Source organism: Passer montanus, unplaced genomic scaffold (assembly GCF_014805655.1).
Source record: "Passer montanus isolate IOZ18808 unplaced genomic scaffold, ASM1480565v1 scaffold110, whole genome shotgun sequence".
Lineage (NCBI taxonomy): Eukaryota > Metazoa > Chordata > Aves > Passeriformes > Passeridae > Passer > Passer montanus.
Genome location: NW_024357614.1, coordinates 68,877 through 140,965, shown reverse-complemented (window position 1 = coordinate 140,965; position 72,089 = coordinate 68,877). Strand labels below are relative to the sequence as shown.

At 38.7% G+C, this 72,089-nt stretch overlaps 3 protein-coding genes across 8 annotated transcripts; 2 read left to right on the top strand and 1 right to left on the bottom strand.

The window, feature by feature from the left end:
• Positions 1-20,303: 20,303 nt before the first annotated feature.
• On the bottom strand, positions 20,304-49,792 carry AP3S1 (adaptor related protein complex 3 subunit sigma 1). 6 transcript variants are annotated; one of them, XR_005630018.1, is made up of 7 exons: positions 49,575-49,778; positions 47,604-47,695; positions 44,907-45,018; positions 36,727-36,958; positions 35,900-35,971; positions 30,755-30,862; positions 20,304-21,589 (listed from the first exon to the last, which is right to left on the bottom strand). XR_005630018.1 is itself a non-coding variant. In XM_039730835.1 (7 exons), exons 1-6 carry the CDS (start codon positions 49,641-49,643, stop codon positions 27,774-27,776), a joined length of 489 nt encoding a protein of 162 aa, XP_039586769.1. In that variant the 5' UTR covers positions 49,644-49,778; the 3' UTR covers positions 21,460-21,589; positions 27,768-27,773. The 6 variants fall into 6 exon arrangements, 5 of the variants coding, with proteins under 5 accessions (XP_039586757.1, XP_039586766.1, XP_039586746.1 ...); XM_039730835.1 differs by lacking the exon at positions 36,727-36,958 and adding an exon at positions 27,768-27,809 and having other exon boundaries at positions 21,460-21,589; XM_039730823.1 differs by lacking the exons at positions 36,727-36,958; positions 49,575-49,778 and adding an exon at positions 49,201-49,332.
• Positions 49,793-49,849: 57 nt separating this feature from the next.
• ATG12 (autophagy related 12) lies at positions 49,850-54,198 on the top strand. Its single transcript, XM_039730854.1, has 3 exons — positions 49,850-50,225; positions 51,684-51,746; positions 52,111-54,198. The coding sequence occupies exons 1-3, from the start codon at positions 49,908-49,910 to the stop codon at positions 52,168-52,170; spliced, it is 441 nt and encodes a 146-aa protein (XP_039586788.1). The 5' UTR covers positions 49,850-49,907; the 3' UTR covers positions 52,171-54,198.
• A 6,699-nt stretch (positions 54,199-60,897) lies between these two features.
• CDO1 (cysteine dioxygenase type 1) lies at positions 60,898-70,766 on the top strand. The gene is made up of 5 exons (XM_039731129.1): positions 60,898-61,129; positions 63,139-63,216; positions 65,134-65,291; positions 67,703-67,872; positions 70,007-70,766. Exons 1-5 carry the CDS (start codon positions 60,951-60,953, stop codon positions 70,034-70,036), a joined length of 615 nt encoding a protein of 204 aa, XP_039587063.1. The 5' UTR covers positions 60,898-60,950; the 3' UTR covers positions 70,037-70,766.
• The last annotated feature ends 1,323 nt before the right edge of the window (positions 70,767-72,089 follow it).

The following is a 72,089-nucleotide window of genomic DNA, read 5'->3' as shown; positions in this document are numbered from 1 at the left end:
TTGTTACACTACTTAATCATTATTTTCCTTCTCTCACATAATAGACACTTCAGTTGCATAAACATATTTTATTGTATCATAAAATGGCAGTCAGGGATTGCTTCAAATATCTTAATGACTCCTTGCTGTGGGTATGTAGCAGAAATAATGGAGTTTGGCGTGTATCCCAAGAATTATCTCAGTACTCTTCCCAAATTCATTGTGTCAACCCTAAAACAAAGTGATGTGATCATAGTAGGCAAGAGCTAAAGACTTTACCATGGGGAATGGTAACTTCATTTTAACATCACAACTGTTCTCATAAAGCTGCAAACAAGCTAACTTTTCCCTAACAGCTGTGTTTATTGATATCTCTGTTGCCATGCTGTATCCCTTAGTACCATCAGAGAGGGTCCATTCAGGAAGGTTCCCCACTACCCCAGCAGCTCACAGCTCAATGAGACAATGAAACATGGCACAGGGAAGATAGGGCCAAGCTGCTCCTAGGAGAGACATCTTCCACTTCTGCAGCCATCAGTTTTCCTTGCCTGAACTCTCGTTAGAGTGCTGCTTATATATCCAGTATTGTAGAGGAACTCACAATTTTAATCATCCATTTATCTATCCAGCAGTTGTGAAATAATGATACTCACCAGCACTTTGAAGAAAATGGATCACAGACACCAAAATGTGCCTATTGCCTCATCTACCATCTGCAAGCACGAATGCCTCACATGCTGAAATCTGGCCACTGGTCATGGCCAGTGTAGTGCCACACCAACACTTGCCATTGCCATGACTGTTGTGCCAAAAAAAGAAGCTTTCCTGAAATTAGCAGAACAAAAAAGAGGTCGTGTGGTGGGAAGTGAGTGACAGATTTGCAATTGGAAACAAGTGAGGGATGAAGGCATGTAAAAGTATGAATGTTACAGGTAAAAGGAAGGTGTCCACATGTCTCTGAGGAATATTGTCAATTAAAAGAGTATCAATTTCTGATAACACCTTTTTAAAAGTTTGGCATCACACTGCCCTAAGTATATGAACATGATTAATTTTCTGCTGTCTGACACTGGAATAGATCTCAGGATACCTTCACAAAATGCCACATCTTATGCACATGCTTTTTTTTTCAAATGAGAAACACTGAATCTGAGCATACACAGCTGGTTAGGACAGTTAGAGATTCTCTTATTCTATATTGTGAATTCTGCCAGCAAAAATGATTTCATTTGCAATTACAAAAATGACATAGACAAGCTGCACAACAACATTTCTGGAATTTTTAAATTAAAAGCAAGAATTCCAGGAATGGTCCAAATAATCAGAGAACTGGAACAAGAGAGCTCCAACAGGAGGGGTGGAAAAAAAGAGAGAGGAAATTCTGAATGATCAATCCCTTATTTGCATTACATGTTTTAATATTTGTAGAAAGACTGTTGCCTCAAAACCAAAAGAGAAATTATTAGAGGTTGAATGTTACAACCTTTACACTGAATGGTTTGCGTAAATGTACTTCTCTCTAGTTCACATAGAAAGTTTTTGTGGTAGTTTCAAAAGTATCTAACCTCTTCTGTGTAAAACTGATTACCACAACAAAATGACTGCAGTGTCAGAAAATGGGTAAGGGCTCAGTAAGCATCTTACCATACAGAAAGGACCTGGCCCACTAATGCCCCCAGGAATCAGATCTTGACCATACAATTCACTGGAGCCATCTGGTGAATTGAATAAAAGCAGCTTGCTGAGGTCCAGAAAAACAGGTAAGCACCAAATGACCAGCAATAGAGACTGTAAGTTGTTAAATAATACTAGGGGTTTACATCCAGCATACTGGTATAATGATTTTTTATTCTCCTTTGACTTTTTTTTATTCTATTGTTTCTTTACTTACTCTTCAAAAGCCTCTCACCATTGAGGTGGTGTGCTCAAGGCTGCATGCTTACCTTTACTCTTGCCCACTGCAGACAGAAAAGTTCATAGCTGTTAGCTAGCACACCTACCCGGGCAAATCTTGATATATGGCAGAGGTAGAATATGTGTGTATCTTGAGCAAAAAATAGGAATCCTTAATTTTGGTGAGAAATATTAAAGTGATACTTTTGAGCTAATGTGAAGGAAAACACTTCAAACATATCAGACTGTGTAATTTCCAAGCTGGTTTAATTTTGAAATATTTTTTAAATTGCTCATGTCTTAATTTTATACAGTCATATCCTTTTTAATATCAGTTATGAAACAGTGAACAATTAAATAATTACTACAACTTCCTACCCTCTGTAATTTATTTACTGAAAAAAGTCTTAATATATTTATTACTAAAATATCTACAATACTTCTAATAAAAACATTATTAACAGATATATAGTGAAATGATAACTTAAAATACATATACTATTTAAAAAAAGCACCAAAGAAATCTACAAAGCTCTAAATTCAGAGTGAAGCACTTAGAATTCAGCAAAGACCCTTCAACTAAAGCGAAAAGAAAAATATGTAGAAATCCTGTAACTTTTCAGTACTTGGATTTTTTGCTGCAGCCAGCTTTGTGTTTTCTGGGCATGTGATATATGCACTTACACAGAATGTCTCTGTGAGAGTTCTGGTATGTTAGCAAATCATCTCTGTGGAAGGTGCAATTTCATCTTACACATCTCTAGTGACAGCATGGGTTTTAAAACTTCCTGTCCTCCTTCAGTCCTTTATTTACTCCTGCCTTCATGCAGCTGTTCACTCCCCCCAACCCTGTGCTGAGCCAATGTTACCGTCTGTGAGAGCAAAGGAAAAGAATATAAACCTCCCCCGTCCCCTTGAAGAAGAAATTCAGAGAGTGGAAAAAGAGAAGTAGTGATGAAGTGGTAATTGCCCCCTTTCCATTCACATTTGTTAAATTATTTGCTTCCCTAAATTCCACGTAAAAATTGCCAATGCCTGTGCAGTATAATTTTCTGAATGACAATCTAGCCTGCTTCTCCTCCCAGTTAAAATCTAGATCTTCAACAGCTGGCAAGCCAGACCAAACTCTGGGTTAGCACAACAAAACTGTTTCTTATCATGAATACTGGGATAAAGCCAAATTACTGCAAGTGATATGACTTTGCCTTTAAACTTTGTGTTTAGACTGCTGAATTAATGAACTAATGACTTGCATAGAGGCTACACCCTCTTCTTGGCAGCACTGGCTGAAGAAAGCACACATCTTGTTATAGTATGAAAACAAAGAAAGTACTTTTGGAGAAGCAAATTGGAAGGGTACTAAATCATCTTTTTCTGGACCACATCAATGTTACCATTTCTTCTGAGCCCAGAAAAATCAAGAAAAAATACTATCCTCCACCTCTGAGGTTTTTGCCTGGAAAGTGCAGATGGAATCCCATATAAATTATTGATTTTTAACTCTTACAGAGCCTCCAATGAGTACTTCATGTCAAAGAGGTTTACAAAGTCCAAAGATTTCTAAGGCAAAGGTACTAAACTTAGAAGAGTTCTCCTCAGACTCCTTCTTAAACAAAGAAACGTGGTATAATGGCATAATGGATGGGTGCTTATTTTTCAATTTAAGGCACTGCAAGATAAAAAAACTTTATCCAATGCAGATATAAGAGAGAATGGAAAATGTAAACCATCTGTATGTGAAAAAAATGTAAAGGATTTATGGAATGGTTGGGAAGCCTTCTGCACAATGTACAGGCCATAGCAAGCTTTTGTTTTTGATTGAGAGACAGGATATACTGAAAGAGCCACAGACTCCTTGCCAGCACATGGTAAGAAAAACAGAGTGGCTGGTGGAGGCACAATGCTGACTTTACCCCGTGTTTGGAGACACTTGCTCCCAGACCTATTCATTTTAGCATTCTATCAGTTTACCATTTTCATGTTAGGCTGTTTAACAGAGAAACTTTTACCCTAGTCTTTGTTTTGCTGCCTTTAAATAAACTGGCTGCATGCCCAAAATTCTCAGAAATATTATACAGTATATACTGCCTAGGAGCATCCAAAAAGCCTGTCCTTTGGCTCTCTACATACTAAATTGCTGTTGCTTACAATGGACAGCACAGGGCAGATGAAGATTTAGAAAACACCTGAAAACTGGAACAGTAAAACGTCTGATGAAGCTCATCAGGTTCATTCAGCTGTAATACTAGGAAAGACATGAGGTCTCTTTGGGTTCAGTCATCCTGTGGTTAGTTTATCTGGGTTTGACAAGTGAGGAAAAGACCACGATCTTGACATTGCAGACAGGGAATCATGGGAATAAAGAGCCTTGGGGAGAAAGCACAGACCAAGATTTAGATTCTGTTATTGTTATTCAGTAACCAATAAAGCCAAACCCATCAAAACACAGCTAAGCTATACCGTTGTAGGGCACAGCCAGTTTCACTGGCCAGCAACCCTTTTCTAAGCTCAGAGGTCAGGGAACAGTAGAGATACTGACTGAGGATGTATTGGCATGCTACAGGTCCTATAAAAAACTGAGAAGCAGCACAAGGTTGTCGTCTTGAATTACACTTTCACACTTCCTACACTACATCTGTCTCTGCAACTCATCTCAGGAGCCCCATTTTACTTCCGCTTTGTCTTGAGGCTTATCTGTCTTAGCCTTGCACTTTTTAATGGATTGCTGAGGCTGAGTCCTCCCAAGACAGGAGAAGAGAGGCAGGAGACACTGTGGCACAAGCAGTCAGCACAGAATCTCAGACTGATGAGCAATCTGCAATCCATCATGCACGAATGACAAGAGGCTTTGTAAAGGAGTGATGTCCTGTTTGGTAAACTCTGTACAGCTCTGAAGAGCTTTTTGGGACACAGGCAGAGCCCTTCTCCAGGCAGGTAAGGCAAGGTAATAATGAGTAGGAACAATAACTAAAGGCTACAAAAAATTCTGAGGAATATTGGTTAGAAGCAACAGCTAGAGGCTACTAAAAGTACAAACTACTACAGGCTACTAAAAAGGCACAAAGAGCATACACAATACACAATGGATTCATTTGTTAAAGACAAATGGACCTTTTGTATCCTGTACAAAAAGAAAGAGAATAAAACAGGGGAGTTGAGGAATAGAAAAAAAAAAATCAGAATTTTTCACCTACACAAACTAGTAAACTTTGCTGTAGGCATCCAGAGAGTGAATCAAGCATCTCATTTGAAACAGACAGATGCTAAAGTCTCTTTACAATAAATAGGAAGATAGGTATTTAATTCTCCAGAATTTTTATTTGCTTTGAAAACAAAAGGCTGTCTATTAAGTAGCTTTGTCATCCAAAAGAACTAAGCAACTGAATCAGAAACATATTTTATTTATAACAGCTGTACCAGCCTTTAGTAAAAGTTATTTTGTGAGCTGCAAGAAAAGCACATATAATTTTGAATCTTTTTTTCCCATGTAATGTTTCCATTACATGGCATTTACTTGTATGGAATAGCTTATACTTTCAGATCCAGTTAAAACAGCCACTTCCCAAAGCATACAGCCTTGGTTCTTGAGATTTTAATATAATTGCCCTAGCCACATTAAGAAAGCTATCCCAATGCAATCAACATGAAAAGACCTCTGGAGAGTAATCAAGTCACAGCACTTACAGTGATGTGGATTATTTAAAATGTAATCAGTCAAGTTTTAAATCCTAGTAAGAAATATAGGAGAAGACTTAAAATTAACCACTGCCTTATGTGAGGATCCACAGTGACAGAAAAATTATACATAACAGAAGGAAATGAATTCATAAAAGAATCTGGATTAGTATTCATGTAAGGGTTAAAGCACTTTTTTCTCTAGATGGGCTCATGTTAATAACATATGCAACATGTTTATGACATCATAACTCCCATAAACACAATATATTGGAATTTAAAAAAAATTATTTAATATACCTGTGTTTATTAGTTAGAACACAGTTGGCATGGCTAGATGAAGAAAACAAATAAAACTTTCCAAACCCTGAGCACATTTATACAATTTTAAATAATATGTCTTTTGGGAAGTCAGATCTGGTTGCTCTATTAAACAGAGCAAAACCTTTAAGAGAATCTGTGGAGCTCAACTTTTGTTCTTTATACATCACATAATTAAGGAAATAAGAGCAGACACTGCATCCATGCACTAATTTGTAGAAGAACCCTCCAGCTCTACAACATGGCAGGGCAGCCACTTGGTTTTCATGCTAAACTTCATAAGGACTGAATTACCCAACTGCAGTAGATTACTAATTGTTTATTTATATATCTGAGTTTCCATACTACAATCATTATATGCCATCCAGATGTCTCAAATAGCTAAAGCTATGCTTACCCATGCTAAATGGCAGATACACAATTATTATCATGTACCTAAGGAAGAAAACTTTTTCAGTTTCTTCTCACCTTTGAATCTGTTGATTCATTTCAGCCTGTGTGACAAAACCAGACATCTCAAAGACATTTAATTACCCAGGTGCTCTGTATCTACAGAGAGGAAAAATGAAATCCAGTGTTCTTGCTGAGGGAACTGCTATTCACCATTTCCTTTGGCATGGCGCGGCAGGCCATCCCTCCCTCAGGCTTTGGCTGTCCCCATGGCATGTGGCAATGCCTGGCTCGTTAGCTTGTTCTTAACCATAGCCAGTGTTTGTCCCCTCACCTCAGAAACACAGGGGGTGGGAAAAGAGAAAAGAATACAGAGGCAAGTGGTGAACTGGGAAACCTTTGAGCACAGCAAGATCTCAAGTTACTGAGATGCACATCTCCCAGGATACTGGAAGGGAAACTGGCTTGGTGTCGGGTGACAGAGTGCATGGTTTTAGAGGAAATCAGGATTCACTAGTTCTGCTGCTCATGGAATAGCTTGTCTTTCCTTCTGGTTTACTTACCAAGTCTCAGCAAGTACATAGAATTGCTATTCTAACAGCAATTTCTGATCTTTTAGGTATTGCGCTCTAATAAAGGTTCTCTTTTTCTTGAGATTAAAGTGTCATGGGATATTGCTGCTTGAAAGTAATGCTTGGCTAAAGCTCTCTGGATAAGGATGGGTCATATTGCTGTTCCAGGAAACAATACACATGCCCTGCTGTGTGGAAAGTAAGAGGAAAATATGTTTTAAAAATCAAAATAAAGAAGGCTTCAGCTAAAAAAATGTCCCTACATTGCGACATGTAGCTGCTTTCTCCCTCCTAAAAACTCCAGAGAGATTATTCTCCCTTTTGCAGACATTCTATTTAACAGGAAAACTGAGAATATCATGCATCCGGTCTGCATTCCTTTTTCAACTGGAATAATTTGTTTTAGATTTACTCTTATTAGTGTTTAGGGCTAGAAATGTTTACCTTTACCCTTCTCAAAATATAATGTATTCATATGACACTCCAACAAATTTGTTTTGTTTGCCTTCGCAACGGTCAGTCAGCTTGGCAAGGGACCAAACCCCAAGTCAGGATGCTCAGTGAACCCTAAAAAGCCCTGAGCCAGGGGGAGCTTCAGAGTATGCAGAACCTTCAGGAATCACCTGTTTTGGTGTCACAGATCTTAGCACCTTTCCACTGAGTTTCATGATATGCTCAGGAAGACACATCCACCTAGACATTGATTGTTTTGCTTTTTTTTAACACTTAACCCTTGTTTCTTTTCTCAGCATGCCTAGTGATTATCTTTCCGTGCATTGTGTTGCTTGGTGGATAGACTCTCAGAAGCCTAGCTCTCCAAAACCACTGGAGAAGAAGCTGAGCCACGAAATCCAGGTGGCAGAAAGACACTCTAATCTCCTTTTATTGTTTTAAATCTTGTTTGACTATTTTTTCTGAAGTCTGGAAGACAATCCAAACAAGGAGGTATATGGAGTTAGGCAATTCCTTAGCTTAAGGCAGAGCCTATTATTAGTTCATTCATCTACAGCTGGGCAGATTACAGGCAGGGCTTTTTATCTGTGTAAAGAAAGAGCTTTAATTTGGATTGCTTCTCTAAGCAATATTTTCTGTTTGCAAACAAATTGTTAGCTGGAAAAAAGAGCACCAAAAACAGAGGTCCAAAGTTATTTCATGAACCTTGGCTTAGGACAGTAGTAGTTAGGCGTTCAAATGCCTTTTAAATATGGTCTAATGGACCTTGTCTTTGCACACACAGCCATACTGCGAACCATTTAGGAATGTTAGGATTCTGTGGTTTGATATGGTATGTGGTTTTAAAATGATGCTGTTTGTCATTGAGATTCACCCTGGAGAGACAGACTTGTTTAGTCCACTCTTTGCAAGTCTTTGCCAATTTTTGCACTCTTTAGAGGAGTTTTTGCAAACTGTAATATCAAAGAGGCTTCCAGAATTACAGAGGTCCCAGGAGTATACAAGAGTACAAAAATACATAGAGCAACATTGGCAGATTTGAACACAGGGTTCAGCCTCTCATCCTACTTTCCACACCCTTTATGAAACTTGCTTAACCCATTAGTCCTATTAAAAATACTCAGTTAAATAAAGCTACCCTGTGTTCAAAGCAAGATCTAGCTTCAGTTTCCATTACTCCTGTCACAGTTCTATGCACAGTGCTACAAGGGTGTCAAGGAAGCTGGTTTAATCAGGACTGCTTGGTCTCAGAAATGTAAATTGTAGGTTTATTGGTTTCTTTCCCAGTGTGTAGCTATACACACTGATTGTTCCCACTAATTCTGAGTGCAGTCCCAAATGAAAAGTTCAACTCTGTTAAAACCAGAGTGACTTTTTAAAAAAAAACTCATTCTCTATGGCCAGAGTTCTGGATTTCCTGGTCCTGTTTCCTGGTGCTTAAGACTAAGAAAGAAAAAATTCCACATGGTATAAGCCTGGCTTGTAGCCTCTCTTTACAACCTTCGTAACTTAAATGGGAGGGATATGAAGAATTCTATAAAGATATAATATTTCATAGAAACAAATAATGGTAACTGTAAACATGGGCATATTTCTCCCATGTAACATAAACTGCCACCTGAAACAAAGAATTTTCTCAGCCTTCTGAAAGTATTAGATTTTTGCTATTGCATAATACAGAAAACAAAAATGTCAATCTTCTATTAATTTGAGATGTCACATACTGAGAAAAAATCATGTCTTATAGTGGTTTTGATACAAGGTAGATGAATGTGTTGGATGTTACATGTTTTTAAACAGAAAAAAACTATGCAAAAAAAAAAGATCAAATTTCTTGTGGTTGAACCCATGAAGTAAATAGAGAACATATTTTGTTTGTTTGGATCTTGGGGGAACAAACTGTTTTTATGTAATCATATTACACTAAAGAAAGCACTGTAATGTATTGCATTTCAAAATCACGTATTTATACAATAGGGAAAGTACTCACATCCAACACAATCAGTCTCAATCACAAAACCTGGAAACAATTCTGAAAAGTGAAAACTTGTAAAAACACACCTTTATTTTCTAAATGCTGACATGCAAAGGAGGAAAAAAAAACCCTATAGGCCTGCAGTAAACCTTCACATCATTAGGATTTAATTGTGAGGAACTGTTTATCATACATAACTTTCTTACACAAGACTGATCCCAAGTGACTACCTTTGAAACATCCTGTCTTGCTAAACTCCACTAACCTCCTCACAATCCAGCTCTTAATGATGCTGCATTTTACCATAATTCCCACACTTGTGTTTCACTAGGGAAATGTCTGATAAAAATAAATAACCTAAGTCATCTTCAGTGAATAGGACATGACAGGTATTTTTCAAGTTTAATTAGTTAGGAAGATGGTGTCTTAAGACAACTACAGGTTAGGCGGAGTTAGGAAGAGTGCCTGGAAACTGTTCTAACTTTGAAAATTATTCCTGTGCCATTTAGAGAGAAACCCAAGATCTTTCAAGATTTCCTGCAAAGAAACTGGGAGTGAAAAGTTCAGAATAGATAATAATGTTTTTGTTAATTTGGAACTACTGTTTGGCTTCAGGACTTCAGCTGTCCTTGCACCAGGGCTGCTTTGGTAGTTGCTTTGGTTCTAAGCAGAAATTGCATGCAGTGAAAACTGTCATTAAAAATTCCTGTCAACTCAGATTCACTCCTTAACAGCGGTGGTCACAACCAAGCACCTTCTACAAAACTCTAATTTTGAAAAATTCATCATCTGCTGAATTGATTCCTCTCTCCCCAGATAAACAAGCTGCTCTGTATTGATTTACAAGTGATTGCATTTGGGAATTGCTATGCGGTAGAGAATTGGGACATTTCTAAATAAACAACAATGTTGAGCACAAAAATGCTAGCCTCTGTTTGTGATCCACTGAAACATGAGATGGATCTCAGTATTCCTAGAGGAGGAGTAAGTTTAGCTGATTAGTTTGAGGGATGCAAATAAACACGGTGTGTTTCTAATTACAGCAGTGAGTCACAATAGAATGCTGGTTAACAGGGCAGTTTTGTGCCTGAAGTTCTACAACCGCTTCAAAAAACAGCTTGCTTGTCCTTCTTCCCTTCCCCAAGCACAGCTGATTTCTTAGCAACACTAGTTAATCATCACAGCTGACACAGTTTAAGTGACAATCCTCATTCTCCTTTATGTCAGGAAGTTTATGCTGTTCCTACAAAGCTCTACATAAGGAAGTAACACAGCCTCCTTGCTCCTTGTGACTGCTTGATTGTGGTAGAACAAAACAAATGTTATACTCCATTATTAGATCTGAAAACATCCAAGTCATACCTGCTCAGACCACTCAAAAGCATTACAAAAATCTACTTTTCAAAGTTATTTTCATACTCAAAGGAGCAGACAAGAACATACTCAAACACAACCCAAACTTCAAACACAAAATCCAGAGATTTAAGTATACTGGTCTTCGCAACCTCTCATGGATTTTATTTTTTTGGTATACTATTACTTCTTAACTAAGGGCATGTGATTTTTCAGACTAGAAGTGCACCTTAGACAGCTACAACTCCAGTTTCTTGACTGCTTTACTTTGTACAATTCTGTTCAACAGGAAACAGAGGAAGGAGAAGTGTGGCTACCTAAAATAGAAATTTTGTGTCAGTGTGTGTGTGTGTATATATATATATATATATATATATATATGTGTGTGTGTGTGTGTGTGTGTGTATATATATTTTTTTCTCTCTTTTTTTTTTTTCTTGTGGGAGAAGGTTTCTTGTTTTAAACTGCAGAGAAACCATGATACATTAAGTTTAATTAAGACAGTTGTGCTTATTCCTTGGTCACTGTGTACACTGCAGCATCATCTTGACAAAACTGTCATGTAAGCAAGGCTATGATTTATTCATCTTGGACAAAGTACCTTTCACAGTTACAAAAGGAGTTCCGAAAAGTAGCAGAATAATAAATCACTGCACTTTTATCTGTGTATTTCTCTATCTATCCACTTATCTCCCCCTTAAGCCATGTCCTGCACACTTAGAAACGACTCCTACACAACTTTGATCCCATTTTCCTCCATATACATCAACAACAACTCCTAGAGCCCTATTTTGATTCACATTTCTCTCTCTTCTAGTCCCTCCATCCAAACAACTCCATAACCAGAAAGTGAATGCAGTACCACTTAACTCTTAAGTTTATACTAAAAAAATGCACTAACAGAAACAACACAACTTTTATGTGTTCACTCCAAAGCTAAGCAGATGTACTTAGCAGCTCTCATTTGGACCTGCATACTTTGGCAAATATGGTAACATAACTCATGCAAATTCTCTATCATGAATAAAACTGACTTTATACACACATATATATATGTATGTATGCATTTTATATTACTGTGTTCACAGAATCAATGTGAGTTTGGTATTAAGATTTTATTTATGATGGAAAAGTCTGCAGAAGACATTTCAGAGTTGTCAAAAGAGACAACTTCACCAGTATTTCTCCCCAGGGGCTTGATGGGATCCATATTGATCATTCAGTCAAATGGCTCTGCAAACCCACAGCCCCTCCTGATTTTCTTATCTGGCAATCCTCTAACAAACTTCACCTTTTGCAGAGTCTTCCAGTAGCATCTTGATTCCTACATTCCCATCCTACATTTGTAAGTCATCTTTCTGGGATTTCTTCCTTCAGAAATTTCTACATATGGCCTCTGTGTGCCTGCCCTCCTTCCCGTGACTTTTTTCCCATCACCTCTCTCTCAAATCGCTTTTCCCAAACTGTGCTTAATTTCTTTTCTCTTCTTGCCAAGAAACTCCCTTTTTTCAATTTCCACTTGCATCCCCAAGTTTTCTATTTCTTTCATTTGAATCCATTAAATTGATGGATTTTGTCAAAACCACTCTTGCCTGATGCCAAGCAAGGAAGTTCAGTGGCCTCTCACACAGGAACACCGGAGTTGCAGTTCCCTCTCCAGCTAAAGGGAGGAGTCTGCAGCTCCCATGTGTGCTGTATCCAAGTGAATTAGACGGTCTTCCCACACATAAAGCTGTGAACCCAAGCTGTCCATCAGTTCACCTATAAACCGATGTCCCACTCAAACTGCCTCCCCAAACCCCTCATCTGCCAGATCAATAAGAAGAGTAATAACGATAATGATCAATTATAATCCTATCTCTACAAAAATTCCAACTGAGTCTTTTTTTAATACAGAAACTCAGAAGCTAGGGAGGGGAAAAGAGAACAATTTTGCTAAGGCAAAGAAAACACATGGTCTAATAATTAACTTGGGGACAGAAAAAAATTATAATATATTTGCACTAGCCCTGTGCTGAAACCCTCTGTGCTAAACAGGTCTTTAGCCATTAAATGTCATGGGAACTCCCAAACATGTGGCACAGTATTTACATGTAACAAAAAGACTAAGTAAGTGAAAAGCCACTAGCATGTCTTGTGGCAATGGACTATCTCTGTTTTCTTCACTGTTTTCTCTAACTTGAAACACCCTGCATTCAGCCTCCCCACTGCTGTCTAGACACAGCTCTGCTTTTGCCATCCACCCTGGGGTGAGTCTGTAGCCTGAAGCCATAGAAGCCCATTCTCTGCTCTCTCATACACGCTGTGCATTGAAGGGCTCATGGGAGGCTGCCCTTTCCCCATCCCTTCTAGAAGAACACAGTCTCCCTGCTAATGCACCAGATATCTCTACCAGCTAATTAAGATATTACCAGATGACAAATTGTGTACACCTGGTGACCTAACACAATGCTTGTTCCCCAAAACCACTGGCCTATAAAACTGCACAATGCCTTTTGTGTAAGAAGGAGAACTGGAAGTTCACCAGCCCCAGTGCCCTGCCAACTCAGCCAGGTCACCTTGAACAGTGTGGTCCACAACCACCAGGGACCACCAGAGAAACCCCCAGAAGAATGCATGCGCAAAGAGGAGGGGAAATACTTTAATTTTTGGGGGGAAATGATTATGATTTAATATGATTTAATGATAATGATTTAATGATTTTGGGGAAATGATTATCATATATATGTTTATTCTGGGACAACCAATCAATATGTGTGTAAAATATAGCATAAAACCAGAAACAATCCTGTACTCAGCATGCATGGATATTGGAGGAGCTATGTCCCTGTGCATCCACCCAAATAAAGAATGCCTGCTTCTTCATACTACACTTGTGTTAAGGAGTTTTTATTTTACCAAATTTTCAGTAGCCAAGATAAAACTTAGAGCATCAGCCTGGGAGGAAGTGAGTGAAGTACCTTAATTCTGAAAACTCACTTAAAACCCTTGTCATCTCCATTAAGAATTCTAGCCCTCCCAACATATTCAAACTTTATTTAGAAATATTTGGCTAAAAAATTATGAGAAAGGAGTGATGAGTGGGAGGAACAAGGAGAGACATTTGAAATTCCAGAATTATGTCCTCCTAACAGGTATGACTGTTGCAGCACACAATGAGCAGTGACAGACAGTATTACAGTCAAACTCAGAGAAGAATTTCTAAATACAACTCTGAAGTATGAAGCAAACTGTTATTTTCACTCTTGCTTTTGATCAAGAGGCTTTGTCTTCCTTATACTCTTACAAACTGAAATTCCAAAAACTTGAAAAACATGGATGCCAAGCAAATTTAATGACTCTGGAATGTTATTCATTCTTCTCATGGGCAGGAGATAAATTTTCTTAAAGGAAACATCACTTGTGAATCCCAGTCTTGGCACTGAAATTGACATACACTCTGAAGGAATCCAGCCCTCCTTTCTTTTTAGTCTGTCATTTATTCAATAGGTAGCAGAGGTAGAAGGGCGCTAGGGGAAAAGGGAGACTGGAGACACTACATACCTTGAATATTCGCCCCAAGAGCAGCCGTATCACTCTTTTGCATCAGAAAGTGCACAAACATGGTGTAAGTACTTTCTTACATTCACGTTTGCAGCTAATACTATGTAGAACATATTAAGAAACAGCAAGTTTTCCCTTTTCTCTCATTTAAATCCATTTGTTTTCTATTAATCTTTGTTAGTGCCTCGTCATCACTCATGCTGCCTTTAGATAAATGGCTGTCAGAAAAGCAAAATTAGATCAACTGGCAGATAATACACATATATTTTAACAGTTTAAAGCTTGCTGTTTTTGTCATTAGCCAAAAAAGACCTGAGTTTGCAATGGCTATTTTCTCTCCCTCCTTCCCTCCCTCCCTCCCTCCTTGTCTCACATAACCCAATAAATGATTTCTCAATTACATCACACTTTTGTGCCCAGAGTATAAAATTACCTGTATAGCTACTTCTTCTTTTACAACCTTAATTACACTCATTTTTCTTATAGCTTTTGGGCAGCATCCTTTCCAAGCTGCTCTGCAAACTACCAATTTCTTTTTGCCCAAGTCCTCTCTTTGGTATTTGCCTCCTGGGAAATATAAGTGAGATTTAGCAGGAAGCCTGTCACTATACATACTTATGAAATAATTTAAAATAATTACTTCATGCATGATACAGTATCTTATTGAGCTACTAACTTCTCATATCATCTTCCCACATCCTACTATTTCTCTTACTATTCCCTTGGAATTGGTTGGGACAGATTCAATTTTCTTCATGGCAGCACCTATGGTGCTGTGTTTTGGATTTGTAACTGACCAGCACAGACAGCACCCCCATTTCAGGTATTGCAGGGTCAAGCAAGGCCTTTTCTGACACCATCCCACTCCAAGCAGGCTAGGAGTGCACAGGAAGCTGGGGCAGCTGAGAACTTGTGTTGTGCTAACCCACAACACTTGGATAAGTATATTTGCATAAGTATCTTATTTATGAAGTATTTTAGTAAACTGCGACCAAAGTAAAGAGATACTTTAGTGGCATTAAATTACTTCAATGGGCTGTAACAGATTCCTAAGAATCTGAAATTTCCAAGGTCAAGGAGGCCCCTTTAATAGGGTAATACCTGCAAGGTTTTGCAATCTTCTGCACTGATGCCATGAAGGAAAGGATGAGCACTATTTCTTACCTTCCTTCCGATTTCCTGTGTGACTTTAAATTGTAAAATACTCTCTCTGCTCCTACCTGCCAATTGTTTTCCACAGATCTTCTCCTGACAGCACCTCCTGCTGAAGACTTGGATTAGGCCTTCTGTGTAGCCACACAGCCCCCAGGACAACTGCAACACCTCATAAGGCTTCCTCAGACCATCAGTTCTATAGTGCAGACTCAAGTTACCCTCTGGCAAGAGGCTTTCATACTAACTTTCATTCTCCCTCCTTTGCCTGCACTATGGTCCCAGCAGGAAGGTCCATAGAAGGGCTTGTCTCTAACCAACTTTTACCTGCCCTTGATTTTAAAGTAGCAAGGGAAACCTCAGCCAGGATGCAGATGTCTGTATTTACATAGTTCCATACAGAAACATATTCATAAAATCACTGAACAGGTGGGACTGAACATTAAACGTCACGTAGTTCCAACCCCCCTGCCACGGACAGGGACAAACCTTACTAAACCAGGTTGCTCAGAGCTCCTTCAATCTTGGCATTACACATGTACAGGGGTGGGGCATCCACAACTTCCATGGGCAACCCCTTTTACTGCCTCACCTCCCAGCCAGTAAACAATGGCTTCCTAACATGTAATCTCAACACACTGTCTCTCAGTTCGAATTTATGTTTTACATGTTGCCAGCACAATCACATCTTGAATGACTGCTCAACACATTGAAGAGGAACAGCAGCCCTGCTTGACCTGGCTGGAGTACCTGTCCTGAAAACACAAAAAAGATAGGCAGACACAGACAGCCCTCCCTGTGCAAACAGACTTTGTATGAGAGGCAGGCAAGCAATGACACATGATACGTCACACTGTCTCAAGGAAAGGAAAGGGAAAAGGAAAAGGAAAAGGAAAAGGAAAAGGAAAAGGAAAAGGAAAAGGAAAAGGAAAAGGAAAAGGAAAAGGAAAAGGAAAAGGAAAAGGAAAAGGAAAAGGAAAAGGAAAAGGAAAAGAATTATGAGTTCTGTCCTATGACCCAAAGAGTTCTCACATGAAAGAGCACCTCACTCAGGAATAGGATGGCTGTTTGAACTATGAAAGACTTTTTCTGCTCTGACATATATCAGCAGAGCAAATCATTGCAATGACCTACTTCAAATGCACAGTCATTTCAGTTTTGATTTTTTCTTCTGCAGACTGCTCGGCCAAACTTGGTCAGATGGCCCTTTAAAGGGGAAGATGTGGGTGCCACACACTGTGGCTACACCAGTGAAGTTTCTCAGGTGCAGAGAGAGTGCTGATCACAGAGGTATCCTACCATGCACACAGGTCATGCAGTCACCTAGCACACATCCCAACCTGCGACATTCGACTAATATACTACAGCAACTCTGCTGGCTGAGTCCAAACAATCTTATGAGAAGAAGGTCTATGGATTTATCTGTGAAAGCTAACAAAAAACACAGAGACTACAGAGAGGTGTCTATCTAAGCAACTCACAGCTGTGGTTACAGGCTTGTGTTTACAAGCAGCTCTGGTAACAAGCTTATAGTCATGTTCAGAAAGAATCTGGAGATGCATTACCTCCAGCAGCCTTTTGAGCTGGTTGTACAGCAGAGCCAGCACAGAAAGGACACCCAAAGTCTGTGAGGGCTGCTGAGTCTCAGAAGAGCCCAGCTGGGCAGGAGAGCAGTGGAATATGTCACACAAGCGTGCCTGTCAGTCAGTCTCCTGGGATGGATGCTGGATCAACTCCAATGTCCCTAGGATTCCAGTCACAGGCATACTTGCTCTGTGCAAAGAGAGGGTGTCTTGACCTGTGGCTGCTCTCAGGTCACACGCCACTCCTACAAGTGTAGGCCACAAGACTAAAACCAGCACACAAGAGATCTGGCTGCCAAAATAACACTGCAGAGTGACTACCTTTGTGTTCTTGCCCATAGAATGAAAGCACTAACCGAGTATTTTGGGGTAATCACAGAACACTAAAAATCGCAAGGACAGATCATTTCCCTCAATGGAAAAAGATTTATAATTTGTTATGGCAACTGTTAGCAGCAAATAACAAAACAGTACTTTTTGTGAAATTAATTGTTCACCTTTAGTCAGGTTTTGGCAGTACTTGGTTGCTTTCCTTGTTCTTCCTAAAAGTTACAAATACTCTGTGCAGAAGTTGAGATATATATTTTCTGCAAGACCTTCTTTAACAGTTATAAGCAGACAATTCCTTCAGTATGCCATGCATATGCTGTAATTTTGTATCAAGGAGTTTTATGAGGTTACCTTCAGAACTTTAGCAAGTTCTCATTTGACTATCATAGGCCTAAGTAAAACTCAAGACTAATTTTAGCATTTATTGGAACGTGCTGCTAGAAAGAAAAGGTCGAATGTGCTCACAGGAAGGCAGCACCAATTTGAATTTTTGGCTTGAACCTGTTTCTCCTTACAACAAATGACACTTTCCTCCACTGACCCATGTCAAGCGGAATGAATCTCAGCAGCAACAGCTGTTAAAGAGAAGGCATTCTATATACGCTTGTAATGCAAAATTTTTCCTTTTCCCCATAATATATTCAAAACAGTGGTGTCATGGGAGGAGAGAGGAACACAATGTCACAGCATGTGTACTGTCTGTGCTGCCGATACCACAGGCAGCATTCTCTGCTAACATGAGATACTTACCTTTTAACAAAAGAAGAGCCAGATGTTTTTTCAGCAGTACTTACTGCCCCTACCCCAGTGGAAAACTAACTGCTCTGTTCCAAGTCTGTGGAGGCAGATGATAATGCCCACTTACCCTATTGAAATATTATCCTTTCTATTTGTTCAGAAGAATCCATTTTGCAGTCCTAAGAGAGGCCTGGAGTTAGTAAAAATGGCTTTCAGTGGTTCATTTACACGTGCTAGTGCCCTTAACAATATCATTAAAGGCGGGCCCTACGGATTTGGAGAATGGCAAATTAATTCCCTGTCTCCTGCAGATGACGGATGACTGAAGATGACCTTTTCTCCTTCTTAACAATGTACAAAAGACTGATGTTATATAGACATAAACATATAAACATATAAATATCCACACACAAACACCTATATTTGCTAAGGGTGGGGTTTGCTGTTACAGAAGCATTAAAAACATTTAAATTCATAATCAAGATCTTAAACATTTAGATCCCACATTTTGTTTCCATTTTAAATCCTAAGCAGTGGCTGAGAGGAAACTGATGAAATAGCAGAAAGAATTCAAAAGGCACATCATTCTCATGAAGGTGAAGAAAAAAAGCAGATCAATATTGTGGCAAACCTATGAATATCTGAATATGACATAAGGCAAGCCTTAGAAGATAAAGGGAAAAAATACTATTTCCATAATTTCTATTAAGCAAATTTCTATTTCTTCCCAGCAGTGTCCAACCACAACGTAAGAGGACAGGACCTCCCCAGGCAAAGTAAAGATACTCCTCTGGCAAAGGGGTGGCAAGCAGACAGGCTCAGCTACCCGGAGGAAGCCAACATGGTCATAGCATCAGTATTTATTTGAGGGGAAAGTGCTACCATTGAGGCTCTTCTATGGATGAGAATTTCGCTTTGAAAGGAGTGCAATTTCACTGTAAAAAATCTGATAAAGTGTTTCTTCCCATCTTAAGATCTTCTGAATAAGGAAGCCCCAGCTCTGAGCTACAGCCTCACATTAAATATTTGCTGGCTAGTCACAGAGAGGTTTCATGAAAAGCCTGGTGTCAGTAGAACAGCTGTCCAGAGAAAAAGTCTTTTGGCAGAAGACACATCAGGTCAGAACAAAGCAGCACAGACAACAGTTGTAAAACCCACAAAGCTAAACCAAAAGATTTTAGAACGGCCATGTACTTGTTAAAAGCAAAGAACCTAGTGAACGTAGTTCACTGAAATGAAAGACAGGCTGGCTATTGACAGGTAAGAAGTTAATCTGAAATATGCTTCATGTCAAGACGCATCTCAGACACACTTTCTTTTGGGTGTTTCATCCAAATAAAGACAGAAAATATTTCTCTGCAAAGAATGAAATTTTTTTTAACTACACAAGTTTACAAATCTGAAAAAGAACTAGAGGGAAGACAGTGAGACAAAAATAGAGGATTCCAAAGAATTTTTGAAATTTTGAGTGCTTTAACAAATAGCCCAAAGAACAAACATTCTGTAGGTCAGAGTACCAAATGTTTCAAAACATCCTATTCCTCCTCTGGCAGGAGAATTAACCATATCATAACAGGGGCAACAATGAGGAAAGCTTTCAACATCTTTACTTTCAATGTCACATGTGCCACGCATTAAGAAGATAAACAAAAGTAGGCAAAAGCAGGTGAAATGGTGAGTTTCAGTTTTGTGCTAGCTAAGATGTCCAGCTTTGGAACACTGAAGAGTATCTCACATAGGGGATAAAAAATGGCCGCATATTTTAATCTCTCAATTTCTTTGGTCAAAATGACAAAGAAGCAGTTAATTACTTAAACCCCATCTGAAATTCCTGGAAGTCTCAAACTAAGGAGTTCACTTGGAAGAAGAAATATTCTTTTTGAGAGGCTGGGAGAGAGCAACTCTGTTTTCAAAAGCATTTTTAAAATGGTGTATGTTAGTTGGTGTTTACCAATGTAATACCAAGAATATACATGAAGTTGTTGTTCTCTCCCCACCCCCACCTTAAGAAATAGATTAAAATTCATTGGTCATATCAGATTTTCTACCTCAGAAGTAATTTCTCTTTTTCTTTTCTCTCTAAAATGCTCTCAAAAGATGTTAGCTACTGTTGATCAAACAGAAAACATGATGTGCTTCAAAGCTCATCCTATAGACTACGTCTTAATATTCAACTGAAAGGAAAATAACACTTAGTTTACATCAAATCCAAACTCCTGAATTTAAGACAGGACCTCTCAGACTAGCCCTGAAATCTGTTGTTCTTGATACAGGATTATTGCATTTTCATATACTGTATCAACTATATACTTCTTTGAAGAGAAAAAAAAGGCTTTGCAGGAATTCTTAAATATCCCAATGATATTTTTATTATTCATTAAAACAGACTTGTACAACACACAGAGCTTAAGAGCATGATTATAAAAAACAATCACTATCCCCCTTTTATGTTTTTTAAATCACAGAAGAGTTTAAGAGCTGAGCAACTTACGCAGAGGTGATAGATCTCTGAGATCTTCACAATACTATGTGTCTCTCTCAAAGCAGAGAATCACAAATGTCACCAGGCACAGAGGCCCTATTAAAGTATCCCCAATTGTCTTTCCAGAGTGCCTTTCTTTACCACATTATTTGATAGACTCTCATGTACAGGTTTGAGCTGCCCAAATATAAGGTCTTCAGCCCATTCTGTGCTTCTCACAACACAGAGCATTCACAGGGCTGCCTATTTTTCCCCAAAACAAAGTCAGACCATCAGTGAAAGTCTACCAGATTGTGTACATATCAACATGTGTATGTAAACAAAAATCATCAGATCTTCGGTAAAGGCAGTTTTTCTTTCAGCATAATGAACAGCTTTTGTGAGAAATGTAACGAGCCAATATGTTCAGCATAATACCCCTGTGTAAGCCCTTCAGAGATTAAACTACAACATCAATGTCTGCTACAACAGTATTTGTCAATACATAATCAATTGGCTCCATGAATAGGAAATAACGTGGTTTATTGCAAACAGCAGACTTCAAAAAACAGGTATTTCGAAGTCCAGCTTGTTATGATTTTATTTAACAAAACATGAGTTAAATGTTTTCATGCAACATTTGTACTTAAGTCTTAAATAATCATGACAAACAGAAGTAGTTAAAGAACGCACTAATTATAGATTTTGGTGAATATACAAAAAACCTCAGCATTATAGGTTATACAAAGTAAAGAACATCTTAAATATTTCCCCAAAATACTGCAGCAGCTGAGACACAGTGATATGCCTTGCAAGGGCATAGGAATGTAATTTAGAAATCACATGGGAACTACCCCTTTCCTTAAATTTCACAAACAAGACAAAAGCAACATTCAACTCCACACACTGATTTTTCAGGTTATGTCTATGCAGGACCTTGAGTTTTATCCAAACAATAAAAGTTAGACATGTTTATTTAGTAAACAATTATGCAGTAAATCTCTATTACATTTCTTCCTTGGTATTACCTGGAGTAGCCATGTTATTTAAAAGTGGGCAGGTTTGGTACTTTTATACTGATGTCACCAATATTAATATTTCTTGGGATCTCTGGCAGATTCATATTCTTTACAGCTGAAACAGCCCGGGCTGGAGCTCCTGCTAAACCAGCCTGTATATAAAGTGAGGAAAAATGCAAATCAGGCAAAGTCAGTCACAAGAAGGTTCACCAGCAATCTACACAGACAACTAACTTTTCAAGTATTTCCATGGTTACACAATTAGAAAAACCACATGGTAATTGTGTTGGGAATGAAATGGGTTACTTGGAAATATTAAACCAGAAAGAGAAAACAGTTCACATATTCCTGTTTATATGGTAAAACGTGTAATGTCAACTGGATGGAAAAGTATGAGAGGAAGGAACAGGAGGCTTATCCAAGCACGTGTAATGTGCACGTTACAGAACAGACAGTCTTGAGGTGTTGGGTGTCCAGTGTGCTGCCTTTGCCTCTTACCTATTCTAAAAGTTCACGTGGTTCACACTTAACTAGCACTGGTTACAGATTCAGAATAAGTAACCTCAAAGTAACAAGGGGCTGAATGTCAGTTAAATCAAAGAACAAACACACACACACGTGTGTGTATATATATATATATATACACACATACAAAAATACATATATATGTACACACAGAGGTATTTCAAGGTAGTTTAGACTAAGATGAAAAGGATAAACACCCTGCATTTGTGGCTGATGAAGAGCATGCAGACAGATTATTTCTACAGCCAAACTAGAATAACCTGTTTCCCACAGTAGCTAATGATACACTAACATATCTGCATCCCCTTGAGCATTACACAACAACACAGTTATGCCAAATTAAACTATTAAATAGCATCTATTTTTTATTGAAGTTCTCTACCGCATGCAGTGTCTTTGCATGCAAAACTAGAGCCTTTCTGTATAAACATGCAAGTTTTACAATAGAGAATTGCTGACTTCCATTTAGTTATGCTTTTAAAGCTGTCAAGTTTGCACACTGGGGTATATTATGAAATGTTAACAATTTACAGCTCAGAAGCCTGAAGACACACCAAAAATCATCTTTCCCTACTGGTTCTGAAAACACCTATTCAAAACCTTGTTATTTTAAGGACTATTAAAACAAGACTGGTGTTACTACTATATTTGATGTTGCAAAAAAACCATACTATTCATTTTAGGTATGGAAATGTTTCTCCTAAAAGTTCAGATTCCCTATGCAGATTTAAAATTTGCAGTGTGGTTTTACTTCAGGTTTGCCACAAAAGTGTACAAATAATTTTTATTTTTCCAAGGAAGTAAAAAAGCATGGGAAATTTTTAAAAGAAGAGGTCTTATTAGCAGAAAAAGATACCATATTACAAATTCTCCGAATATGTAAAAAGAATTAACTTTAATTTTAATGCTTTAAAAGTAAGATTAAAAATATTCAAAAACAATAAAAATCGCAATATGATTTACTGGTTTTATAGTGTGGCATCTTACAGGTCCAGTAAAAAGGAGCAATCCACAAGAAACAAAGCAAGATGTTAGGAATTTGTTTTAAAAAAGACTAAACCTGGAGAAATTGAAGGTATTTAATTTTAGGGTTGTCAAAGACTGAAAAAACCAGTCCATTTAGATACAAAGTATTTCTGAACAAGAAATACAGCAAAATAAAAGAAACTTCAAGAAGGTTGTGTCAAATTTGATTATTAAAAAGCGTTGGTACATGACTACCACCCAATTTCAGATTCTTGGTTTTCACTAAAATTCATTGCAAGTGCAGGGTAAAATTACTGAGAAGTACACCTGACTTCCATAGAGTCCACTGGGTCAATGGCACAAAAGGAGGCAGACGCTCCACACACTCATCAGGTAACAACTCTACTTTTTGAAGGCTACAAAAAACACTTTTTCTCCCTTTTACTACTCTCTTGTAAGAAAGTCAAGTCAACATAAGATTTTCACTTAAAATCCTACATGCTGTTTTGCCTTTTCCCCTTAAAAACATAACCGAAGTTAAAATAAAATTGATTGAAGTTTCCAATTTTGAACTAACACTTCATGTGGAAAGGCTAAAGCATCATAAATCCGTAGATTTTAGTAATGGGATGATTCCCAGAAGAAAAAACAGAGATCAGAAAGCTGTAAGTCATCTATTAACAATATCTTCCCTGTCAAACCCTCCTATGTGAGGCATGGCAAAGTTGGGAAAAACATGTCAGGCAGAGAAGACAGCTCAGAAAACTGCATCTCTGATGTGATGAAATTTGCTCTCACTTTGGCCCTGACATAAACCAAATTATCAGTTCTCAGAAGTACAGACTAAGTAAAAGTCAAAAGGTGCAAAAAAGTATTTTGAAACCCTCTTTTTCCTTCATTTTCCTTAACATCACCAAATCTATCAGGTCATTCGCTTCAGAGGCACTTTCAACAGCAGTATTTTCCTAAAGGGGAAAATCTGGACCTAACACTAGCAGTATTAAGAAATGCAAGTTTCTAAAATTTGCTAATACCCCTGAATCTGCTATAAGTTAGAGGAGCAGTATTAGAAATTGCAATTTCTTTCTGTTTATTAAAAAACAGTGCAGAAGGCATGAAGATGCCCAACACTGTCCTGTTATAACTGAGAACTTGGAAATACCAATTTTCAATCAAGAGGTAACTTCCAGTGAAGTCTTATTGGATAAAATAGTAAAAGCTTTTAATCCTTCAAATTCTACTTGCAGTAATGGAAGAAAAATTCATTAAGCAAAATGGGGCAATGTAAACTGTTTTCCACAGAGAAGATGAAAATACCAATTAAAAACAATGAATTATGCAGACTACAACTGAAACAACGGGGAATCAAAAATATAACAAATAATGACATGCTGGCACATGGCTGGCAATTCAAAGGAGGTGCCTTCTGTGTGACTTGGATGGAGATTCTTCACCCTAATTTAATGGAAGTTATTTATTCTTAATGGACAAATAACATTTTTAGTATAACTGGTTATTATTTTTACCTACCTGCTACTATCCTCTTTATACAAACTTACAGTCCCTGCCTCCCGCCCCAATGCATAGGATACAATGGAGACACAATTGAGAATTATTAAAAATACCACAATTGACACAACCACTGCCCCTCCACCCCGCTATACAGTCACAACTTCCAACAGTCAGATTTCATGAGGACCATTCTGGATCAAGATCAGTGAAGATCCCTGACAAAACTGTCAGATTACAAACTGATTGTCAGATTACCTCTTTTTTTACAGATTGTCAGATTACCTCTTTTTTCACAACGAGATTATCTTTCACTACCAGATGCTGGAGTAGAGATTTCAACTATTACATTCTCTTCTCCTGGAATTCTCTGTATTAAGGGAGTTTGTAGAACAGTGGATACATAAAATGCACAGCAGAATGCTATTTAGCACAATTAATGTCCACCCTATCAAGCATAACACACTTACACAGCATTTCTACGAGAGAGCAAACAGCTCATAAAAAATGTCTAATGGATAAAATAACTGAAAAACACTTGAACTCCCAAGCTGGATAACGACTACAATTCAAATGCTATTATATTTGAACTCCTTAGTACTCCTTTTCAGCATGTCAGGCAGTGAACTAGTACACAGCCCTTCAATTTCTTTTACTGGAAGTGAACTGTATTTAAAAACACAAAGGTACAAGTAAGTACCTTCAGCCCCGTGTACTTTTGAGGCATACAGCTTCCACTGTAACACTGAACTCAACAAGTTCCACCTGCCCTTTTTATCATGTAATTCAGCAGGTAAGTTGGTGACGTGCAAAGAAAAAACTGTTCCACTTGAAAAAACAAAACATGTAGCAAGCTTTAAACATGCAGTGAGAATGATGAGTTGTCTGTCACAGCAAGCAAATGACTGGAGCAAGTGAAACTGAAATTTCTTAAGACACAATTAATACAATTTCAGAAAGACAATATGAATTGTATAGAGCTGGTATAACAATAAGCCAATACAACATCGTTTTGCTGCAGCTCCTTCGTACTCTCAATTTTATTTGCTGTTGAAGGATGTGCTTTAATGTTGGAATGCTGTATATTAAAATTTTAGGTTCCATTACTGCAAAAAAAATGCTTGCAAACACGTTCATGTACTTTTAAAGAGCAGTACCATATATGCAAAAAAGGACACTATTTCACAGATTGAAACAGACACATTTAATAACAGAATTTTTACTCTACTGGTCCTAATCTATCGTGTGAGAAACATAAGCTGTCATTAATTTACTTAGGTCATTATTAATCACTATAGGAATCAATTCTCTTTGTTCTTATCATCACCCTTTCTTAGAATGCCCAACTGGTAACTTTATATCAAAGTCATCCCAGCAACCTTGTTTTACTCTTTAAAAAGAAATTCAGATCATTTGGGTAAAGTATTGCACATCACAAACATTGTTAATATGCATATACAAATAAAAATGTTCCAACTGTCACCCCAAACAACTCTACACAGAGCTAGCTAGCACTAAAATAAATATATAAAAAACACAGCCTAGTGGAAAACAAAATAATGAAGGCTAACACTGCAAAATAAGCCACCCTTTTCCAGATACTTCAGAGGTACTAGGACCTCTCTGCTGCTGGTGTTTCATAGCAATGCTTCTTTTCAGAACAAGTATGACTTCAAAGCAGCAGGGATATGAAATCATGAAAGGATGTGATACATAATATAAAGGAATGATCATGTCCCCTGCTCATGAGGTTAAATAAATGAACGTAATTAGAGAAAAACCAAAATGAAGTCTGCAAGTATATCAAAATGAGGCCAAACAGATAAGAAGACTTAAGACATACTCTTAGAAATTTTAAGCACTTGAATCACAAAAAGAGTAATGGATGGGAATGATTAATTATTTCTTTGTTTGTTTTTCATTGCCAGACCCAAAAATAAAAACAGAATATGTGTGAGCAGAACACAGAAAAAGAAAAGTAGCTTTGCACAAAAAGAAAAACAAAAACAAAAAAGAAACCAAACCAAAAATCTGAGATCAAGCTCCCTAGTGTTACCAATGAAATACAGACTGTATGTTACAAGTGTTAGTGAACATATTAGGCAGAGGAAGGTCACATCCTGGATTTTCTTCATGTGCTGTAGCATACTTCAAATTTAGGTTAAAATGTTGCATGTTACCAAGAATTATTTTTAGCTAATGCTTTTATAAGTCAGTGCTACTAAATCAAATTCGTTAAATCTTAATGGTATTGCAGTACACTACCCTAGGAAGATCACATAAAAAGGATAGAGCAAAGCTATTAATAAATTAAGTAAGTTTCAATTGCTTAAGATTCCACCTGTTTAAAATACCTGCAGTTTGAATACACAGAGACTTAAAACAAGTGGAAATTAATTTTCAAGTACTGCCATTAACACTGACTGGCATTCAAACTGTTGAGCTAAACTAAATGTTTCAAACAACAAATGGCAGGTGACATTGACCATAAACTGAACTTCAAACACAAAATTCCTTTTTCTGTTCTTTGCTAACATTCATGTTCATGTTCAGGGACTACAGTTACCAAGATATCTTAGAGCAAAATATGGACATTCAGATTATAATAACAGCAAATGTACATCTAAAGTTGAGTACATGCTGACAGCCCTTCTCATTTTATGTTCAACATCCTTAAAGCTGGATGATGAACTTTGGAATTTTTACATCATCTTTACAAATTGCACTGATAATTTTACTCTCTTTATACAGAACTATTTCAGCTTGCTGGTTTTGATGGTGGGATTTTTCATGTTTCATTCATCTGAAGCTTATTCTGAAACTTCTCTTAGCAAGCAGGGAAAAGTTCTTTGTTTTTATCTGGAAATACTAAATGGTGAAGCAAAATAGTTTGTATTGTTTCTTTTAGATTATCAGGGACAAAATTCTCCCAACAAAGGAGTTATTTGTATTATGCCATCATATCTTTTTTGTTATCTATGTGTTCATTTTTTATTGATAGTACTTTTGGATGATTTTTTGGCTAATATTCACACAAGTTCATATTCCTTTGTTTCTTAACAATGATACAAAGAAAAGTTAAATTCTAAAATGCAGGAAGAGAAATAAAATAAAAAAGTATGATGTCAATGAAAAGCTAGTAAAATACACTATAGCCAATAAAAAGATGAGGGAACTACAAGAAACTAGCACAAAAAGTAGGCTACAAGGACTAGTATGGGTATTTTTACACATAATTTTTGAGTCTGGCCTACATAATTTATTGCCTTTGACATCATTTTGCTTTCCCTTTTTGTTAAAAGTACATTTTTTTCTAAAAGTCAGCAATACCTTTGTCTACCTGTCCTGTCTGGGAGACTGAAAGATAAAGGTCTGTAAGAGAGAAGAATGGAAAGAGCCAGAAAAGATCAGGAGGTTCAGAAAAAATGAGGCCCAGCTTAAAACTCTAAATCACACGCAGTTGAACACTCCAAATAGAGAAGAGGTAGCCCAGCTTTACCTACAATACTTCCAGAAGCTCAGAATAAAATCCCAATGACCCCCTCTCCCAAAGAATTCCCTCCCTTTATCACAATGATTCTTTGGCTTTAGGATCAACCAGAAACCCATTCACAGATTAACCCTAAACTGAAAGGCAGGGAAATGCATATAAGTCAACATTTCTCAGGTACAAACAGTTTCTTTTGTAGCCCTTCCAAACAATATTAGCTGAATCACAAATCAAAGCTAAGGACTCCCCTATAGTGGTTTAATTAATCTCTGTTGAAAATGTTCATAAATTCCTCAAGCTGATAACTTTGCTCAAATATATGTAAATTTAATAAATACATTCAGTCTTTTTCATTTAATTCTAGCTGAAAGGTAGAATTTAGTTTAGTAACCTAGTTTAGGTTTAGTAAACTAGTGCATTACTAAACAAATACCTGACGTTAAATAGCTAAATTCTGTATATTACTGAAAGCCAGATGGGCACAATAAAAATTGAAGTATTTCTGAAAATGTAACCCAGTCACAGCTTTATTAGTTTCATCATTTCAGCTATAAAAGAAAAGGCTATTTAACCTTAAAATAGCTGCTTTGTAAATGCAAGAGGTATGATGGTGGTCTAAAAGCCAAAGGGACTAAAGCAGCAGTGATGTGGGGCACTGGTGGCGCTCCTATAAACTATGGACTACATCAATATTAATTTCTAATTTTTTTTTAATGAAAGAAAATGAAGAAGATTCACTCGTTGTGATTTCTTAGTGACCAGCATTCAAAATTTATTAAGCTATTACTTATTTTTATTTAGATGGATTTGCTTGTGTCTTGAAAATGTGTGTTCAGGAAAGACATACTCAAAAATTTATAATCTTGATCAAAAAGACAAAAGGAAAAGAAATAGCAATCAGGAATTTTCTGTGGATATACATGAAACAAATTATTAATGATCTAAGGAAATAATTATCAGGTATGTGATGTATCTCAGCATTACAGCAACTGTTAAATTTGAAAAGAAATAGTCACTGCACTAAGGAAAAAGAAAGTATTTGTGTGAGCAGACTGTGAAATATTCTGCTTCATCCCCGTCACCAAGTGTTTTAATTCATCACTGCTACTTCTTTACCTTCTATAATTCATTGCTGAATGTAAAGAAGCAAGTTCCTTTTCCTTTGTATATATTTCACGTTCTGTGTGGGTTTTTCTTCAGGTAATGTACCATCTACTTTTATACTAAAAGCTCTTAAAAGAAAGAATGACTTGTTGATGAATAATGGAAGACAGCAAGTATTGCAGCTGGCTGCACTGACTATGTGTTTCAGAAGACTAGTCAGAGATTGGTCTACAGTTGATTTGGTAACATAATTTACAAAATTAAATACTTGCAGATAGAACCAATATGCACACAATACATGGTAGAACACAACTGCTGAGCAACTTCAGCTTTTGGGAACATGACTATTTTTTATCATATAAGGAAAAGCTTATATATACAGAACTTATTAAAATATAATAAAAAATTATGAGAATAACTCCAAATATTCATCTCTGTGATCAGTGTTTCATTCTGAGTGTGACAAAAACATTAAAATGAACACTTTGTACGTGTTCAAAATCTACTACAGAATCCTTTCAGACACATATTGCTATGTATTGTGTCACATCATACCTAGCTTTTTCTTGTTTTTCACATACTGTTGACCGGTTCATGGATATGGTTTGGAAGTTGTGCAAAACAAAAAATTAAATGTATTAAAAAAACTTGAGGTGGCACAGCTTGAGACTGCAGAATAAGAACAGCATAGATTGTACCACAAAAAAAAAACTGAAAAATTCATTTTTCTCTTTATTGCACTTCAGTTAGAACTAGGAAGTTCTCTGGGTCCTCTCCTAAAATGCCATTTAGTTCATATTTATGTCACCTGGAAGATTTCAGTCTGCTCAGCTGACTTCAACTTCAGAAAGTCTTCAATTCAAGCAACGGCTTGTTTAGAAACTTGGTTATTATTGCTTTGATGTATTCCTTGGTGGAATTACTCCCACCATTTAGAATCCAGCACAGACTTAGCAAAGATACATTAGCAGCATTTTGGCTTACAAGGCACATATGGTGACGTTAAAGGGACAGTAATATTCTGTATCAAAGATAAAGTAATTCTAAGATCCTTTCTTAATCTAAATGTCTTTCCTAAACACAAATTAAACAACTTGAATTGAAAAAGGATTCCCAAAACTCTTGTGTGTTCCCTCACTTAGCCCATTATGGACAAATACAGAATATAATTTTCTCACTCACTGAAGATCAAAACATCAGATTATCAAAATTGCAGAATTCATATTTACTTTGAAGTGTCTAAAACTGGGCTTTAAAGTCTATCTAATCCACTTCAGTCCAATTTATTTCCTTGTGTTGCAGCATTACTGCTGCTATTTATTTCAGATGCTTAGAAGCATACTATCAGACAGGAATATATAGTCTTTGAAGACACACTTTGTTTCTTTAACTAATTTCATTTAAGTGCTGAAGTCACTAGTCCAGCATAACAAGTAGGCTGGAACTAAAGGTTTTCTACAACAGAAACTTAAGAGCACTACAGAACTATCTTAATAGCAATGATGCAAAATGCGATTAGATACAAAAAGCAAAATCTAACCAGCAGCAGTTTATTACTTATGATGAAAGGTACAACACCCTGACATACACTGCAAATTGTTGGCACTAAAAGCAGGCAGCTTATGCTATTTAGTTTGCTATGAAGGACGAAGAGCATTATACAGCAGGCCATTTACTACAACCCTGCTTTTAGTTTAGAAACCACACAGTGCATCACTCTTACCTCAGATTTCTCCAGTTTATTTTGAGCATCAATCTGAGTAACAATTTCATTCATATTGGTCTCCAAAACCATTCCACCCATGACCATTTCAGCCAATATATTATGGACCTAAAAGAGATCAAAAGAGAATTTAAAAATGCAAAATATCCTACATACAATCTGGAAAGATGGTCTAGGTACCTCAACACAGGGAAACATGTATTCTGTAAGTCACTTAATTAATGTTAGCATTTAATCTAAAGCCAGTTGGAAACAAAGATCATAATTTCATATTCCTATCTCCATGTTCACGCCTCTTACAAACACATCTACTATACCACCTCACAATGCTAAGAAACTTTCACATTCCTCTTTCTTTGTTCCCATTTTCCATAAATTATTAGAGTTTGAGTCAGCAACAACAGCCATAACACCTCTAGGAAGCAGATCCTACAAGACTAAACAAATTGCTCACAAGTAGATGTGTAAACACTCCTCTGGGCCACACTTGAGAAGGAAGAGACTCTGATGCTCACACATCACAGATCCCAAGATTTGGCTCAGAAGTAGAACTGACATTCCTGAGACAACTGATAAATATAAAGTCTTCAGTATCTACAGCTAAGACTGACAGCTAGGACTCAAACTGCAGGAGCACATAAACCAGCTGGGGACATTACTGAAATGGATACATCTGAATATCTCTCTTCCCTGCAGCCCTGACTTGAGGATGAAAGACCTGGTTCATGAATCACTGCTTCAGAGTCTGCATTCAAATCATACTAAAGACTTAGTTTGGGTTTTTTTCTTTTTTAAAAGGCATCCTTCTGCACACTTACTTGTAAAAATCCAGGGTTACCACATAATGCATAATATTTTAATCCTATATTAGTATTTAAATCTGAAGACAATGAGTATTTTTCTACTTTTCAGAAATAAACATGTACAATCTGGTATCTCAAAAGCAAAATTCTAAGTACTATTTCGGACATTCTCCCAGTTTCCCTATGGATCAAGGATAGAAGTAAATCTCTAATTCAAATAACCGGGAGGTAGTACATCAAAAACCAACACAGTCCTTCCTTTTGTGGCATACCTAAAAACCAAAATTGAGTTTGTTTCCCTGATACTTTTAAGTGTATTTCTGAACAAATGTATAGTTCATGTATCTACCTAAGCTGTAAACAGCCCTTCTTCAGGCCCCTTTGTGCCCTTCCAAAACCTTTCTTTCTGTATACTTCTTACTCCTTTGCCTCCAGTCTCTAGAATATTTAACTTCTTACTCAATGCAAACTGCAAACACCCCATAGCTTGGGTTATGATTCTTACTTTTCTCTGCATTTTTTCCTACTTTCAGAGTGCAATACTGAAGTCTAGCACACAGTGTTATAAGAATGTTTAAAGCATAGATGGCCTTATAGAAGCTTGACTATTTTGTCTTACCCCACTTTTCTACTAAAGGGATGGCTTTCTAAATAACAACATTTAATTAATTATATTTGGCAATCTCCATATAAAAGGAAATCACAGCTTTGACTAATAAAGTTACATAACTAGCATAATCCGTTGACTCCTTCCTCTTAAATGGTTGCTCATATGTAAGAAGCAGCAAGATAAAAATAAACAGCAACTGTTTTTTATTTTCAAATTAAAATCCATTGCAATTACATATTGCACGTACAAATACACGTTCTGGTCTCTAGCTTTTCTTATTTAAAAAACACTAATTATTTTCATAAAGAAACAGCAACAACAAAAAAAATCTTAAATAAAAATGCATTAAGTGGCAATGAAGTGCAAAAGAGACTTCAATATTGTATTCAAAATAGTATTTAAGTGGAAGACTGAAGGCACAACAAACAGACATTTTATATTCCAGAAGGGATCAGACTGTTGAGAACATCAACTTTTTAAAATTTGAAACGGCTGTTTTGCAATAACAATTTTAAAGTGTTTTTACAAAAATCAAGAGTGCTTCCTACTTATGTTCAATGCACTCCCTAAAAGCATTAATGCATATTCTAAAGAAGAAAGAGCTTATTGAGAAAAAAACTCTCCCAGGAAAATTTGGCAAACACATTTTCTTGTCTTCAAGAAATTTGATTCTGGATGGTTCACTCATCTGGTTAGATAATAAGTTCTTGCAAGAGATCATGATACTCCCAGTGATATTTCAATAGGTGCCAAAAACTAGTGAAAGAGAGTATTCCCTTACATCCCTAGCAGAATGTATTCTATTATTTTAGTTGTATAACAACTTTCAGTGATGCCTTTTCCATCAGAAAGCATTAGGCTCTTGGACTCAGGGTGGGAATGAGTGCAGGACTGAAATGAACCTGCCCCTCTTCCTCACAAGACATGTGAAAATGTCTTGCTCCACCTATAGCAAGTTTTTTGGCTGCTTGTAATAGAGATGAAGAGAAGTTAAATTCTCTTCTGTATGAACAACACTCCCCAACACCCCAAGTCCTCATCTCTTACAGCACATTAGAAACACTAATTCCCACCTATATTCCATTCTCCAAATGAATTTATCATACTCTTATCAATATTCTTGAATAAGCATCTGTCTTGGCTCCAGGTTACGCTAAGTCACTGCTGAGTCCTGTACAATTATAAAAACCTGATGAGCATAAGTATTTCCTTACAGAAATACCACATAAAATCTTACTAAGGACACAACAGCTGTTGAGATTACATAGTTTAACTCTTCTACATGCCACCTTATGTTTTACAAGAAAAAATGTTGGTTTGGGCAGCTGTCACAAGAGAATTGCAAGAAAGCAACATGCCACAGCTCCATCAAGAACTGAAGACACAGAACAACTCTCATTCAAATAACTTAGCCAATCCTCACTCTTCTTAATATCAGACCACTCAAAATACAAATATTTTGTATTTTTTTTCACCCCAAACAGCATCCACACATAAGCACCCATTATGACTAAGACTGTCAAGATCAAACAGGAACTGCTGCTGTTTTTCCCTTTTGCACACTTGAAATATATTAACAAGAAAGAGAAAGTGAATGTATTTACTCTGAAGGCTCAGTGCATTATGCTTCTTGACAAATTGAAGCCGTTTAAAGACAATTAAACACTTTAATTCTCACAGATACATCTTCCTGTTTGTTCTCTGACCTATAAAAATACTGATGAACTTAAACTGGAGGGGAAAAAAAAAGGAAGAATGGAGATGACATTAAATTAGTCACAGCTGCCCAACTAATGTTATTGTACAGTTGGTGGCAGCCTTGCCTTACTGCAGAAGTTCATGTCTCTACATTGAATTCTTTTGTTCATTTACACTCAAGTAAAAATCACTGCACTGGTTAATGTCACGCTCAGAGCTTTTTAACTCAAGGCTTCACTGACTTTTATTGTGAAACTGTATTATTTTTACTAAAGTATCTAACTAGTATTTAGGGTTCCCATTTTCCTTAAGAGTTTGAAAATTCTAGTCTAAATATTTAATGGGATTCTCAGGCAGATTTTTAGTAAATCAGATGAAACAGTTAAATTCTAGTGTCCATTTGATATGTAATATTCAAGAAGAAATATTACCTCATAGTCAATACAAAGTAAAATATTCTTCAAGAAATTTAACATTTTGAAACCCCTAAGCTCTCTACATATTATTAGAAATGTTTTGTCTATGAAGTTATGTTATTCAATAGTCTGTGATGAAACATGCTACAGAGCAACAACTTGGAGTACATCTCAGTCAAAGACCAAACTCCTTCCCACAGAATGACTGCAGTACTTTCATTCTTTAAGCTCAGAAGCCAATATATAAACACTCAAACTCTTTTGTACTTTAATCTGTCATTTGGAAATATCCAACATGTTCCAGTAATGGAAATTACTAGAAAACTTAATGACTTTTCATGACCTAAGTATTGGTTAAACACTCACTCTAGGTAATCTGCATTTCACTGTCTGGTCAAGGTGCAAGTGTTTCTTCCAAAAGAACTTCCTGATTTTGAAACAAACTGATTTTGAAATAGTTCTTTCAGATACCTAACTTGGTATTATTTCCAGTCTGCTTTTTCTATCTTACTTTCCTTTGACATCTTTTGCTGTTGATGCAGAAAGATATTCACAGATGGGGAAAGGCGACTGCACAGAAAGCAACAGTAGGCACAAAATGCAACTGAAGGAATAAATTCTGTATATTAAATTCTCAGCATTTTGGGTATTACACCAAAAAATGCCCAAGTCCTTTTAAATGAAAGGTGACTATAGTAAAAGCATTTCTCTAAACCAAGTAAGTTAGTACAACACTTGTTTCTTATAGCTGGGAATATTCAAACAACATTGTTTCTAAATGTTTGAAGAAAGACAAAGTCCGTTGGAAATTTTAAATGGAAAGATCCACACAGCATTTAAATTACATAATCATAGCATATGAAATACACCTTCCAGTCCTAACTGAAAAACGCTTAACAGCTTCAGTTCTGAGTTATATAAAACCTAACCATAAACAAAATAGAAGACATTATTTCTTAAAGCTCTTTCCACCCTAAGAATATTCAGATATCTTAGATTCTACAATTTGATGTGCAATATTATTATGCAAATCTCCTGTATTATTTTGTTGCTCCTCAGAAAGGCATGTTCCATGGCAGCTTTCATGTAGTAGAAGTAATATTTTAGCAGAAACAGTTTACATTTCACTGATAATTAACTAACAGAATCAAGGAATCAGTAAGGTTGGAAAAGACCTCCAAGACCCTAAAGTCCAACCTTTAACCAAACACCACCATGCTGATTAAACCACAGCACCAAGTGCCATGTCCCTTTGTTTCTTCAACACTTCAGGTTACGGTGTCTCCCATCAGTTTCCCAGGCAGTCTGCCTCAATGCCTGACTACTCTTTCAGGCCAGCTTGAGGCCATCTCCTCTTGTCTGCCCATGGTTACTTGGGAGAAGAGACCAACAACCTCCCTTCAGGTGGCTGCAGAGAGCAGTGTGGTACCCCAAGCCTCCTCCTCACCAGCCCAAACACCGCCTGCTCCCTCAGCCACACCTCACAAGACTTACTCTCTACTCTCTTACTCACCACCTTTGTTACCTTTCTCTGGAAAGTAAGGCAGAGTTTAATACAAGTAGGAGCTGAACCAAATATGTTACTTGATAAAAATATTACAGGTTGTCATCACAGTACCTTGTCTACATGAAAGATTAAATCCAGCTCACAGACATTTTCAAAACATTTGTCCAGTGTTTCCACAAATACCTGTGAAGAGGGGAAAAAAGCACCAAAAGTAAATCTTAACAAAAATTCTGCAGTTCCATTAGGTGTGACATTTGAGAAATGCAAATACAGAAATTAAATACTGGTCAGATCTTAACGCATTAAAGGCATTTACAGAAATTATGTGGTTAACATTATGTCAAAAGTATGTTATCTATGTAGAGGGCAAAACAGTATGCACAAGCCAATTTAGGTTAAAATTCTGCTTAAAGTCACACTGTTTTAAAAAACATATACATCCTGAAAAAACAGTAACATAACCTATACTATAATCTCAGCTGTGATTCAAAGTACTCCTTCCCATTTCATTAGAACTCAAATTATGAAGCAAAGAAAACCAGCTTTTTCCATCATTATTTTTAATAATTACTGCATTGCAGGCATTTCCTAGTTAACCAGACTGTTAACATTGCTATTAACTGTCAACATCACTCCTTCCAGCAGCAGTACAGCACCGACCCACTGAATCCAGGATGAAAAAGGCATCTGTCTTAATGTCAAGTCCTAATCCTGTCAGGCATACTACCATATAAATTTAGGAAAGTTTGCAGCAGTTCACACATAGGCAAATAATTTCTTTCTGAATCCAGAATATAAAAGCATGAAAATCCAAGCAGCTTCTGCACTCCAGCCGTTGATGCTCCCTGCCAGATATGGCCTGTACATCACCTTCCTCTGGGTGTTTCTGAAACAGATTCCTTGGCATTTATGTTTGTACTTTGGTACCCCAAGAGTACCTGGTCCCCAGCTAGTCCAGATAATGAAATGATGATTGTACTTGCAGTCCTGAAGTTCCTGAATGCCAATCACCATGTGCTTGTGGTGAGTGCTGTCAGAGACTCCAGTCTTAGAGCTGTACACACAGCTCTCTTTGGCCAAGGGATACCTCCTACAGACATAGGTTATGTCAAGATCTCTCGAAGTTAAATGTAAGATTGAGCTTAGGGTCTTCAAAGTTAAAACAAATTTCTGAAAAAAAATTATTTATCTTTTATTAATGGCATGAAAATAAATTGCAACTTGTTGGAAATTTTAATCAGTTTTGTATGTTTCAAGGCCATTTTGTCACAATGTGTATTTAATATTACTTACTAAGCTGTCACTGTATGCAAACAGCAATCTTTTATTTAATTCTTAAGTCAAACATCCTAAAGAAGCAATATGGAAGACAAACACCTCATTTTGATTCTGTTCCACATGATTTATGAACCCCACCTTGGTATTTGACCAGATTTCAAACTGCCTAGGCCCAGGCATAGATCTGACACAGATCACAGAACTGTTTAGGCTGGAAACCTAAAGATGAATAAATCAAAGAGGTAAGCCAGCACTGCCAAATCCAGCTCTAACCCAAGTCCCTGAGTGACACATCTAGACGTTTTTAGGCATGGTGACTCCACCACTTCCCTGGGCAACCCACTCCAATGTCCGACAATCCTTTCAGTGAATTTTTTTTAACATCCAGTCTAAACTTCCCTTGGCACAAATTGAGGCTGTTTCCTCTTGTCCTATTTCTTCTTTCTCGGGAGAAGAGATTGAAGCATCTCTATAATCTCCTTTCACACAGCTGTAGAGAAAGGTAAGGTCCTCCCAGTCCTTCTTCTTTCCAGGTTAAACACTCCCAGCTCTCTCAGCCATCACTCCTTGTAAGACTTGTGCTCCAGCCCCTTCACCAGCTCCACTGCCTTTCTCTGGTCTTGCTCCACACCATCAGTGTCTTTCTAGTAGTGAGGAGCCCAAAACTGGACACAGGATTTGAGGCATGGCCTCACCAGTGCCCAGTACAGCAGGACAGTCACTGGCTTCACTATTGCTGATCTAAGCCATTGGCTTTCCTGGATGCCTGGGCACAGCTGGCTTATGCTCAGACACTGGGGGTCAACCAGCACCCCCAGGTCCTTTTCCACTGGGCAGCTTTCCAGCCACTCTGCCCCAGCCTGGAGCACTGCAGGGACTACTGTGACCCAAGGGCAGGGCCTGGCATTTGGCCCTGTCAAACCTCCTACAACTGACCTTGGCCCATCCCTCCCTCCAGCCTGCCTGAATCCCTTCAGCAGATCAACATTTCCAGCCAGCACAAAGTCATCTTCAAACTGACTGAGGGAACACTCGAACCTGTCATCCAGATCACTGATAAGGATATTAAAGAGGCCTGGCCCCAACACTGAGCTCTGGGGAACACCACTGCTGACCAGACACCATGGATGTAACCCCATTCACCTCCACTCTTTGTGGATAAAAGTCCTGCTTCTACAGACATGTATTTATATCTACCAACCCAGTGAAACAGATCTTGACATCACGCATTCCCAACTGTCTACCTCACATTAACAAAGAGTACACTGACATCTTAATCGCTGGTTTTCAAATCCTGCTCACACTGCAAAAGAGAGGACGATTACACCTGCCCTTGCTATTACTACTACTATTAAAGTATTTTAAATGTTGAAATCAAACTACAAATTAACCAATGATCCATGCATTTAGACTACTCTTTAATACCAAAAATACAACTCTGTCACAAACTAGGAACACAGAGCATATTCAGAGACAGACTCAGGACAATAAGGTTTGGTGACAACCATTCCCAACTGTCTACCTCACATTATCAACAAAGAGTACATTGACATCTTAATCGCTGGTTTTCAAATCCTGCTCACACTGCAAAAGAGAGGACGATTACACCTGCCCTTGCTATTACTACTACTATTAAAGTATTTTAAATGTTGAAATCAAACTACAAATTAACCAATGATCCATGCATTTAGACTACTCTTTAATACCAAAAATACAACTCTGTCACAAACTAGGAACACAGAGCATATTCAGAGACAGACTCAGGACAATAAGGTTTGGTGACAAGTTAATGAAGAAAATGAATATGCTTCTGTTAAATTATACTGAAGCTAAGCAAGGCAGGGATTTTTCTTCAAGCAGTTATTAATTCATTGCAATAATAACAGTGTTCTATAAAGAAAGGATGCAAGCAAACAAAAAAATCTTGTATGTTAAGCAGAAAAAAACTACACATTTGACAACGTGTGCAGCAAAACAAATCACCAAAGATGTTCTCTTACTTTCCTTGCACCTTAGGAGAAAGCAGTTACAAGAACAGTGCTGTCTGACATTAGCTGCAAGAAGAAGATTGGAAACAGTGTAAATGCAACCTCTGTCCAATGGTTTTAGTTACAAGAGCTAAGAGTTTGACATATTCCTCGTATAGTCACCAACTCTGCACATGATGCACACACTCTGACATCTGTCTAGTTCCTTGGAAAACAAAGCAACTCATTAAAGACAATGGCAACTCAAGAATCCTAAAAACACCCCCCAACATGTGTTCAGTAGCAGTATGCAGGCTCACATATCAACAACATAAAAGTCAAACTTTTGTGACATTCTTCCAGTAAATAAAGCTCCTATAGCAACACTTGATTCACTGTTGGAGCAGTTAATTTTAAACCTTTACCTATTACACAGCAACCCCACCACACACTAAATAAACTCACAAATCTCTGCTTACAATGCATGATCAGCAATGTGCAACAAACATTTTTTAATCTAAGGGAAATCAGCTGGCACTGACTATTCCTTCACAGAGATTTTTCACTGACCAAGGATTTCTCATGGACACTTTGGAAATTTCCCCCATCTTCCATTCATGACAAGTTCACTCAGAATAATGCCAGAAATTACTAGGTCTACATCTATTGTAGATGATCTTTTAAAACACTGGTCAGCAAGGTAAACTAGATTTTTTACACTAACATTTCTTGGCTTATTTTAAGATGCTTGCAATAATTGAAATGGTAGATAAAATCAGAGTAACTTTCATCTGAATTTTAGTTGAATCAAATGAATTGCACACTGGCAAGCAGTGCTAAAATTTAAGTACTTCAGTAATCACTTTAAATGCTGCAGACTTTAGATCAATAACCAGAAGAGAAAACACACCAATTGTTTTGAAACACACACACCCTTCACACACATCAGCTCAGATGCACCATGTGACATTACTGGAAGAATAACATAAATAAATTAGTGAAATAGCAGGAAAATAAGGATGCAGGCACAATTTATTACTAGCTCCCCCTTGTGCTTAATTTTTAGAATTATAATATTTTATGGTAAAAAGAAGAAACCACACATATTTCCATGTAAGTAAACAGAAAACACAAGAAAAAAAAATAAAACCTCTACACCTTTCTTTTGTAAGAAACATACTTTCATAAAGTCAGACACACTGGGAGAGTAAATTATATGAAACAAAACACACAATTTTTACTGCATATATGCAAGCCTGGAGCTCCCTCTACTCAGCCATATGTCAAAACAAAACAGCACCTTTTCAATGAAAGGCTTCTTTTTAAAATAAGCAAATAAGACAAAAATGGAGTAAATCATATATTAGTAAGAAGATAACAAGGGCAGCAGAAAACTCAGAACACATATGCAATTAAATGTGTTGGAACATAGAAAATGTCAAATACTAAAAAAAGCAAGTACAAAAGATGAACTAAAATCAACAGGAGTAACCCATACCAAGAATATCTCCTTCTTCCTTACCTAAACAGCAATAGTAAACTTTAGGACAGAAGTTATTCAATCTACCCTTGGACAGTTCTCATCTCAGTCATATGCTTCTCTATTTTTTATTTAATTAACATAAAAGCAGCTCTGATCAGGATCCCTTATCCTTAAGAACTGAGAAAAACATGTTACATAAACTTCACTGCATTTCCCACATGCCTCTCACTGAACACCATTACCTTGAAAGGCTCCATTGAATTTCCCATGGAAAACTGATCTCACAGATTCTGTTGCTTGCTGACTCATTATGTCTTCAAAGTACAGCTATGGGCCAAGACACTCACTAATTCCTGGAGCTGACATATGCTCCTAGGTCCACAACATAGTTAAGGCACCATTGTAAAGAGCTCTCATTTTCTCCTTATGGCAGTCTACAGCTAGTTGTGTTTTCACACATATTTTCCTTCCATGCACTAAAACCTTACAATTCACAGGCTAATACAAAGATGCTAAAATAGCATGACAGAATTTACAGAATATAAATTCTGCAAAATTTATATTGCAGAATATAAATTTTGACTGCAAAACCTAAGCATAGCACAGATGCTGATCGATCTCCCAATCCAAGTAAGCAAAAAGAAATTTGTGTTTATATTTAGAAAATAGGGAAGAAAATGGTCAAAAATTAATAAAGTGAATTTGCCTTTTGAACAAAGAAATCCAAGTTGAAGACAGTATCAAGCCTGAGGCAGAGTCTATGATCTGTAGTGCATACAGCATATTCATTAAGCCTGAGTCAAAAAGATTTACCTGTGACACAGCTCTGACCTAATGGGGGCATAAGTGACATTCACAAAAGTATCTTAAGTATCGCAACAAAAACTTTCTGCTGAAAAGAACAGCAGACTGTCATACGTAATCTAATCTCTTATGCATTTATTCAGTTTACATGACAGAAACCTCCAAAGTGCTATACTGAGTTCTAGGTTCCTTTCACCAGTTTATTTTCCACCATAAACTACTATACATATCTACTTACTACATATCTACTTACTTAGACAATTCATTATATTTATGATTCATAACAAAGTCCAGATGTCTTACTCTTACCCGTGTTATCTCTGAACTACAGTAAACAAAGATGTATTAAAATGGTTCGACACTTCAGGAAGAAACAAAGCTTATTTGCTCAATTCAATATCCATGTGTATATCCTGTTAGTCTACACTGCATGTGGGATTGAGAAGTAATAAGAAACTTTCTGAGGGCCCTCTTTCAGTAAAAGACACATTAAATTCTGATTGCCATTGCTAAGACGATGAAACAGATCCTTCTTCTGAGCCTGTCTAGAAATTAAAAATATTTAATTAATCTCAATATTCCTCATATTTAACAGATCTCTGTCCTGGATTGACAAGCAAATTGTATTCTATTTGCCATCTGTATGGCAGCTGTCTTCTGTTAAGTGGGCAGTTTTCCTTATCTCTTCCACAACCACTCCTCCCTCCAGGGAGACATCTGCTGATAACAGGCATGTTATGAATGTTATGAATGTCACTGCATGACTGATAAGAACTACAGCATCCCACAACCGGACTGCTACCAGTACCCTGCCCAACAGGGTGTCAGCGTTGTTTCGATTTACTGCATTGTTTATTTTATCTTTTTTATTTTCTTCCCTAATAAAGAACTGTTATTCCTGCTCCCATATTTTTGCCTGAAATCCCCTTAATTTAAAATTTATGGCAATTCAGAGGGATGGGGGTTTACATGGGGGTCTCATTTCAGGGGAGGCTCCTGCCTTAGCAGACACCTGTCTTTCCAAACTAAGACAATCTCTAATACTCCATAATATAATCAAATAGTTGAACTACAATGTGTAAGAGAATTTGGAATCCTCAACAGCTGTAGGTACTGTGGTAAGACTGTATGATTTATAAACAAAATCATACAAGTCAGAAAAACAAAATATTTCTACAAATGGAAATAGCATTTTTATTATTTCAGTTTTCTTTAAGCAATTATGTTGATATGTAATTAAACACTGCGGCATTTTTGGAAACAATGTGAAATACAAAGACCAGGAGATCAAAATCTATTTAAGTATTTTTGGTACAAGAAGCAAAACATTTTAGAGAAAAGTTTAAATTCTTTAATTCAAAAAGTTTGGGGGCATATAATTATGGGTAGTAGTAAGCTCAAGCAATTTATTCAACATCTAAGTGTACAATTTAGGTTGCACTGTCTACATATGAATATGTCTTTTCCCTGATCATAAATATTTTGGCACTTCCAAGAAGACACACTATGTGACAGGAAACTAAGCAACGCTGTACAACAAACTGCTATGAACAGGTAGAGCCATCATGTACCTTACCCATTAACGCTGCACTGTTTGGATACTGCAGAATGTTCTATAACCAAAGATCATGTAAGAATCCAGATGGGACTTTCCTTTCCTGCTACCCACACAGGCACTTTTCTGTATCTACTGTCTGGAACAGCAACACTGGAGCTGAACAGTAGGAGGTGTCTGCGAGAAGCTATGCAGCTTCAAGAAAGGTCTGCAGGGAATTGTGAGGCTTTAGAGACACACAGTGATGAACTGATACAGTCCCATGTCCCAGGACAGCTAATATATCGATTCTCTTGATGTGCAAGCTTTTGAAAGGCTTAACAGTAAGTTATATTTATTGTTTCATATACATATATATGTAAAAGAGAGATCCCTTTCATGCATTGACATAAATCGCTTCATGGTGTGAACCTGTTTTCTGCCACATCTGATTTCACTAATGATCATTGGTGAAATTGTTTATCTGCAAGTATTAAGTTGGAAAAAACACTGATTTAGTCAGAGGCCTCGACCTAGGAGCATTCATGTTACCAGACATGGTATTTGTTACTAGGTTGATAATGGACATATTTAGCAGTTTAAATACTTACCCCAGCACCAAACCTGCCTGAGTATAAGAAGCATTTGAACAATGCTTTAAGGCACATGGTGTGATTCTTGGGGGGGTCCTGGGCAATGCCAGGAGTTGAACTCAATGGTCCTAATGGGTCCCTGAGTTGGAAGGAAACTGTACCTGCACAGAATGCTTTGCAGAAGACATTCTGTTTGAGTTATCTTGAACAGGTCATGTCTCCTCTGCTGGGCTGAGCAGGCCAGATTTTTTTAAAACAGTCTATAACCTATGATGTCCTTGGCAAAAATGAACCGTAGGAATGGAATGTACAGATTCTAAGAGACTGTTGTACGTTTAGGCGTTAGTTATCCACGTAACACAGCCTGAATAGACACAGAGGCCTGTGCCATGCTGCAGAAATTCCTTGGTTAAGGGATAAACTCAGCCAGCTCACTATAATGGAGGAGCCTGCAGGCAGCTCCCACATGGTACCAGTGAGCATGCCACCTGCATGGCCTCACCGTGACTTCAAACTGCAGCAAGAAGTTCTCCTGAAAACATCCTTTAGCAAGAGCTGTTTTCCTTTGAGGAGATTATGTAATAGCTCACAGATTCAAAAGAGGGAAAGCTTCTCTCCATACGCAGGATCTGTCTGCCCTGTGCACTTTAGGAAAACCCACCTGGATTCCACTAGGTGCTACATGAAGGTGGCATGCCCAGAACCTGAAGGGCTGTAGAATTTACCACCTACACTCATCTTTTCACTCTGTTCTATTAAGCAGTTATGTTATTAAACCATCTGTGCTGTTGAGCCTTTCCTACTGAAATAAAGAACATAGGCTTATGGATCATCTTCCTCCTGACCAATCCTCACCCTACCCATCCCACTTCCCCTGGTGGGGAAACATACCTAGGGGAGCATTTGCCCTCCTTTTCTAAGGCATACCTGCCAAAAAGCTCATATGTCACAAGGAAATTTTAATCCAAAGACGTTTTGGACATATTTATGCATTATACATTTATACTGAGTATATATATATGCACGCATGTATGTGTGTGCAAGTCTGGATATATATTAATATATATAAATATACATACACAGCATTGCCTATTAAAGTTCTCAGAATCTACACTTGTATAGCAAATGTTGCGCCATTTTTACCTGCAGCCAAAAAAGGTTTTGAAAAGCTAAAACAAAAAATAGTTTGTGCTCAGGAGGCTCCCAACAGTTTCCTCACTCTCCCATCAACTTGGACAACAACTTTTTCAAAGACAGCGTATAAAACTGTAAACAATCTGAAAATAATACACCACTTCTTGGTATGTTCACAGTATAAAAACAACCTTCCAAATATTACCAAAAAAAGGCAAGCAAAATATTTAAGTTCTAAGCTACTTTAGAGTTGAATTACAGTAATTAAGAAAAAAAAAACAAACCAAAACAAAAAACAAACCACAAAGCAGCAAAAAGAACTTACTTGTATGAGGTCTAAAATACCAAGCTCACTTTCTGAGGAATCCACACAGAAGACAAAATACAAGGTGGCATAGTGTCGGTAAATTAGTTTGTTATCAGATCCACCTATTAATCTAAAGAGGAAATAAAACAAGAAAAGCTTAGTTAGCATCTCAGTCTAAGCTGAGCAAATCCTCACAGTAATTTCAATTAATAGGAGGCCTATTATTAACAGCTGGAGCTATCCTAAATACAACTGTATTGCAACTTTTATTTTGTGATATAATTCCAACAGAAGACCAAGTAACAATACACGTCAATTTACATTTACCACACAAGCAGTTATTGTTATCCACATGAATAAATATAACATCAACCTGTACACAATTTTTATTAAAATCATTTCAAACAGATCACAAAAAAGCAGGTATTAAATCCACTCCACACCAGCAGGCAGCCACTGCACAGGGATTAATCTGCTTTACAGATTAACAGTGTGTGCCTATGAATCCTTTCCTCACCTTCTCAGAAGAGCATCAAGATGGAAAAAAAACCCAACAAACTGTAACGAAGACTGGCATTTGGATTAATAAAAAAGCCTTAAATTAGTTTTAAGATCCATTTAATAACCAAGAACATGTAACATCTGTGCTGCAAATGTTTGGCATTTTGAGAAGTAGGACCATACTTCAAGCAATAGTTTATGATGCAATGTTACAGTCACAGAAGCAATTATATTTTTATGGACTCACTAATCATCATGGCACTGAATGAGAAGAGGTCTAAAGAGGTATGTTCTTCCACTCTTCTGCTATGGCCTTCCAAAAAAAAGGCACATAAAGCACAGATCTACATCAGATCACTGACATTTGCTTTGAGCTGTAAGAGGCCGACTCCTAGAGAAACAAAAGTATTTTTTAGGCTGAACCTACATGGCCATGACTATTGTGATTCTTCCTTAATTCTGTACCAGAACTGCATCACCCATTTGGTGCAACATTAACTCATCCCTTTAGTTTCTGTCATTATCACAGGGAGAGAATACACAGATTTAAAAAAAAATTAATACCTTTTCTGTCTCTTTTGTTTAGGCACATTGCTCTGTATTAATGCTTGGCAGAGAGCAGGGATGGGAGTAGGGAAAGGGAACCCTTTGCTTCTGAAGAGCAGGAATTGTGTTTATGTATCAGACAACACTATTACAAACAAATAGGACAGTGGAAATACCTAGCAATTGAAGTTTCTTTTTTTGTCATATATTTACCCAATTCTTTCAATTACTTCATACTTGAAGTACACATACTTCTACACATAAACTGTTGAGGCCTTTGGGTTAACTGCAAACTATAAAGTGAACCTTGTCCTGAAAGAAAAAAATACTGAAAAAATATTGAAATGGTAACCCTGTAACTGAGCAGTAGGAAGAAAGCCAGAATTCTGTTCTCTGTCTCAGTTTATTCTTGTTAAGCAGCTGCGATTTTTAAAAAGCTCCGTATGTCTTCTGCCTTTGACTTACAGAATTCAAGCCAGAATGTTTCCAACTTGAGATCATCCCCAAGAACCTGATGATAGAATCACCAGCTGAGTAGTCAGAAAAGAATAATTTACATTTAAAAAACAGTATATAGAAAATCAGGAATAATTTTGAGTAAGAAAAAAGATATCCTAGCTGATATGGTACAGCTAAGCATTTAACTGACTCTGCACACAGAAAATCTAAGTGTTAGAGGACCAACTTTCCATAACCAGAAATTCCCATAAATATAATATTTAACAGACTATGACAATCGCTGTCCCACACTGGAGATCATGAGCTTTTTCCACCAATTCTGACTCCTTCTTCTAGAAGGTGGTTTTTTTATCTATTTACTCTTGATGGCTAGTAAATACTCAAAAATAAAACATCTCCATTTCAGAATTTCTTCAGATAAAGCAAGATGACTTCCAAAAACTATGAAGATGATTCTAAAGAGTTTTATTTTGTGTCATACAGAGACAGAACACATAAGCCTCATTTTCCTCCTACTTCAGTTTTCCTTTATTAACAAAATATCTTGGTTGAAACTGTACTAGTTAGCACATTTAAAACTTTTTTTTTCTTCCTAGTTCATATAGCAAGCCCAAATCCTGATAAAAAGGCTGTAGAACGCTACTAGAAAGGCTGCCTGCTCAAATTTTAGGAGTTCAAGCCAAAGAACAGTTCCAAAGTATTTAATTTTCTAGATATTTAGCTCAGTTGGTCAGAGCATGGTGCTAAAAACACCAAGACTGGGCTGTGGATTCCTGTATAGGCTGTTCACTTCAGACACCTTGTGGATCCCTTCAGAATATTCTGTGATTCTGTGAGTCAGTGGGAATGGCAAATGCCAATGCCTCTCAAAATGTGACCGGAAATCTTTAGCTTGATTATAGCAACACAACATCTGCCTCTTCCTTCCCCATCCTTGTATCTGAAATAATCATGGCACTAGATATGGCACTGTGGCCATTACAGCACTAGGAAAAAAAATTTATTGCCTAAGACATTTTGGTACACATAGCTATGCTTCAGTTAGTGAAGAATATGTACACTTGCAGCAGAATGATTTAATTCCTTGTGCATCAACAAGTCTCAAGTGGCATGGCATTTACATTACAGCTGTGAAAAGCTGTAAGGCAATCAGAAATAATACTACTCGAAAGCCAGTACTTGGGCATTTATTTCAAACTTAATACTTACAGTCCACCTTCTAGAAAATTACAGACATTTTCATCACGTTTTGATACTAAATGGAAAGTTTCTCTGATAATTTGTTGCTGCGTATCTTCACTCTGCGAAAGAAAACATATTTTGCTAAAAAGGACTGACAACGCACAGCACACAAGACTGTAGAACACAAAGTATATCAGCACTCTCAAACTATCTACTTCTGAAGCCATAAATCTGCCAGCTAACAAGACATGTATTATTTGGGGCATTTCAACACAAAAAAGCCATAATTTACAAGTTGCAGAAGAAGGTATTACTGAGTAATGTGGAAAACTGGGAACTTCAGTACAAATTAATCTAAGAGTAAAGCTTTAAAGTAAACCAGAAGTGCTCTCAAGTAGCTTGAATTTTTTGTATCTCCAAGGTAGCCTGAACTAATTTTATTCATAAACCAAGAGGAAAACAAAGGCCCCAAAGCTCAAAGAGAGCAGGGAAGCTTCAAATCGCACAACATGTAACACTTCCAGAAATACCCTAAAATACAAGGGCACCATGAGCAACAGGTTCTCCTAAACCATGACCTTAACTCTTAGCAGATCAGAAACATCTCTTCTGAGACTGAATTCTTCTGGCTATTTAGAAACTTAATCTTTAACTTTGAAATTATGGCCACGGGTCCATAATCTGAAAGACGAACTGATGACATGTATTTTAATTGCCATAAATTATTGTTTTTCTACCTAACTGCAAAATATTAACTTCATTTTATGCAGTTTATGTTCTCACATATATCAGCTGAAAAAGTCAGACCCATGTTATAAGCTTCAGTATCATGAAAGAAGTAAGCACTGCTTTCACGGGTCTGACCGAATTAATCCCCCTAGAAAGCAGGAGAGGCATCCCCTCATAGAAAAAAGCTGAGATTTGAGATTTGCCTCCTGTACCAGTTCAATTGACACTTAAGATCTAGAAAGCAGGAGATGCATCCCCTCACAGAAAAAAGCTGAGATTTGCCTCCTGTACCAGTTCAATTGACACTTAAGAATGCAAAAGCTTCAAAACATCCACAAACAAATCCACATTATTGAAATCACACACAGAAATACAATCTAAATGATTGCACCGGTTTCTCTGCACCAGAAAGTTTCTCAGTCTGCTACTCACATTTTCAAAACTTCAAAGCATTCTGTTTACACAAACTTATTAGCCTACTTTAAGCCCTGAGAATTTGTTTAAACACCAGTTATGAAACTAAGAGATCAGGATGGTTTTACGAGAAAAATCTGGTATCCTCTGGCCATTTGTTCACCTCCTTTCCCTTCCACTTCAGTCACACACAAGGACTGCACCAGTTACTCTCCTTTAATTCAAAACCTGACCGTGCAAACTGAGGTGTCACAGTCAGCACTTCTGCTCTGAGGTGTGCAAGTAAGATACATCCTTTCCAATGAACTATGAGTTCTCTAATCATCAGAGCTGCAAGAAAAGGGCCACAAATCCAAGTAACTGCACTGCTAGAAAACGAGTTATTTGTTTATGTAACTTTAAGAAACGCCCACTGTTTTCTTGTCTTTTAATGCCTACGTAGACCTCAGCATATTTGCTAGTAAATACAGTACGCTCACACCATATCTTAAAATCGCTTGTCCTTTAACTAAATCACGAGTTTCCAGCGCATCTTCTTTCCATCAGACTGAGAGTTTATGCTGCATTTTCAGAGCTGCCTGCCTTCTACCACGTAAAAGAATGCTCTTTTCCCGCTCGTTACGTGTCCACGTCCTCTGCAACTTCACAGCGCACCGGGACCTCCCGCAAGGACCGGCTCTGTGCGAGAGCCCCTTGCCCCGCTCCGCCAGCCCTCCCTCCGCGGCTCCTGAAGGCAGCTCCCAGGGAGAACGGGACCGCTTGCTCCGCAGCCTGCCGGGCGCGGCGCAGGGCCGGCCCGGGCCCCTCCGTGCAGCCCTGCCGCCCGCCCGCCCGCCGCGCCCGGCCCGCCCGTACGTAGCGCTGGTAGAACTTGGACAGCCGCGGCTTGCCGTGGTTGTTGAAGATGAGGATGGCTTTGATCATGGTGGGGCGGCGGCCGGACGAGCAGCGCTGTGTCCCGCTGTGTCCCGCTCCCTCCCTTGCTCCTCTCTCCCGCTCCCGCTCCCGGGCCGCTGCCAGCGGGGCGCGCGCACCACGTGACCGGCGGGACGGCTCGCGCCGCACGTGACGCTCCCGGCGTGTCACGTGACGGGAAAGGCGGCGTCCCACGAGGGACAAAACGCCTCGCGGAGCAGAGGCTGCCCCTCGCGTGGCGTCACTTCCCGCCGTCCGCCCAGCAGCGGCATCATGGCGGAGCCCGAGGAGCAGCCGCCGCCCGCCGCGGCCCAGAGCGGCGGCCGGAGCGACGGCGGGGAGGAGGCCCCGGAGGGCGGGGCCGCGGCCGCGGCGGCCAATGGGCGGCGCGGGCGGGCGGGGCGGGCCAATGAGCGGCGGGGGCGGGCCCGCCGTGACGCGGCGCTCCCCGCAGTTGACGTGCTGCTGAAGGCCGTGGGCGACACCCCCATCATGAGGACCAAGAAGTGGGCGGTGGAGCGGACCCGGACCATCCAGGGCCTCGTGGACTTCATCAAGAAGTTTCTCAAGCTGATGGCCTCCGAACAGCTGGTACGGGCGGGCAGCGGGCGAGGGCTGAGCGCTCAGGGCCCACGTTGTCAAACCCTGCAAGGACTGTTGGGATCCAGGCTTTCCAGCTGCCTGCAGGAAACTTGGAGTAGGAGCACCTAGAGAGCTATTCCAAGTTGGCCCCAGGTTGTGTGTAATATTGAGCAAGCTGCTGCAGCGCAGTGTGGGTATGCTCGGCACTGACGTCTGGGTTTTTTGCAGTGTCTGTATTTCTTGGTGTCTGCCAGGCAGAGCTGTGTGCACGCTGTGAGCCGTGTGTCCCGGGAAAACATTGGTAGGCACCGTGTACCTGGTGGAACTAGGTATAGAGACAGAGTATTGTAGAGCCAGTCGAGAGGTTTTGCGACCAGGTTCTGAATCTGAGTGTCTGTTTCCTTCAGAGCTCACATCTAAAATAGTTTAGCTACTATCATAGGACTGATTTTGCTTTTAAAACGGTGAGTTGGGAAGTGTTTGCCTTTGGGCAGCAGATTGCCAGTGTTATTTATGGGTTCCTTCCTACAGAAGTGACTAGTCAAAGTGGGCTCATGATAACACTGGAAGAGCTGGAAATACAATTGCACTGATTTTGTTGTTCTGCAGTGAACTCTCAATATAGTCTGAAGTTTTCATTGAAGACATACAGCTAAAGCTAGGCTCATTAAAGTAGTCAACTAAAGTGTAGCTGAGTTCATTCTGTTCTTGGTTTGGAGGATCCTATTTAAGTATATAGGCATAAATGCACTGGCCTTCTGATTCACCTGGAAATCATGAGGGATCTGCTCTTCCATGGTATAATATCTCAAAGAAGAGTAATAAGTATGATATTGACTAAGGACATTCTCAACAGTTTGATTCAGTGACTATCATCTCATTATTTCAGGAACACAGCCTTCCTGTGTGGCTGAAGCCTAAGGCTGTACTTCAAGAGCAAAGCACTAGGAATTTTATTTCTTTTATTTGGAAACAGCACACGATACCCCAGTACGCACTGCTGCCTCACACGGCAGATCCCAAGGCCCTCTTTGTCATGTGGGATTAGCTCCTATAGTGTAAATGCATTTTTTGGAGCAAGAAGTGAGAAGGATGACTCAAAAATAGAATAAGATGTTTCTGGTTTGTGTGTTGGTCACTCTCTAATTGAGCAAATCTAGAATAGCATGAGTGGTTTGGGCTGAAATAAGAGCAAGAGTTAAACCATTATGTGCAGCTGTGTGGGACAGTAGTGGGTCAGCTTGCAGGAAAAGGAAGTCAGCACATTTACTTTGGCTTGGTCTGGCTGGCCAGACAGGTGACTCCTCATGGTCCTGTTGCTCCTCCACGCTGAAGTGAAGATAGTAACTGGTCATAGTCTGTTACATGCTTAAAGATTATAACAGAACTTTTGACTACAGAATGATTCTTCTGTGTTGCCAGAGGGGTCCTTGTGTGATCTCCATCTCCTCTCTCACTTTCTTGCAGTTCATATATGTAAACCAGTCTTTTGCTCCATCTCCAGACCAAGAAGTGGGGACCCTCTATGAGGTAACTTTCATCCTAAATGTCCTTTCCAAAAGCATTTAGCAGGATTTGTCAGCACACCTCAGGCACTTGAAATCTCTCACTGCCCCTAGCAGTAATAGCCTGCATTTAATGTAGTGCAGTTGATATTCACAGATCTGTGTGAATGGGGTCCAGAGAGATGTGACTTCATGCAGTCTCTGGAAATGCATTCTGTCGTGTGCAGTGTGTTCTTATGCCTCTCGTGTAATGGGGAGCTTTCTCATGACAATATTCCATGACATGTTTATCTGATGTTTATCTGGGAAGACTTTGTTTTGCTTCATGCGTATATTAGCCCATGAATAATTGTAACAGCTCTTCGTTTTTTTTTGTGGTTTTTTTGCAGTGTTTCGGAAGTGATGGCAAGCTTGTACTGCATTATTGCAAAACTCAGGCATGGGGATGAATGACTGGCCACACAGTTGTTCAGGTTTTCTCTTCCAAAACGGAGAAAGGACTGACTTAAACTCAAGCTGTAAACACACAGAAAGAGGGATTTTTGCATTGCTGCCTGTGAACCTATGATGCAGGTGAATAGCATAAGCAAAGAGCTGGTTAGACTGTATGATCACATGGCTTTTTTTCTGATGTACACCTGGGGTACAGAAAAAACACCTGCACCTACCATGTCGAGTAGAGCCAGCGTTCTTCCTGCTGACTACTTAATTGCTGTATCTGAAGGGAAACTATTTCAGTTATCTGCAGGACTGACTGGACAGCTCTGTCCATATGCTGTACTCAAGAAAAAAGAATCTTTTTATTAAAAGTAATGTCTGTTGTACATGTAGCCTGGGATTCGGTTTACTTCTTACGTGTTGTACATCTGTGGTGTGCATCCTGTTCTTTGTGAAGTCTTCATCTTGAATGTGCATTATCTCATATTATTTCAATACAGTGTTTTGATTTTTTTTATTGCAATATATAGGTGTTGGTATCTAGTCCAATTTCTGCACCCTTAGCCTTCATCATGTTGATAATTTGAGTACCTCATTTATAATGGCACAGCATCATGAGAGGCCTCACAATACTTCCCTCCTGCACAAATTTTGTAATGTTTTGTTGAAGGCTCAACAGCTTTCAATGTGTTTCTTCTTACATTGTTTAATGACTTCCATCTTTAGCTGAATGATGCAGTTAGCTGTTGCATCTAGAGTTCTTGAAAAAGTAGTATATATTCTCTTTTTGACTGTTGTTAATTTACATGTTTTACCAGCTGTGTGGTCCACTGTACGGTAGAATGAATTTACATTCTTTTGCTAAATCGTAGCAGTGAGAATTGACTTGAGGTTTTTTCTGTTATGGAGAGGACTTCGTACCTTGACTAGGGTACTGACCTTTGCTTTTATTTATTGGAGAGTTTGGGTGTGAGGGGTGGAGATTTTTAGTGGGTTTATTTGAAATGTCTGTTATACAGTCATTTATGTTTGTTTAAGCTGAACCAAATTAAACATTAGTTGTTTGCTTGGAGAATGTTCTTATGCTGGATGACAGTTTTTGTCCCTGATGTAAGCCACTTCTTCAGCATGTACAGACAAAACAGCCATTTCTATTTTAATTACAGTAGTCTGAAACTGCTATTTCATACATAGGTGGCTCTTACGTAGTCTCTGCAGCCTGTGTATTGGATTTTTTTCCACCCGAGAGGACTTCTGGAAGAGTAATACCCAGGTTAACTTACTGATGTTGCCACAGTTTGTGTGCAGCGTGTACATACACCACATAAACCATAGGCACATGCTCTGAATGCTTGCTATGTGGATAGCTTGATGTATCTTGGCACTTTTTAAGTGGAAAACTTGGGTTCACTTCATTAAACTAACAAGGCAAAATTTGTTGTAAACTTTAAACTTCAAATAATCCATACTTTTGCCTGCTCAGAACCCTGATCTCATGAATCTCCATCTCTTTAAAAGAGATGTTGCAGAGGGAAGCACTCTGATTCTGTCTGGTTGAGGAAATTGCCTGCTTACTGTGAGGCCAGCACAACCTCGACGGCCGCTAGAGGGTACACAAGGACAAAGGTATTTGCATAGTTTTATCTAGGGCTCTTTTTCAATCTTTTTCGTAGTATGTCCACATGCTGGCCTTACAAATATAAGTAGTTTGTTCTCCTGTGTGACAGAGTGTTTACCTAAGATAAGCTACTAGTCTGGTTTAAAGAATGTTCTATTGGTGCCTTTCACCTCACTTGATCTTAACAAATGAAACTACTGATAGACTGCAAATGTGCTCTTCAGAAGTGATGCAAGAAGGTTGATGTGTGTGTGTATTGGGGGCGTTGTGTTTTGGTTTTAAAATGTCAAAAGACAGTGAGATCTTGAAGAAGAACTATAGGTCATTGTATCTGCCAGCTAATTATAGAAGGTTGTAATTTATGCTGAATCTATAAATAATTTTTGTCTTCTGAAGTTGAATAAAATTGTTTGCCTCAGTTCCTCAAAATATGATAATCCACTAATGTAAAGCCCACAGTAATGGTCTGGATTTCCTTCTTTACCACATGCATTTCTGGACCTGGATAAATGAATCATGAAGCTTTGAATTATTTGTTTATCTAAGATGCAGCCTATTCCCTGAACAATACTTACTTTTTACTGGTTGCTTCAGCATTTTTCTGCTTTTAATTTTCTTCCAACTACAAGTAATTTTTTTTGGCCCCTAGTTTAGCAGTATACAGTGAGTACTTTCTGATCCAGCCCTTGCTTTCTATTTCCTCAGTGCTCCTAAGCGGCTGCCTTTATTCTGTTCCTTTTAGTGACTGCCAGCTCCAGTTCTGCTAATTCCCCCACGTAACTTCTGTACCTTCTTTACAGAGAGTCCTCCTTTTTAGCACTTTCCCTTTGGGTTTGTGCCTTGCGTCAGGGAGGTGGTCACTACTTACCTCTGGTAGCTCTTTAAGGACCGTGCACTCTTTCTGTCTGGAGCTGAGGCATGACTTTAGGTGGTAGAAAATTTTCCTTGCTCATATTCTTAAATAACAAACTAGACTGCAAACATGTCAAATAAATAATGTGTCAAGTGAACAAATAAGTGATTCCCAGTACATTGCCTGTAGCATTTGCAAGAGACATGTTGAATCTCCTATTTTAAAAAGAGACAGTTATAGATTCTAAAATCAGATTGTCCTGATATGTTTTTCTCTTTGAAAAGAATATTTCCAGTAAATTGGAAACATCAGAAGCCCAAGTAGAAAATGAGCTGATCTCTGCATTTGGTATCACTTAAGTGACTTCAGTTGCTAGAGTGGGAGAAAAAGGGTACGAAAGTAAGGACTGACTCTTGGACAGATCAGTGAGCGTTGTACAAAACAAAAAATCGAAGTCTAGATTTACTCAAAGTGTTGTACTCAACCAATATGCTACTATACTGATGCTGCAACTATACTGAACTGCCAATATTTGTAATGTAATTTAATTCACTTGATTTAATGCAACTGAATTTAAAAAATACAAATTGATAAAAATTTAATAAATAATTTTAAAGACTAAGGAATAAGATAAGTATTGGAAAGGGAAGTTACTACACTGTTTTTATGAAAGACCTAGTACTTCACAACATCCTGATATTAAAAAATAATTCTGTGCAAAATTCAGTTACCCTATTTCCAGTTAATAAAAACCCGATGCAAACCCTTCAAACTGTGAGGCACTATTTTTGTGAATTATAATAATGGTTTAGAGACTAACTTTTATGATTAGATTTGTAATGTGTAGTTTGAACTAGTCTTAAATGCACATGGAAACCTGAAGAAGCTAAATGAAACTAAAGTTATGTCAAGAATGAAATGATAAAATACACAGTTGTGCCACCTGTGAGCATACTGAACAAATGTTGTCATTTCCAGGACTTCAAAGTCTCAGAAAACTACTGCTAAGATCTTAACAGAAGAGGTGTCCGTGTCAATTATCCCCACAACTCAAACTTGAATGTACTGATACACAGTAAAGTCACAGTGAGGGGGTTGGAAATCCACACATCCATTCTTCCAACTCCTTCCAACGCCAAAGCAGCTTCTGTTTACCAATTGTTGCTGTTTGTGTTCATTTTGCAAATCAAATTCTGCATGTTTGCACAGCTTTTTGGCTTATGTTCCTCTTGACTACCCTGGGGTCTCAGTTACTCTTCAGGGATATTAGACAAAGGTTATTCAAGACATTATCTTACTAGAACATCTTTATACTGGGGGTGAGGGGGAAAAAAAAAGGGGGAGCAAAAAATTCCTTTAACTACAGAGTTTTTCATGAGGACTGTAACTTACAAGCTTGGATAAAATTCAATGTGCATTAAAAAATAAGAGGTTTTCAACATTTTGTATTGGATTATCAAGAGAAGAAAAACACTTGACAAGAAAACTTGTAAAATGCATTTCTTTTTTACAAAGACCACACTTCAGCTTTATTTGTACCATATTTAATATGTTTCCAAGGCTAAATGTCACAAAAACCTCCGCCTTGCTCTTTAATAACGATAACGCTGTGAGATGTCAGATGCCTCTTTTAGTCAGAATTAGAGCGACAAAAGCTCATTTAGAGATTACTTCATCCTAAACTAGGTGGTTAAAAAAGGTTGAATCACATTTTTGACTGAGACCAAAATGAGTATGTTAAAGGCTTAATGTTAAGCCTGCCACACTACATCTGTGTCACTAGACTTGGTAGTGCTGGAAATTTTCTGAGACAGTGTAGCTCAGTCATCTGTACAGTTGGTTGTTAGAACACTTGCTGGCCTGTGCTCAATTCAGGAACTGGCAAGATACCATCTCTGGTGGGCACTTTGGATGTGATCAGCTTGTTACGGAGTTCTGGAGGTAAATAACATTGATGAAATCTGTTCTGTGCAAGCTGGCCCCTGTGCCAGGGATCAGTCCTTGGGATAGTTGTTGGTAGGTACACAGGTGAGATTTCAGGTGAGATTTGATCCCTTGTATGAGCAATGAGAAGAATTAAACTTTGGGAGAAAAAACATGGTCCCTCTTCAAACTTTGAGAGCAATCTAGGAATTTTTAAAAAATTATTCCTCTGCATTCCCTCCATGCAACTGTCTCTAAATGACTAAACTGATAGGCTCTAAATGCCTACCAGTAGCCACATTCAGCAACATTTTTTGATAAATATGCAGATTATAGATGGTGGCACAGTAGTAGCTATATGTCTTGGCTCCACTATACCTTTCTTTATCAAAAGTAGATGATGAACATTACTTAATTTTTTTTTAAGTACAGGAGTCTTGGAGTCCTTGCTCTGCATCTTCTTATGGAATGATTCCACATGCAAATTATTTCTATAATGTGTGTATTTCAATTAGACTGACCCAATGTAGTATTAAAATATAATTGCATTGAGGGCCTAACTTTAGAAAAAAAGGTCTGAGTTAACATGTTCCAATTGCAAAAATCAGTATATGACTTAAAGCAGATAAAGATGTTTCCCTTGAACTCTGTTCGGTAACAGAACTAATAACCCTAAAGAGCTTTTAATGGGAAACCTAGAAGAAAGGAAAGAGATCTCTGCGTAAATCTGCACAGCAATATTCCTAATGCAGAGGCTAGCCAGTACTTTGGCTTTCTCATGTAGATATCATAAATTGAAAAAGACCACAAATTTATTTGTCTTTCTTGCAGAGAAACATGTCAATATTTTGTATTTTATTTATAGCACACGCATGTCCCACCTAAAGTGGGTGAGTGATTCTTCCAAGAGTCTCTTCTGTGCTGTGTGGTTTAATGCCACACAGCTCTTCACTGCATTATTTGCAGCAGAGCTCGTGCCATTTAGTAGTTGTTGATGTTTTCAGTGTATGACATGATTTTGTACGTGGCATCCTCATTTCTCTCATGTTTTACTGCATGTTTTCAGTCTGAAGATGGTGTTTAACTGCATGATGTTTGATGCAATTATTCTCAAGCTTTTTTTGAGAATTGTTGTGCATGCAGCAGTTTCTCATCAAAGATCTCCTGTGTACTGAGTGATCAATCTCACTTTACAGATTATATTATATATATAATATATATATATATATTTTATATATATATATATTATTTACTGAGGGACAGCTGCACTGATACATTGATTCATGACTCCACTGAGTCATGTAGTCCTAAAACTTGCACTACAATTGCAGATCTGGGCTTTCTCTTTTGAGCCCTCTACAAACATCAGAAACTTAGGTGAACAGAGACTTAACAAAGGGGTGACTTAGTAAAAGGAGTGAAAGTAATTTTGTGTGGAGGAGAAGGTGTAAGTACTCATGATGGTGTTGAACTGCTGTCGCCTGGCCAGGCTAACAGACCAAAGAGACACAGCATAGTTGTTTGCCACAAGAGTCTGGTCATTCAGACACCTTGGATCCCACCTTCAACTAGCTCACAATTTTTATTTGGAGTTACAAGGTACAAAATAAAGTACAGTCACAATCTACATTTGCAGGCCTAATACATGGTGCAAATTATCTAATGCTGCAGTTTGGTAATTCCATCAATCTGACTTGAAGATTTTCCTCAATGAAGCATGAGAGAAACCTTGTGAGCTGCACCCCAGTAGGAGATGATGTGCCACTAAGTGATTGAGCACTTCAGCTGGTAAGTGTCTCCTGGAGGTAGATGTCATGTCAAATGATTGCTTGATTTGCTTATACCTGTCTTCTGGGTAATAGCGGAGTGGTTTAGCATTTGTACATAAAGAGAAATGTTTGTGGTTAAAGCCCAAACTCCTATTCTCCAAGACAAGAGAAATACATGTAATAGTTCATTTCTTCAGGTATATGATTTCCAGCAGTAAAAGTGCATAAAGTCCTGCAGTCTCCTTTTGCAGAATCACAACAGAATGTAAAAACAATTCCTGTGCTGTGTGGATGTCAGTGTTCTCTTTTTTTATATTGAATTTTCAGTGACAGTTAACTGCTGTATGTGCTCAGACCTTGTGCCATTTCTGTCCATAGGGCATAAGCAAAAGCACAAGTTGGAGAGACATAAATATTGTTCCTGATGGTGTTCAGTCAGTCAAGTAATCAACTCCTGTAAAAGTTTTGGGGATCAAAAAGTATGTTGAACAATTCCAATTTAAAAGCTGTAAACACTTTTGAATAGGAGCAAATAAAAAGTATAACTATATAAACTGTAACAAACAGCAGCAGTTGGAAATTGCAGTAGGTAGATCCAGCCTGATCCCTTACTTGTAATACAGGGAGGTATGAAATGTCCTTTTACTAGCAGTATTTAACTAGTGATCTCATCAACACTATGTGGCACAGAAATCAAAGTACTGAGGTGTCAGGGATTAACGGCAGTGCCATAACTCTTTTTTCTCTGTATTTAAATACCAGGGAAAATATCTCCAAGCACAGGTGTACAAATAAGCAGAGAAATATAGCTGCTGGAAATTAGTTTCTGTCAGATACTGTGAATATCAGAATAAGACAAAAAAATACTTGAACACTTACTTCATGCTGCGTTTCAGAACCCATAATTGTGATTCTTACAGTTTATTCTTGAGAGACATTTTATTCCTTTGAGTGGTGCTTCCAACAGCCACCAAAAGAACATGAATTCTGCCTTTGAAATAAATGACATAGTATTTCACACTAATTCTAACTCTTTGTTAGACAAACAGCAGTTTTAGTGATGCTGTATGAGACTTTTGAGGTGTACTGAAAAACGTGCTACTTACCCATCCAATCGTTGGAGAGCAACCAAGAGCTGACATAGGACAGATGCAAATTTCATTAAGAAAAAAGACTGATTCTCAATTGTGACTTTGAAATAGTTACCAAGGGGATTGATGTGCTTGTTCATTACCTGCATTTGACCCAGGAAGACTGGACATGGCTGCTGATATCAGCACAAGAGGTGTGTTTAAGAGATTTGGGATAGTCTGAGGTTCTCTCAGACCTTAAAAAAATATCTTGAAATCATTGCAGTTTTCTTTTTCTTTCTCACACACACATACCAACAATACTTTACAAAATACTGATAAGGCAGGGTCTGCTTTCTGCATGCAGGAGAGGTTCTAGAGTGATGGCTGAAAATGTACCTATTCAGTACATTGATTTGCGCTTCACTCCAGTGTGCTAGATTCCAACGGTTAAGTATTCCCTACTGCAGTGAAGCCAAAAATTCGTTCAGCCTCTCAAGCTATATTTACTTTATTAATGGCACTTCTTTTTGTCATGCCTGTACTTTCATGTACAGGTCAGGGAGAGGGAAGTGAAAGCAGGTGTGCTAAAAATCCCTCAATGTATAATCTGTAAGGGAAACTGCAAGCTGCCAGTGTTGTGAGCACCTTTGAGCCTCAGAGGTACAGCAGCCCACACCACCAGTCTGCTTACTTCCAGCTTCATAATCATAAGGCAGACCTGAAGAGCTGAACCTTTTTTCTTTTTAAGAAAGAATAGATGGATTTTCTTAAAACATTGTTCTATTGTGTATAGTGAATTCTGTTGCCAGAATTCATCACTAATAAGCATTTTATTAACAGCTGAAGTGGAAGGAAGATGGCTGGTGTGGCATCTGCTTGCTCTGCTGCCACTATATAGATTGGATAGCCTGAGGAGCATGAGGACGGGCTCTTGTGTTAGCACGGTCTCTTTTGTCCCAATCACTGTTTCTGGCTGTCATTCTGAGTGCTAATGGTTACGGCAGCCCTAAATGTTCCTGCAGAGTGCACTGGCTCTCAAGAAATAGCACTATCAAGGGGCAAGCTGTCTGTAAGCAATCTCCAGCAGCAATCTTCTGTATGCTTGAAATAGCTGTGTCTTGTTTTGCTTTTCAGTAGCGCTTTTAGATGTATTTTTTTCCAAACCAATGTGTAAGTAACGGAGGCAGCGGCAGGCCGCGCTCCCCGGCAGAGGGAGAGATGCTTTCCGCCCGGCAGCAACAACCACTTCGCCTTCTATTTCCCTCGCCCGGGATACCGGAGCGCCAGACGCCGGCGGCCCGACCTCCCCCGCTTCGCCCGGGCTCCATCGGGGCAGCAGCAGCGAGCGGTGCGAGGAGCCTCTGCCACCGCCTGCGGCTGCCCCCGCCCGCCGGGGTCGGTGGCCGCGCTCACGGGGACGGGGACGGGCAGCAGCCGGCGGGCCCGCCCGCCGGGGCGGTGGTAGGCTCCCGCCGTGCCTCCCGGCGCATAAAGGCAGGCGGCGGGGGCCGGCCCGGGGCAGCGGCTGGCGGCGGCACGGGAGCGACCGGCGGTGATGGAGCACCCGGTGCAGACGGAGACCTGGAAGGCGCGGAGCCTGGAAGAGCTGGTCCGTATCCTCCATCAGATATTCGCCGAAGACAAAGTCAGCGTGGACGAGGTCCAGGCGCTGATGGAGTCGTACGAGAGCAACCCCGAGGAGTGGCTGCAGTACGCCAAGTTCGACCAGTACAGGTAGAGAGCACCCCGGGGCACGGAGCCCCCGGCCGCGCAAGCGGCGGCGAGGCAGAGCCGCGGACGGGGACTGGGACTCAGCAGGGACGCCGGGCGAGCCCCTCCCGCCCCCGCCCCGAGCCGGCCGCCAGCCCCTCCGGCGGCGCCAGGGGCGCCGCGGCCAATGGCGGCCCCGCTCCCGCTCCGGCCCGGGGAGGCACCGCGGCGTGCCGCAGCACCGAAATAAGCGAAAAACCACGTAAACAAAGTTGGGAGAAGGAGCCCGGAGAAGGGCGCGGGGCACGGCGCTCGCTGTCCGCGGCGGAGCCCTGCCTGCGTGCCCTGCCGCGCCGGCGCTGCTGCCCCGTGCTCCGGTGTCGTGCCGATCCAGGCTTTCGGCTGCTCGTCGGCTGGAAGGAACATACCTGTTGGGGTGCTAACTCGCTCTTGCTCTGCCAGCAACTCATTTATCTCTGTCTCTGTTGGCTTCGCTGTCTTGAATTTCAAGATAAATACATTTTATTCGAGTGTTTTCTTTAAAAAAACAGACAAACATACAAACAAAACCCCACTCAAACACTCCAAACTCCAAAACTTCCTTTTAACAGTGGCATTGTGAAAGCATCATTCTAGCTTGACTTTTTTAAACCACTTTCACCTTTCTGTGACTATCTTCCATTTGGAACAAATCATTACATTTGCAACAGATCGTAGGAAACTAAGAATCAGGAAAACAGTGTTAACATTGGAAGAATGCATGACAACCATTTCTTTATATATTTATTTATTATTTGTTATTTATAAATTTATTTTTGTCCAGCCAGACCTGTACAGAAATAACAGCACTTGAGAAGTTTTGTTAAATGCCAGCATCGATTAATTGTTTTCTAACAGCATAGGAAAAATATGACTACGTAATATATGCACAGGTTGTGGATGCAGTGAGAGGTAGTGTAGAGATAAACATGTTTCCTTTGAAAGTAGTTCTTTGTGAGCATCCTTTCTTGAGTAAAATAGAGTGGACTTATGGAGATACTAATTTGAAAGCATTCAGTTGACATCAGTGCACTTTGTTTGTGCCTTTGCTTGCATTTTTCAGGTGAGACTGAGGTGCACCATAATAGGCGTAAATATTTTCTTTACATGGTGAAGTGCAAATACGCATCCCTACTGCTGAAATTAAATCTGAAGGTCTCACACTGAGCTACTTGTACCATAGCATCAGACCCAGATCAGAAGGGTCACACTATGGGAAGCAATAGAGCAAAATCCAAATCCCATCTCTAGTGAACTTTTTAATAGAACAAGATGATCAGCAGTTCAGAGGAATCTTATAGGGTTTCCTATAAGTAAAGTAAAAGGAAGTAAGCAAAAGGAAACAAACATAAGATGTTATTTGAAAATAAATTTTGCTCTAATAAACTTTTTTTAGAAGTAGATGCTGGCAAAATGCCCCTCACAGGTGCTTTATCCACACAAAATTCTACAATACAAGACATGGAACTTTCACGAACAGAGTGGGAGGACCATGTGCAGGAAGTCTGGCATCTTCATTCTTTGTTATTTTGGCTTTGTACAAATGAGTTCTGTGTAGGGGAAGGAAAGCCAAGAATATCAGAAAAGGAACTGCAGAAGAATGTAACTATGTATTTTTCTTGTTTCATTGCAGTCCTCTGTTTCTAATTATAAGCCAGCTGCTGAAGTGACTTCATTCAATAACCATTTTGATTTGATCCTGTCTACCACTCTAGTCTGACTCACAGCTCCCAAACTCCAATCATCTATGTAATTCAAGAGAAACAGTATTCCAAAATATTAGATATTCCTTTTCCTTCCCAGAAAAATAACTCTTACCAAAAAAGCCAAACTTATAAATGCAATTTCATTTTTTCTAAGTAAAACTTGCAGTTCAAGAAAACAGAAGAAAAAGAGTTTTTGTATGTCACAACCTTCTTTCATAAACATGTTTGTATAATTTTCTCTTTTATAGGCATATTAGTACAGTAAAGAGCAAACACTTTGTATTTCAGGTATACAAGAAATCTTGTGGACAATGGAAATGGAAAGTTCAACTTGATGATCTTGTGCTGGGGTGAAGGTCATGGCAGGTTTGTATTTAAAAGCTATGATTTTAGCAAACATATAAATTCCCCATATCTTTCACTGTCGTACAAAATAGAGGAAAAATAAATCAGTCCTATGGGAGCTATCAGAAGGTGTCTGGAAAGTAAGCAGTGCAGAGCTCCTATTAGTATAGCAGTCCTGAGTATCTGCTGTAACTTTTGCAAGTTTGTACTCCGTAGCCATTTGTAAAGCACTCTTTCAAAAATGCTTTGTTCTTCTACAAAAGCTAAGCTTCTCTACTGTCAGAGAAAGTTTTTAGTTCCAGAGATACAGTGATAAAGATACGACCCTGTTAAACCATTCCCATATAACACCTGACCTCAGAAGCAGGACTAGGTGCAGTTTAAATAGTCTTCATTCTCTCAGGGTGTTTAAATCTGTCTTTGTGGCAAGATGAGAAAAGTAGACTTGGATTAGGACTGCAGATAATGAGGAGGGAGCCCCTTTCCAGAACTGTTTGGCTTTCTCTAGGTTCATGCATCCCATCTCTTCCCTCAAAATGGATCATAATGCTGATGTGGCCTCTTGAGTCGTATGCATAGACTGCACACTTGGTTGTGTTGTCCTACACAATGTCAGGGCAGCATCTGTCTCTTGGAGGGTCTTTCACAAAGTGTGGGCTAAAGCAAAAAATGCAATAGCAAATATGCAGGTTTTGGACCGAATATTCTCACATCTAAACAGAAAACCAAAGGAGATGTTGGAACATTTTTGTTTGTTTGTTGCAATTGATCATATACAGTATTCTTTAGGGGATGCCATAACATGATACTCAGAGCAATACAGGAACTGGGCTCACCACCTCTGCTCCTTCTAGGCTATTCTCACACAGCCTGTAATTTATGTTAAACTGTGTTCAAGTTGGATGGGCATTTGTTACAGCTAGACTGAGACAAGATGTTTTTGCTTTCTGCAAGAAGAAGGTCAGATTTTCTCATGTTATTTGGAAGGACCGTGACAATATGGCATTTGCAAAGTGTTCTGTGCCTGAAGCAAGCTCTGCTCTCTCAGCATCTCAGTTTGCAAGAAATCCTAATTTTTGTTGAATAAAAACATTAATGTACAAGTACCAAGTTTTTGATTGAAACTCATTAGCTCTGTACTTCAGAGGGTCAAATTCCCTCTTGTCCTTTGCCCCCATCAGTGAAAAGCCCTCCCTTTGTCCTAATCCCATTTACTTCTATAACAGTTAGCCCTGTACTTAAAGAAAAATAAACCAATACTAAACTAAATATCTAGCCCTTATGTAATCTCTAAATATGGCAAATCAAATATGCTTCAGAGCAAGAAGACAGATCAAGAAAGCAAACACATCCTACCAGATTCTCTTGGGTTTTAATGTGAAAATACCAGTGAAATTACAGCGTAGTATAGCTGGCTGTATTTAGTACTATCAAAGTGAGAAGTATACCATTTTTTTCCAACAATGCATGTGAATCCCAGCAGTAAAGGGACTATAGAAATTAAGAAGCATTAGCTCATTTCTTCAAGTTTTGGGAGTGAGCATGGTGGATTTGCAGAGATCAGGTATACTTGCAAGTTTATACCAGCCTCTTCCTGGGATCAAGGTAGAAGCATTGTTTTATTTCTTGGAGAAGAGTTTTTGCTTTCTGGAGAAATTTTCAGCCCTACTCCATTCTCCAAACTGTCTTTGAGTTTCTCCATATCAAAGTCATTGGCTGACCAATATCTGACTCTTCTCCAAATCCTGCTGTATGTGAACTTAGCTCAATATATTTCCATAGTAGCTGTTTAAGTAGACATCCCTTAAAGCAAGTCCCTTGTGGAATGGAATTTCATTCTATGGTTTTGTCCCCATACAATATGCTAGGTTGTCTGTCTTGCACTGAAATTAAATATGCATATCACACTGAGTTTGGTTATTCTTTTTGCATATATAGCAGTATCCATGATCACACTGACTCACACTGCTTTATGAAGATTCTCCAAGGAAACCTAAAGGAGACTCTGTTTGAATGGCCTGAGAAAAAAGGAAATGGTGAAATGACGAAGAAATCAGAACGAGTTTTGAGGGAAAATCAATGTGCCTACATTAACGGTAAGATATTAAGCTTGTTTTGACAACTGTTTGTGAGTCTTATTCCTAACAGAAGAGTTCATCTGCTTTTTAGTCTCCTATATTTAACAGTATGATACCTGTGGCTTTATGCACAGTTTAAGAATGTGACTCTTTATACACTGCAGAAGCCTGTATCTAGATTGAGTAAAATAAACAACCACAACAAAAATGTGCCTTTCACTCACTCTTAAAATATTGTAGCAATTGTTTGTAACAATAATAATAATATACTGGATATCTGCTCTAATCCAAGCAGCCTTTAGTATTGTGCCCCCAATGATTATCTGAAATTGCTTGTAAACATAACCTTGTATAGCATTTTTTAAGAAATAAGAGAAGCAAAGTTTAGATAGCTTGATCACCTTTTTTTTTTTTTTTGGTTCCCAAAGAAGTAATCCTTTTTCTCAGTGATGGAAAATTTATGTTGAAAATGTAAAAGCTGCCTATGAAATAAATTGACAAGCTAGAAATAGAAACCTGTGACAGTGCTTCTTCTTGTCCAAATCAACAAAAGGCTGTAGTGCTGAAGTGCAGTGTGAGCAAAACTGAAATTCCCAATCTACAAAAAGAAATACACAATGTTGAGAATGACTAAGATTCTATCAGTAAGGCTCTTTAAGTACCTAAATCCATGCCATCATGACATGTATCTGTAACTATTACCACCTCATGCTTTGCTGGAGACCATCCTGGAGTTGCCATGTGGGTGTAATGTGTGCTGGTGCTATGAAAGATCCTGCACATCATGCTGGACAACTTTAAGTTCAACAGAACAAAGGTGAAGCAGCATACAAGCAGGTCATCTTCTTTATATGTCATGCGTTAAACACTGGAGAGCACACCTAGAGGGGCTGACCTTGGGAACTTCCCTGCTAGAGGGAGACTCGTGTTGGGTTAGGAACTTAGCCTGGGTGAGGGCACTGGGAAGAAAGACTGGTGTTCTGCACGCCTCTGTTGAACCTTTGCCATGCTAAATGAAAACACTGAATTGATAGGGCAGGAAATGAAAGAAGTGGCTTGACACATCTGCTGATGCTCCTTTGCCATGGACATGGGTTCTCCATCTCAGTCAGGTTTCCCTACATATGCAGTCCTTTCCAATGCAACAACTGCAGACCGTGTGCATCTTACCCAAACCTGCCTCAGTTCTTTAAAACAAATTTGGTATCCAGTTCTCTGAGGCTGTTTGGAGCTCTGCCACGTTTCATAACAGATGTTTTGGTTTAAAATGAACACGTTAAACAAGCAGAAGGAAAACACTGACAGTGTGTTGATTGCCATAACTACATTGATAGCAAGTGCCTTCATGATTCTACTGTGTGCTTCTTGATTGCTCTTGTACGTGAGGGTTGGAACCCACTAAACTGTGTTTATTTGAGTTCCCCATTTGATGAGCAAAGATTTAGGACTTTCCCCCCAGCTGCTACGTCCTCTATTTAGATAAAGTACATTAACAACACTTGGTGCATCCAATCAGAGTTAGGAATGTACTCATGACTCTCAGGTACCATGGCTATGTTGCACAATACATGTTCATCTATTATATAACAAATTCAAGTACAAAGGCCTGAGCTGTTTTTACACCAGGGTCATAAATTAAATTCAAGGTCTCTCTTAAATTATTCAAAACCTCCATTTTAGTGTAGAATGGACATGGTTTGTTTCACGGATGTGATTCTTCATACCTTACATTTTTCTGTAATGCCTTGATTATGCTTACTATTCAGTCATTATTGGAAGTGTGCTGGTCACTATTGGTTAGTCACTTTATAGGAAAGAGAAAACAAATGAAAAATGTGTTCTCCAAACCCATGGAGATATATTGGAAGGATTAATGAGGAAACAGATGCCTGCAGTAAAAGACACCATATGTCTGCCTGTAAGTCCACGCCCCAAATGCATGTAGCTGACTTTTAATATGACTGATATCCTTTAATAGGATTGATATCCTATTACTTGTAAAGAATTAGCAGCACAAAAGTGTTTGCCCCCTTCCTGCTTCTGAAGCATGTATAGCAACAGATTTCCTAGAAAAGTAAATGAGCTTGAAGTCCTTTGGGAATGAGAGCTAGAAAAATACTTACGGTATGGTCTTCCTTAATTTTCTTGGGATTTCTGTTGACCTTTATCCTGTGGCAGATAATCTAGAAATTACATGAACTGTGGAAGGCAATAACATGTTTTGAATTACCAGTGTATTTAGGAATCTGAGCTAGAGAACAGCAGTAAAATTCCTTGTACTGAGTTACTTGTTGTCCATAGAAGTGTGGCCATGCCTATTTGCTCACAAGTTACTGTTTAAAAAGTATTTTTTCCAGGCAACTGAGATCTCATTGAATCTTCCTGCTAACACACCCTCTTTCTGCCATTTTTTGCCTTTGGTGGTGTAGACTCCATTGGCCTGCACCGTGTGGAGAACATAAGCCACACAGAGCCTGCTGTTAGCCTGCATTTGTACAGCCCACCCTTCAACACCTGTAACACCTTTGATCAGAGGACTGGGCACAAGCACAAAGTCACGATGACCTTCTACAGCCAGTTTGGAGAAAGGACTGTCTGCGTAAGTACAAGATGAGGCTCTCCTCACTCGGCCCGGGCTCTGAGCCCTGTGGGGACAGGCATAAGGGGCTGCCCTGCTGCTGCACAGGCTGCAGTGACTCTGCCCTGGGACAGGCAGAAGGGTCAGCACCTCTGCCCTTCCTGGGCCATCCCCTCTAGGATCGATAAAACCTGTTTCCAAGTACTGTTTGTTTGGTCGAGTTGCACTTCCCTTATGTGGGGTTCCCTGTTTTGTAGCCTTCCTCCTGAGCAGAGAGGATTCATGAGACATCTGCTAGTTGTTAAGCACATTCAGGCAGCAAGTGATGGTAAATACAACCTAGCCCATGGAAAGTGTGAAGTAGCTACATTGTTTTGGCCAGCATTAGTCAGGTGTGATGTTTCCTGCCTAAACTGTCCTGCCAAAAAGGATCACATTTCAAGAGGTTTTAAACCATGTAGCTTACTGTAAATACTTCTTTAATCAATTCAATTCTTCAGAATCACAATATTCACAGAGTAAGACTTGCTCTGAGAGTAAGAGTAGGCCAATTGTCTGTTGTCTGCATTCGTGGGCAATGGCATGAGATTTTATTTGGATAGGAAAGAAATCTTAAGACCATTTTTGGAGCAACCAAGCTGGAACATGTGGAAGAGGTTAACAGGGTTTCAGCACTGTTCCATTCATTGGGAAAAATAACTGCTTACCTGTGGAGAAAAGACTGATTCTGGATGCTCAGCCACAGATTTTCAAACACTGTTTAGTTTTGTTTGATACTGAACACTTTCGTTTTCCTTGAAGCCAGAAATTCAGTGCTCAGGAGTTGCCTAGAGTGAGTCCTTAGTCAGATCAATTTAAAGTTTTATATAGTTGTCAAGTACCATGTAAATTATTTCTCTGAAGCCTGCCACATTACCAAACAGCTGAAACACAAATTTTGGCCTTCCCAAGTTTGAAAAGTCCCTGAGAAATAAATTTGAATTTATCGTTCAGATTTTAAAGGGTAATTAACATGGGAGAATTTGGAACAAAATTAAAGCAAGGATTCAGTGTTTGTTTTCTTTCTTTTTGTTTTAAGTTTTTATTGAATATTTAGTACATAAGATAGTAAGTGAGACTAGGCATTTTGGCTTGGAGTGTTTCCGTACTCTGATCTGTAACCATCTGGCAGTGTTTTCACCATTTATGGGGAGTGGATCTGGCTTACAGGAAAGACCTAAATCTTAATAATTGGATTTCTTTAATGAATTCTTCTAAATGTCATTCCATTAAAGAAGAAGGTGGTAGTAAGTTGGACCATTCAGCTGCATAAAATGATTTCATGCTACAAAAACCTTCTGATCTCAGTGACTTGGTTTCTGGAGAACAGACTGGAAAAGCAAACTTTCTTCTGCTTACCAGATCACAGAAGAACCCAGGGAAGCAGAGATATATAAATTTTAAGTACCAAGAGAGTAATGTAAAGTATATTTGTGTGTCTTTTTTGAGTGAGAAGATCAGCCAAACAAAAGTGCATTCTGTTCTTCCTCTTTGTCTTAATTATTTTATAGGTAAAAGACACATGTAAATCCCTTGTGATTTCTGGCCTCTGGCCATGACGAAGTCTTGATTAACTAACTCTTTGGGAAATACACAATATTATAGGTTTAATAAATAAAATAGTGTGTGTGTGTCAAAGGACTTGCCCATGGGAGTAACTGCATAGTTCAAGTACAAACCGTGAGAATACTGATAAGAAAGTTCACTGACAGAAAACTGATTTTGTCTTGGGTGTCACAGCACACCAGTTTCTTCTGCCAGGAATTTCCAGGGGGAGGCAGTATCTGTTTACAGCCTGTCTTCCAAGCTGGACATTCCAGCAGTTTCCGTCAAAATGAAGTAGAGCAGACTATTGGGGAGACAAGATAGCCTGAAGGAGGAAGCAGTCCTCAGCAGTCCCTTTTGCTATGAGCTTACTCATGGTCACCCAGAGCTGATAGACAGGGTGACTTTGTCGGGCACATAGTGCCTTGTTCAAAACTCTGGCAAGGAGCACTGAAAACATACACTCCAAGTATTTTTAGGACCTACTCTGAGAACAAAGGTCCACAACAAGACCACGAAATAAGCAGTGACAGTTTCTTTCCTTAAAGCAACCTCTTTTCTTTCCTTTTAGGCTGCAGGAGTGCCGCAGGAGAACAACTGAGAAGCATCAGCACGCATTTGCGTAAGACCTGCTGAATGTTTAACCAGGGACAGAAGACTTGCATGGCTAAGGCTGACAGCCAAATCCATTTCATTACTTGTACATCGGAGTACACTAGGGCAGCCTGCAGACCGCACACAGTTTCCTCGAGCAAATGCCAATTATGGGACACTAAGCTAACTAGTGCCATAACCTGCTTCAGAGGTTAGATGCCTTTTCTTAGGCTCCTGTTAGAATTAAGTAGTGGGTTGTCTAATTATAGTGCCTTTTAAACTCCACCTTGGATATCACACTGAGAATATCAGAAATAGGATTTTTAAACATCATCTGATTCTTCTCAATAGACCTATGGGGATGTATGCTCTCAATGTAGTTAGTAACTATGTAAACTTCTAAGCTTCCAGTCACTTGTACCTATGGGTAGTACAGTAGATACAACTAACAGCAGTGCCTTTTTTTTAATTTAGTCTTTTAGGTTTTAATGCTTTAGGCCATCTTCATAGTTTTGTGCATTTTTTACCTTTTTTTTTTTTACAATTTAATTTGTCAGATACTGTTTTAAATAGGAACAGAGAAATGCTTCATGCATGATGATTTTCAAAACTGATTGCACAGAGATTTGACTTCTAAGAAGACTAATCATACTTAATTCAGCTAATGTCCAGTTTCCAAAGTATTCTGTGTAGCTAATGAAGAAGAAAACTGAAATAAAACTGGATTTCTGCACTGATTTCAGAGTTTTCAGCATTTTTTTCACTGTAACTAAAATACTCATCACACTTTACCAAAATCCACATTCCTCTTGAAATGTTTGCCAAGTAACACACTGTTAGGAAAGATTTTTAAAAGCTGGCAGTATGTCAAACATGCAAAGAATCCTGACTCAAATTAAGTTGGGGGGGAGTTCTGTCACTGAGGGTGCTGATGTTTAGTTTTATCCTCCAGATTTAGTCACAGGGAAAGAACCTTCTTGAAAAGAGTTAACTGTAATTAAACATATAAAAGTCAGCAAAACTGAGTGCACAGAGGCTATCTCATTCATTTAATGCAGTTAATAACATATTCTCAAGTAGGGAATGTGTAGCAATTCTAGTCTTGTAAGTGACTGCTAGTTAGTCAGACAGCAGTTTAAATTTTATCAGTATTGGGTTGAGTCACATATTTCCCTTTGTATTGACAAGCCCAGAAAATATTTACTTTATGAGACCCCATTTCCCGAGAGGCTGTGTCAGATTTTTAGAAAATGTTTGAGCAGTGTAAGTTTTTTTGAATGAACCTATCCCTTGTTGTGAAAGTGTGACAGCATGAAAGATGAGCTGAGGATGGCAGTCTGGCTGTCCTGCTCATGCAGGGTCACCTTCAGCAGATTGCTCAGGACTATGCCTAGTTGGATTTTGAGTATCTACAAGGACTGAGGCACTACAGCCTCTCTGGGCTTTTGGCGTTTTATCACCTTTACAGTAAAAAAGGCTTATGTTTACACAAAATGTCTTGCATTTCAGTTTGCACGCAGTGCTTTTTGTTATCCTCATCCTTCCTGCAGAAAATAAGCAGTTTCACTTAACTAACTTCAATTATAAATTGAAGCATATGAATCAGGCTTTTGCTTACTAGGTAGAATTAAAGAACAAACTACAACTTGTAGACCACTTGTTCAGTCAGGCCAGGGGGAATGGAAGATCAGGGAGACAGCCAAGAAGCCAAGTAGATGAGAGCAGCTAGCTGTTCTAGGATGCATGCACACAGAACCCCAGCTAGTCACTTATATGCCTAGCAAGTGGGACAGAGGAAATACTGGCAGAAGTGACAACAACAATCTACATGAGTTGTCCCAAGTACCGTTTAGCCACAGTAAGCATTATATCATGCATCACATAGCATAATACAGGAATTAAGGTGTTTCAGAAGAAGGTAGCTACTGGGGAGATGTGTCCTCTATACCTCAACATATCGGAGGTAGCCTGCCCAACATAAAGGGTACAAATACAGGAAACCTCAAAATAAATGTTTAATCGGGTCCAGAGCACTTAGAACACATACCACAGCCACTACA

Coding starts and splice junctions, on each gene's coding strand:
- ATG12 (XM_039730854.1), top strand. CDS start 49,908: ATGGCGGAGCCCGAGGAGCAGCCGCCGCCCGCCGCGGCCCAGAGCGGC. Junction 50,226..51,683: donor TGATGGCCTCCGAACAGCTG/GTACGGGCGGGC, acceptor ACTTTCTTGCAG/TTCATATATGTAAACCAGTC. Junction 51,747..52,110: donor AAGTGGGGACCCTCTATGAG/GTAACTTTCATC, acceptor GTTTTTTTGCAG/TGTTTCGGAAGTGATGGCAA.
- AP3S1 (XM_039730812.1), bottom strand. CDS start 49,643: ATGATCAAAGCCATCCTCATCTTCAACAACCACGGCAAGCCGCGGCTG. Junction 47,696..49,574: donor CCAAGTTCTACCAGCGCTAC/GTACGGGCGGGC, acceptor TTTCTTTCGCAG/AGTGAAGATACGCAGCAACA. Junction 45,019..47,603: donor AATTTTCTAGAAGGTGGACT/GTAAGTATTAAG, acceptor TTTCCTCTTTAG/ATTAATAGGTGGATCTGATA.
- CDO1 (XM_039731129.1), top strand. CDS start 60,951: ATGGAGCACCCGGTGCAGACGGAGACCTGGAAGGCGCGGAGCCTGGAA. Junction 61,130..63,138: donor GCCAAGTTCGACCAGTACAG/GTAGAGAGCACC, acceptor TTTGTATTTCAG/GTATACAAGAAATCTTGTGG. Junction 67,873..70,006: donor TTGGAGAAAGGACTGTCTGC/GTAAGTACAAGA, acceptor CTTTCCTTTTAG/GCTGCAGGAGTGCCGCAGGA.